The 72,089-nt window shown below is 39.0% G+C and overlaps 1 protein-coding gene and 1 long non-coding RNA gene across 2 annotated transcripts; one reads left to right on the top strand and one right to left on the bottom strand.

Annotated features, from left to right (window-relative positions):
* Positions 1–24,796: 24,796 nt before the first annotated feature.
* LOC110735928 lies at positions 24,797–27,187 on the bottom strand. Its single transcript, XM_021916105.1, has 2 exons — positions 25,638–27,187; positions 24,797–25,529 (listed from the first exon to the last, which is right to left on the bottom strand). Exons 1-2 carry the CDS (start codon positions 27,185–27,187, stop codon positions 24,797–24,799), a joined length of 2,283 nt encoding a protein of 760 aa, XP_021771797.1.
* Positions 27,188–31,259: 4,072 nt separating this feature from the next.
* Positions 31,260–32,042, top strand: LOC110735533. Its single transcript, XR_002514125.1, has 2 exons — positions 31,260–31,366; positions 31,832–32,042. It is a non-coding gene; the product is annotated as an uncharacterized LOC110735533 (long non-coding RNA).
* The last annotated feature ends 40,047 nt before the right edge of the window (positions 32,043–72,089 follow it).

Genomic DNA, 72,089 nt, shown 5'->3' with positions numbered 1-72,089 from the left:
TTTCCCGAACCATTTGTCGTAAACGGCATAAGGCAACCGGGATTTGAAATTTTCTTGGATTGCTATTTCACAGATGAAATCCCAACTCCTGTCCATAAGGAGAAAGCACCCCATGCTTTGACTTTATTGTCATGGGATTATTATTTGGGCGAGAAAAGGATGAGCCAACATACAAAGAGGATAACTCCTCGCTCATTCAAACAGTCCTACAAAGTTGAAAACTTCGATCCCTCGAAGCTAATCACTCCAGCGGAAGGATCACTACAAGGGTGGCGCAAGACCGTCAAGGTGACTACTCCAAGTGCAAGGAAGATATCCATCACGACAGGGCAAGGACCGATGTTCGAAGAGTCGTCTGAGTCAGAGTCTCTCCCTATAGAGTCGTCTAGGTCTTTAGTAGTAGCACCTTCCCCTTCTATCTCTTCTCCTCGAATAGTTAGTGATCAAGTCCCTAAGGATATATCACTCTTTGATGTAATGATCTCAGAGTATAATAATATAACTCATAAAAGAGAAGTTAAAATCGGATTAACACTGAATAAACAAGAAAGAACCGATTTAATTAACTTACTTAAAGAATTCATCGATGTATTTGCTTGGTCATATGAAGATATGCCAGGAATTAATAGAGAAATAGCTCAACAAACTATACCACTAATTCCAGGAATGAAAACCTGTAAAACAAAAGTTATGTCAAATGAAACCCGACGTAGCTTTTAAAATAAAAGAAGAAGTTCAAAAACAGATAACTGCAGGTTTCATCAAGGTATCTAAATACCCCAAATGGATCGCCAATGTCGTCCCAGTTCCGAAAAAAGATGGAAGGGTAAGAATGTGTGTCGACTATCGAGATCTAAATAAGGCAAGTCCAAAGGACGACTTCCCTTTACCACACATCGATATTCTGGTGGATAACACAGCAAATCACGCACTTCTCTCGTTCATGGATGGATACGCAGGTAATAATTAGATTCTCATGGCAGAAGAAGACATGGAGAAAACAACCTTCATAACACCATGGGGCACTTATTGCTACACGGTAATGCCATTCGGTTGAAAAACGCGGGTGTCACTTACCAACGTGCAGCGAATGCCTTACTCCATGACATGATGCATAAAGAAGTCGAAGTATATGTGGACGACATGATTGTAAAATCAAAAGACCGCCCAGGCCATCAAGTAGCCTTAAGAAATTTTTTCGAAAGGCTAAGAAAATACAATATGAGGTTGAACCCATCTAAGTGTGCTTTTGGAGTCACTTCAGGCAAGCTTTTGGGTTATGTCATAAGCTCTAGAGGAATAGAGATAGACCCAACCAAGATCAAAGCAATCATGTCAATGCCACCGCCCAAAACCGAGAAGCAGATTCGAGGATTTATCGGCCGGTTGCAATACATAAGTAGGTTCATATCAAAATTGACAACGATATGCGAACCAATCTTTAAAAAGCTTAAGAAAAATGTACCAATAACATGGGATGACGAGTGTCAAAAAGCCTTTTGAAAAGATCAAAGCCTATCTCCCAAATCCTCCCGTATTAGCACCAGCACTTCCGGGAATACCTCTTAGGTTGTATTTAACAGTTACCAAAGAGACAATGGAGCTATGCTAGCACAAGAAGTAGAAGGCAAAGAAAACGCAATCTACTATCTAAGCAAGAAAAATGCTCGAATATGAAGCACGTTATACGCCACTTGAGAAATTGTGCCTCACCTTGGTGTGGGCCATAACCAAGTTAAGACATTACATGCTAGTACATACCGTCTTTGTAGTCTCCTGATTAGATCCACTCAAATATCTATTCGAGAAATCTACACTCAATGGACGCATATCGAGATAGATAGTCAATTTAGCCCTGTTTGATGTAAGGTTTATGCTGCAAAAAGCTATCAAAGGATCTGTGGTGACAGACTTTCTAACGGACTTTCCAATAGAAGACTCGACGCCAATACAAGACAATGAGTTTCCAGATGAAGACTTAATGGTCACTGAAGATGATACTTGGACCTTATACTTCGACGGAGCCTCAAACCAAAAAGGATGTGGCGTTGGAGTATTACTAGTATCACCTAAAGAAGAGCATGTTTCAATCTCCATAAAGCTTGATTTCGACGTTACCAACAACGCTGCTGAATACGAAGCATGCGTGGTAGGCCTTGAAACAGCTTTGGCATAGGGAGTAAAAAAGTTACGGATATTCGAAGACTCTTCATTAATCATCAATCAAATATCCAAAAGGTGGAAAGTAAGGAGCAAAAGTCTAGCCCCTTACCAAACCTATCTGGAAACTCTTACTAATCAGTTAGAGAAGGTAGAATACACTTATCTACCTAGAGAAGAAAATTAATTTGCTGATGCCTTGGCAAGACTAGCCTCGATGGTTAGGATTCCCACGGTAATTGAGCAAATTCCTATAACTATAGAAAAAAGGCACAAACCAGCATATATTCAAGCTATAGAGGATGATGAAGTAATCCAAGACGAAGAAGAAGAAGAAGAAGAAGAAGAAGAAGAAGAAGCGTTAATCCCCTAGCTCGAACCCCACTGTGATCATACACTAAAGTATAGTGGCGTCCAAAAGGGAAGAAAATAGAGCAAAAGAGTCGCCAACAAGTTTTAGGAACTTGTAAACCATTCACAAGGTGAAGGTTACAGCCCTTAACGATCCAAGAGATCGTCAACTCCATAAGGTCTTGAACCAAATAAGGGTTTGGAGATGAAGGTACAAATCCAACCTAAAAGAGATTGAACCTGTCCTAATAATAGGCCTCTACTTTATTCTGATCATATTCATGTGCGCTTTTTAATTAACATACAATCAATAGGTTTATCCCTAAACCTATTTATCTATGTTGGTTGAATATTAATGCACAAATAAAACTATTATTGGAGATCACTTGAATTATAATCAAATTAACCCTAAACAAGATTATTAATTATCTTATTAAGCGTGATTACAAGTACCAATTCCCTTTAAACATGCATAAAAGGTATGATCAAGCAATAACAATAAATAAATCAAGCAACATAATAATAATCAATATCATGATAATAATAATTATCATAACAATAATCATCATAATAACAATCATATTAATCATAATAATAATCATGTTAATCATAATAATAATAATTATAGCAATAATAAAATTATAATCATAATCAAAACAATTATAAAAATAATCATAAATCATGCTAAAGCATTATAAAAATAGCAAGATCCTATGCATGATACTAACAAGATTAATAACAAACCCTAGCATGTCACTAAGCAATAAAAATCAAAGCTTTAACCCTAACATGATACTAGTAATCATAAATATCAGGAAGAACATAGGAAGCATCGTAACAATCATATTTAATATTAAAATAAACCTAGACATGAAACTAGGAATCAAAATAACAATTTAAACATGATTTTTACATCATAACATCAAAGAAAGCCATTAAAGCACTTACTTTGATGCCTCGTACCTCTTTCTAATAACAAAATACACACGTTAGTAACTTCAAGGAAAATAATAAAACAAACAATTAAATTGAATAATTGAAAGAGAGATTTGGGACCAAACCCTCATAAATTAAACCTTTCACGTCTAGGGCGAAGGCAACTTCGAATATGGCTAGGTGTTTCTAGATCTAATGAATGCGGATTTTTGTATGTAAAAAGCAAGTTTAGAAAAAGAGAGAGAAAGATGGTGAATGATTAAAGAGAATGAGAAAATTAATGAATGCGAATGAAAACTGCTCGTAGGTGAATGATTATAATTTAAAACTGGTCGTTGATGAATGAAAACGGAGTTTTTAATACGTTATTTATAGGGAAATCAGCCAAAAAGATAAAATATCAAAACAGAGCATCTGGCGCACGAAAAACAGAGCTAGCGCCAATGCCTGCACCAGGAGCCAATGTCTGGCGTTAGGCGCTAGTCCTGTTTTTGACGCGTTTTCTAAAATCGGATAAATTTTGCCGTACAGGAGGATAAAAATCGTATCTTTTCCTCAAAAATGTTCTTTGATTTTAATTAAAACTCTGAATAGTCAACAAAAGTCAATTTATCAATGCTAATTGAATTAGGAATGAAAAGAACCTTCTAGAAGAATCTAGAAGACTAAAACCATTCCTAATTGCATTAGGAATGATAAATCATATTAGTCCCTCCCCTAGATCATTGGGCCGCATATAAGGCTCAAACCGGGCCCAGTTTGGTAAATTGGCCATAACTTCCTCAATATTCATCGGAATTGGGCTTATAATATATCGTTGGAAAGCTCTTGTCAAGCCCCATCCAACTACACTACTATTGGACCCATATCATGGACCAACCAAACTGGATTGGCTGTTTTCTTAAAATAAGTTTTCAAAAAATAGAGAGAAGAGAAAAGAAATTAAAACTATCCACAACACTAAACTTTCCACACTTTCCCTTCATTCGATTGTGATTCGACATGAAAGGTACTCATCACCGGGTTTGGTTTTGGGGAGACACAAATGGGTGTCTACATATATGAATATACTCAATTATGTCACCAAAGGAGAATACCCTCCCATGCTGACAAAAAGAGCAAAACGAGCTTTAAGACTCTTGGTTTCCTAATATGTACTCATAGAAAACGAGCTACATAAAAGGGTGCCTAAGGGTCGAGCTCTCTTATGTGTAGGAAAAAAGGATGCCCAAAGAGCAATGAGGATAGTCCACAAAGGAATCTGTGGAACTCACATAAATGGCAAAATGTTAGTCCAAAAGATAATGCGAGAAGGATATTATTGGCCTACAATGAATAGGGATTGCCATCAATACGTAAAAAGATGCCCTAAGTGCCAAATCTATGCCAATTTACAACATGTTCCTCCATCCTTGCTCTACACCTACACGTCTTCATGGTCGTTCTTTACATGGGGAATTGACATCATCGGCAAAATCACTCCCCAGGAACAGGAGGCCACGAATATATCCTAATGGCAATTGATTACTTCACAAAGTGGGTCGAAGCGCAATCATACGCTAAACTCACTGCAAAACATGTAGCACTCTTTATCGAGAGAAATATTATTTGTCGATACGGAGTCCCACATGAAATTATAAGTGACAATGGAACTCACTTTCAAGCCGAATGTGAAGAATTGCTACAAAAATATGGCATTCAACATCATCATTCTTCCCCTTATAAGCCTCAAGCAAATGGAGCATTCGAGGTAGCTAATAAAAATCTAAAGACTATCATCGAGAAAATGACGTAAAATTATAAGGATTGGCATGACAAACTTCACTTCGCATTGTGGGGTTACCACACGTCAATTCACACATCAACAGGAAATACGCCATTTTTATTGGTATATGGAATGGATGTCGTACAACATGTAGAACTAGAGATTCCATCTCTACGCATCGCATTAGAGAGAAAACTCGATGAATTTGAATGGACTAGAGTAAGATATGAAGAGCTAATTCTACTCGATGAAAAACGACTAGAAGCTCTAAATCACACTCATTGTTACGAAACTCGTATGGCTAGGCATTTTAATAAGAAGGTCAAAACAAGAAACATCAAAGTAGGAGACTTGGTGTTAAAATCATTAAGGAAATATGTTTTAGATACAAGGGAAAATTTAGACCTAATTGGTCTGGACCCTACATTGTCAAAACAATTCTGTCAGGAGGTGCATCAAAATTAACTGATATGGATGACAATGAGTTCTCGAACATGACAAATCTTGACCAACTTAAGAAATACTACCCATAATTACTTGAGTAGGATACTCAAGTGAACTACGTTTGGCCTGATTCCTTAAGAAAGGATACGTAGGCAACCTTTTACGGGTGCAACCACTTTATTTAAAAAAATCTCGCATCCCAGAATTAATAAAAAAATCGACAGAAGATCGACGAAACGTCGGCATCACGGAAAACATTCTGGCGCCAGCCGATGCACGTTAGCGCCAGACGACGACATCCGTCGCCAGACGCCAGACTGCTGCAACCAGTGGCAAGGCTTCCTAACTAGCAGGATCGGTTTGGTTTGAAGACCTATTGATTCTACCAACGGATTGTAGAGTTGATCATTCGGGCCTTTCAATTCATATGTCTCTTGGCTTTACCTTTTTTTAAAAGTATGTATGTACGTAGTTCAAGTTTTCGCCCGATTTACCAAGGACTATTTTGGTTGCTTAGGGACCCTTCTACCGGTATCGGGCGTTTGGCTTCCTGAGCTGGCAGGCCCCTGTCGGGGAACGCTTGAAGTGGTCTATAATTTACTGAGTACTCGGTATAATTCGCGCATTCGCGTACAAACCAAGCGATTGCATACCTCTTTAGTTCGCTGCTAAACGAAGACGGGAAGGTCTCGGGCGCCTAAATAGCTGAGGGAGGTCAGCCAAGGAGGTTAGACAACGACTCTATGCTAGCAGAGCGTAAAGTAAGTAGCCACGAGTCAGAGAATTGAGAAATGGTATAGACCACCATACATAGGCCTAGCCTTCCTCAGGTGTAGCGCAGTCTGGTCAGCGCATCTGTTTTGGGTGGTGTCAGCAGGTGCGCGGAGCCGGAGCCCGGCATGTTCGCCGCTGGGCGAGTGTTCGGATGAACAACTACTGTTAGATCAGTTTGGTCCTCATAGCATAAGAGGAGATTCTTAACGTCAGGAATATCGGCCTTAGCATCTTTCTTATAAAAATTCGATTAGCTGCCGGGGCGATCTATCTATCCCAGAGTTGGGAATTCTTGAAGGTAGTCCAGCGCGCCCCTCTTCCGTCAATAGGTACTCCCAACGCGTCGACCACACGCCCTTGGCTATGGAATTGAGGAATGCCCTGATGGAAGAGAAGACCTACTTTCTTTAAAGATTCGCCAGTCGCGGAAGTGTGGCGCCAGCTTACAGTTAAAAGTCTGGGAATATTTTGGTGTTTTTCGGTTTTCATTGCTTTAATAAAATAATTTTAAAGTAAATAATAATAAAAAAGCTGGAATTTCATTAATAAAATAAACTACATTATTGATGGAATTTAAATAAAACTTAAATGAATTAACTTTAAATAAAAAATAAACTAAGTCTAATAATTGGAAATTAAGCAATGCTCTTAATCTTCTTTCTCTTTCTTAGCCCTTTTCCAATTTTTGTCTGCTTCTTCCTCCTTATCCATAACCTTAGCTAGTAGGCATCCTTTAGAGGACCTACATTCAATCTTGGAGTAAATAGTTTCCCCCTCAGCTAGGACCCCATGCTTCTTTTCTACCCAAGCTTTCTTTTTTGTGGTGTCAGCTTTCCTTTTTCCTTTATCTTTTGCAGTACTCTTCTTCTTAGGCATTATAGGTGTTTTGAACTCAATTCTTCCACCTAGGCGTTCCTTAACAAGAATCACCTTGTCACCTAGACGGCTCTTCACATCAGTATTACTCAGATTTTTCTTCATGTCCTTTGAAGGTTTCTTCAGAAGCCACTTTTTCACATCATTGGGCAAGGAAGGAGGAACCTTTTGGGTAATTACTTCCCATAAAGGTCTAGCGCTCCAATAAGCATCAAATTTTTCTACTTCCTGGATACAGGGAACTCGTAGGGACGATGAAGATCGCCATAAGGAATAGTCTAAAGTAGACCGTATTGTCTTTTTACCATGCAGGGATAATAAAAAGTCATACGGGACAAGCTTGGAAGACGGCATAAAGGTTGCTTGTTGACACCAACCATCTTTTCTGTTTTCCACCAAGGGATGACCCACTTGATGACAAAATTACAAGACTCGAAGACCTTCTTCCATTCATGGTGCCCCATCTTAGAGAAGCGTTTCTTCCTTATCACGAAGTAATTTGGAGTATACTTCTCAATGTTGTCCGGAGGGCTAATTAATTCCAGTCTTTCCATTAGCCACATCTGTAAAAATTGCAATGCAAATATATTATTATTACTATACAAAAATATATTTTTGATTTATGTAATTAAAAATATTATTTTTCTACCTGTAATAAAATTGGAGAACCCCGAAAAGCTGCTTTTGGATTTCTCTTTAATTCATCAAAACTAAGAATAGTCTCTCCAACTATTAAAGGCATTGGATTTCTCCCTGATTCAATTTGTTCTAAAACAGTGGATATAATTGATTGACCCTCATTATTTTTCCACTAGTTAGAAAAAATTGATTAAGCATGAAAATAAGAAAGCCCTTCTTCTATAAACATGGAAAGATTCAGAATAAGGCCTATCAAAATAATGGCGAGCAAATTCTTTCAAATTAACTATGCTACCATCTACTATTTTTGATAGATCTTTGTCTTTTAAATTGCAGAAGCGTTCAAAATCCTTATAATAATATTCATTTATTCTAGGGATTACTACAAGATCTAGTGCAGGGAAGCCTAAAATAGCACCAAATTCTTCCAGCAAAGGGCTAATTTCATCATACCCTATTCTAAAGCAATGAGTATCTACATCCCAATATTCTAGAGTGGTATGAATAAAATCTGAATCAAGATCTACCCCTTTGATACTATAAATACCCCCCAAGTGAAACACATCTAATTCTTTTCTCTCTTTGGCATTAACAGAACGACACCATTCATGGGTGTAGTTGGTAAAACTTTTGGAGACTAGAGACATGATTTTATTTTCCTAAAAGCTAAGAAATATTTTATTTGATGAAATTATGAAGAGAATCGGCTGGGCAGGGGGCTATTTATGCACAAAATCGGAGCAGTTTTAATCCAAGAAGGATTTGAAGTCAGCGCTCTTTAGCGCCAGACGCCAACTATTGGCGCCTGATGCCAGAGTGTGGCGCCCAACGCTAAGTGAAGCGCCAGTGTGGCGCCCAACGCTAAGTGTGGCGCCAATATGTGTCATCGTAAGCGCTTTCTAAATAACCGCGTGTTTTACTTGATTCGAGTCTGCTAATGACTTTACGGTTTCCTTATTTTTTTTCTAAATATTCATTTATTCCTTCCTTTTAATTAATATAGCTATTATATTAATTATATTATTTTTCTGATTTTATTTAGACTAATTTCAAGTTTTTATAAATCCAATATTTTATTTGACTTTTATTTTTCATTTTTTCTTTTTTGTGGGAGAATACCCTTCATCAATAATAAAAATGACGGAATTTTTGCGCAAAATTATTTTTCACATTTCCTTGCACACACAAACATGCACATAATAATAATAAAAAATCAAAAAACATGATAAATAAAGAATAAACTCATAATAGTATGTATATACAAAACATGTCTAATAATGAGTTTAATAAAAGGCAAAGTTCTATACAAAGTCAAAATAAAATAATAAAAAGCACAGGAATAAACTACGGCGCCGGGGGACGTACACCCATCATCTCATAGAACCGCATAACCTCTCCACCAGCTCCGGCTCCATCTCCAGTCTCCTCGGGAGGAGGAAAGCTCAACACAGGACCCGTCCACCCAAGATCAACCTAAGGCTGAGGCTGCGGAGGCTGCTGCGATGACGAGCCAACCTCGTACATCCCACCACCTCTAAGAGCCGAGGTAGCCTCTCCCTGGCCTACCGACACATCATGTGCACCCTAAGAGAAAAATCCTGAGCCCTCTACCGCCTCGATACGAGCAGCCTTAGAACGACCGCCCTGACCTCCCGAACCAGTGCGGCGACGTCTCGAGCTAGACTTCGCCGGATCCCTCCGCACCTCAGGTCTCGTGCGGGTACGAGAATGAATGGGCTAACCGTACAAAAGAAATTAAAATCAGAAACAGGAAAAATAGAAGCGGTAATACAAAAACATATGAAGGGAAGACTACCTCCTGAACAGCGTCGTCTCGACGGTAGGTAGCCACGTTCCTCATCCGGACAAGCTGGCTCCGGAAGGCATCTATGCATCGTGCCATCGCCGAAACCACCTCGTGTGAGAAATGTCAAAGAAATAAAGTCAGTAAACATACATAACATATATGGACAAAAAGTTGCAAATAAACAAGCTTACCCAAGTCTGGTGGCGAGGAATCAACCGGTCCACAAAGCGCTCGTCCTCAGGAGCCGGAGGAATCATCTCCTCAATCGGCCCATATGTCTCCTGATAATGGATAGACATACGGGGTGGCACAAACTCAGCAGCATCATCCTAACAAGGAAAAACAAAATCAGTAAAGCATTACTTGGGGCTACTTAACGAAAGGTAAAAGCTGAAAATCGTACCGCCACATCCTCAGCAGGTACAGGAACTGGAGCCAACAATGGCAGTAGCTCCTCCCCATAGCATCACCCAGGGATCGTGTAAGATCGCCAAGGGGTACCAGCTCCCTCTGACATGCTCACCAACCTCGTGGTATTAAACATGTGACGTGGTGGAGGACTAGGAACGATAAAGGTATCTGAGGAATGCTGAATAGAAACCCTCTCTCCAAGATATGTAGCCGCTCCATAAGTCCCCAAGAAATAGCGACGCTCCGCAGAATACTGCGCGGCTAACCCAGAGACTGCCAAGTCGACCCACGGTCGGTACCGCACCTATGGCTCCTGCAAAGAGCGTTAATCAGGCAAAAATCCAGCCAAGCAATCACTAAATGTCAAATAAGAAAAGAATCATACCGAGATGATCCAATCTCGGACATAGGCAGTGGACATCCCCACACGGCGGCTGCCCCAGGAAGCGCTAACTGAAAGCCTGCGCGGCGACGGTCTTACCGACGCAGCTGAGGGGAAGTACTCGTAGAACCAGATCTACAAGAAGCTAAAGTTATCAGCAAGTGCTAATTAAAATGTAGAGCTAAACTTTATAGGGAATAAAGTATACCTCTACGACCCTCCAAAAGCCGGACAGAGCAACATTCGCCCCGAAGGACCGATGCCGACACGAGTCCCGCAACGCTCGGATGAAATCAGCTTAGGCCAAGCTGGCCCAGTTGTAAGTCCCGATCCGATGTAGATCGCGGACGGCCAGAAGGTAGTAAAGCAGCGCCCTACTACCCTTGTCAGGGGAGAACGTCCCTAACAGTAAGATAAGTGCAAAGATGCGCACCCGCTGTTCTCGGTTAGTCGCACCATCATCAAAAGCCGCTGCTAGAGTCGAGCGGCGAATCCCCCTAGCGCTAAACTGAGTCGACTCTACCTCAGCTCTGGCCCGAATAGCAATCGGACCCAACAGCTCCACGAGAAAAAACGTCGATCCCGCTGTCGAACGACAGTGGCACGAAGCTAAACTCCAGTCCCGTAATGAGACTGAAGTTGGTAGGAGTAACCATCATCTCACCCAGGGGAAGTGGAAAGTGTTGGTGGTGTCCCAAAAAGAACTCCACCAGAGCACAGACTACATGATGACCCACGCTAGAGGCAACCATGGCCTCGGAGGTCTCGAACAGTGCAGTAAGCCCGCAAGACTCCCATTGAAGTCTTGTCTGATCGTCTCTGGCGATGTATATCTTGTACAGATCGCCCAAGCCGTCACAATCGGAACCATGACAGCGTGTCCTCCCAACAGTGATGCCCCATCTCACCCTCTCAATGATATGGTGGACAAGGGAAAAGTACAAGGTCCGCTCATCCCACTTAGGGAGTCAACTGAGCGAAGTGGACGGTTCGGCATCGTCCTCCACGGGCTCATGCTCCCGTCGAACGTCTCGGGACCTGAACCAGAGCCTCGCTGTCTAGCCATGCTACATTGTGCAGAATCATTATAAATTAAGGTTCTATGGTATCTAAGGTTCGCCTAGCCGCATGATATTATGTTCGCGAAAAAACAGAGTACGTAGTACTAAAACAGAGCATAAATTCAAATTGAGCATACACGATATTTTTCAAGCAATCAAACAATTTCTTGCAATACTATAGTAATTATTGTGAAAAATTGGACAAGAATTGCGAGCAAAAACATCAAGAACAAGCCACATTGTTTTCCCGACCTTAAGAGGTTCAACAATGGTGACTTGTTCATTTCTTCACCAAATTGAGTCAAACAAGTCTCAAATTATTCCCAAAGAAATATATAAACATAATCAAGCAATTTCATGGCATAAAATTTGATAAACAAAGAGAATTAAGCAATTATAATTTTGAATTTTCAAGAAATTCATGAATAAACACATGTAAAATTCATTAAAACCGGTGTGAGTTTGAAGGAAACTTACATAGATCAGGAAAATGGATGGAATAAGCTTTGATTTGCAACAAATTTGAGCGAATTTGGTTGAGAAACGAGCAAGAACGAGTGAATTGAAGTTCTGGAAATTCTTAAGCAAGAAACACGAACAACAGCAACGAAAATGAGGAAGAGAGGGTATTTAAGTAAAAGCCGACTCTAGAGACAAGCGTCTGACCTTGGCGTTAGTGGATAGTCTTTAGCGCCTAGCGCTAGCTCCAGCGTCTGGCGCAACAGCCAGATAAGTGGCGCTGATGTTATTTCAGTGGCGCCAGAACATTCAGCCACTTAGTACGGTTGTTCCAACCTTATGCAATATATCTTTGGGTTCCTTGGTACGCCAGTTAGCCCCTCTGAGCAATTTGACACGATTTTTAGTAATCGGCTTGATTACATAAAGTGATCGACCTGATGAAAGATCGTCTCACTTAGCTTAAAGCGCCTAAGCATTGTCTCATCGCGAAAGGCACCGACATACTGGTTCATTCATAAAGGCACCAACATACTGGTTCATAATTCAGCAAAAGGCACCGACATACTGTTTCATAATTCAGCAAAAGGCACTGACATATAGGTTCACAAGCGGCAAAAGCGCCGACGTACGGGCATAGCGGAAGGAAAGTTCAAGCGAGATTTTAAAGGTCGACAAGCGGAGGTCTTCGGTAGTTTCCTTTGGTAAATTATCGCAACGAATGAGGATAGCTTCAAGCGAGGATATCTTTGGCAGCGTTACCTAGCTTGCGGAGAGTTGTCACAAACAATTGAAGGTAATTTCAAGCGAAGTTGTCTTCGATCGTGTTCCCTAAGATGTGGAAGATGGTCACAAAGCGGAAGAGGATCGATTCAAGAGAAGCAATCTTCGATAATGTTCCCTGGCTTGTGGAAGATTATCATGGCGGAATTGGAGGCAGTTACAAGCGTAGCAGTCTTCAAGCGGGATGGCATTCTCTAGCTTGCAGGAGGTCATCAATACAACAAAGCAGCAACAAATCGGTTACTTTCAGAGACATGTGCTCGACGGTGCAAAATACGCGTTTCTTAACTTTTTTTATCTGTTTAACTAACGCTAGTTTGAAGGTATCGGCGTTACAAGAGTGATTTAGGATCGCAGAACGTTCTGAATCATTCTCCGTCCCTATCGCTACTTTGACTTTTATTTTCGAAACGTGCGTTTCTCTAAACTCAGTCAAAGTGGGGGCTTCTGTAGACACCCATTTGTGTCTCCCCAAAACCAAACCCCGTGATGAGTATCTTTCACGTCAAATCATAATCGAATGAAGTGAAAGTGTGGAAAGTTTGGTGTTGCGGATAGTTTTAATTTCTTTTCTCTTCTCTCTGTTTTTGAAAACCTATTTTAAGAAAACAGTCAATCCAGTTTGGTTGGTCCATGATATGGGTCCAATAGTAGTGTAATTTGGATAGGACTTGAAAAGAGCTTTCCAACGATATATTATAAGCCCAATTCCGATGAATATTGAGGAAGTTATGGCCAAATTACCTAAACTGGGTCCGGTTTGAGTCTTATATGCGGCCCAATGATCTAGAGGAGGGCCTAATATGGATTTATCATTCCTAATGAAATTAGGAATGGTTTTAGTCATCTAGATTCTTCTAGAAGGTTCTTTCCATTCCTAATTCAATTATCATTGATAAATTGACTTTTGTTAACTTTTTAGAGTTTAAATCAGACAAAAGAACATTTTTGAGGAAAATACGATTTTATCCTCCTGTACGGCAATTTCTATCTGATTTTAGAAAACGCGTCAATATTTTAGTTAGCGCCAAACGCCAGCATTAGCGCCTGACGCTAAGCTTGGCGCCTGGCGCTAGCGTTAGCGCCTGGCACTAACGTTAGCGTCTGGCGCTAACCTGGTTTTACGCGTCAGAACTCTGTTTTGATTTTTTATCTTTTTGGCTGATTTTATCTATAAATAGCTTTCTAAAAACCCCGTTTTCATTCACCAACTCTCATCAAGATTCTCTTGATTACTCTCTCTCTCTCTTTTCTAAACTAGCCTTCTCTCAAATACAAAATTCCGCATTCGCAAGACTTAGATACACCTAGCCATATTCGAAGTTGCCTTCGCCCTAGACGTGAAAGGTTTAATTTCTGAGAATTTGGTCCCAAATCTCTCTTTCAATTATTTAATTTAATTGTTATTTTATATTTTCCTTTAAGTTACTAACATGTGTATTTTGTTGTTAGAAAGAGGTACGAGGCATCCAAGTAAGTACTTTAATGGTTTAATTGATATTATAATATAGAGATCATGCTTAGATTGTTATTTTGATTCTTAGTATCATGTCTAGGGTAACTTTAATATCAAGTATGATTAAAAGTATGATGCCTTTTTTGTTCTTCCTAATATTTATGATTGTTAGTATCATGTTAGGGTTAAAGCTTTGATTTTTATTGTTTAGTGACATGCTAGGGTTTGTTATTAATCTTGTTAGTATCATGCCTAGGATCTTGCTATTATTATTATGCTTTAACATGATTATTTTAATTATGATTATAATTTTATGATGATGATTATTATGGTTATTATTATAATTATTATTATGTTGCTTGATATTATTTATTGTTATTTCTCGATCACACCTTTTATGCATGTTTAAAGGAAATTGGTATTTGTAATCACGCTTAATAAGATAATTAATAATCTTGTTTAGGTTAATTTGATTATAATTCAAGTGATCGCCAATAATAGTTTTATTTGTGCATTAATATTCAACCAACATAGATAAACAGGTTTAGGGTTAAACCTATTGATTGCATGTTAATCGGAAAGCGCACATGAATACGATCAGAATAAAGTAGAGGCCTATTATTAGGGATGGTTCAATCTCTTTTAGGTTGGATTTGTACCTTCATCCCCGAACTACCAGTCATGGTTCAAGACCTATTGGAGTTGACGATCTCTTGGATCGTTAAGGGGTGTAGCCTTCACCTCGTGAACGGTTTACAAGTTCCTGAAAAAACTTGTTGGTGACTCTTTTGCTCTATCTTCTTTCCCTTTGGACGCCACCGTACTTTAGTGTATGATCACAGTGGGGTTCCACTAGGGGTTAACGCTTGAAATATTCCCTACAGAACCACACCTTTCTTGTCACCCTCATAATAAACCTTGAGGCGTTGACCATTCACCCTGAACGTTCCGGTGCTTTCACTCCATACTTCAATTGAGCCATAGGGAAATACCTTTACCACTTGAAAAGGGCCTCTCCACCTTGATTTAAAATTTCCAGGAAAAATATTTAACCTTGAGTTGTAGAGAAGAACCTTATCACCTTCCTTGAAATCCCTCTTGATGATGTATTTGTCATGAAGCTCCTTTAACTTTGCCTTGTAAGAGCTTGCACTATTGTATGCATTCATTCTCAATTCCTCTAATTCATGCAAGTCTAGCATTCTCTTCTCTTCGGCACTTTTGAGATCAAAATTCAAGGCCTTGATTGCCCATTGAGCCTTGTGCTCCAACTCTACGGGCAAATGACCAGACTTCCCATAGACCAACTTGTAAGGAGTGGCTCCAATGGGAGTCTTTAAAGCCGTACGGTATGCCCATAAGGCATCATCAAGCTTTGCCTCCCAATCCTTCTTACTTCTAGCCACGGTCTTCTCAAGAATGAGCTTGATTTCTCTATTTGATACCTCCGTTTGGCCGCTTGTTTGAGGATGGTAGGACAAACCAACCTTATGGTGAACTCCATACTTATTTAATAAAGCCTTGAATGTTCGATGAGCAAAATGAGACCCTCCATCACTAATCACAGCCCGTGGAACGCCAAATCTTGGGAATATGATCTTTTTAAACATCTTCATCACCACCTTGGAGTCATTCTTTGGTGATGCAAGAGCTTCCACCCATTTGGACACATAGTCCACCGCTACTAGAATGTAGAGATTACCGTAAGATGAAGGAAAGGGACCCATGAAGTCGATCCCCCAAACATCAAACACCTCCAATTCCAAGATCGGATTTTGAGGCATCTCATTTCTTTTTGATATGTTCCCGGTTCTTTGGCATTTGTCACAAGTCTTCACAAAGACCCATGCATCCTTGAAGAGAGTAGGCCAAAATAAAAAACATTGCAACACTTTTGTCGCCATTTTGTTTGCTCCCATATGACCACCACATTGTGATGAGTGGCACATATGAAGCACATCTTGAATTTCATCGTTGGGAACACATCTTCTCAAAAGATCATCCACCCCTATCTTGTACAAAATAGGATCATCCCATATGTACTTTTTTGACTCATGCTTCAACTTTCTTCTTTGTTGAGGGGTGAACTCCGGTGGAATCGCCTCACATGACAAGTAGTTCACTATATCAGCATACCAAGTCAATGAATTTGCTTGGATAGCATACAAAACATCATCTTTGAGCTCATCATTGATTGGAAGTTGGTCAACATCTTCATCTCGGATTTCCAACCTTGACAAATGATCCGCTACCGAATTTTCCATCCCTTTTTTGTCTTTCACTTCTATATCAAACTCTTGCAAAGCAAGCACCCATCTCATCAACCTAGGCTTTGAATGCTTCTTGGACATGAGATATTTGATCGTCGAATGGTCGGTGTAGACAATGGTCTTTGAACCCAAATGGTAAGAACGGAACTTGTCAAAAGCATAGATTACCGTAAGAAGCTCCTTTTCGGTTGTGGTGTAGTTCTTTTGTGCATCATTCAATGTCTTGCTTTCATAGTGGATCACGTGCACCCTCTTTTCTTTCTTTTCCCCAACACGGCACCAACCGCCGTGTCACTTGTATCACACATTAATTCAAAGGGGAGGCTCCAATTCGGATCTTGCACTATTGGTGCCGAGATCAATGAATTCTTCAACCTACAAAATGCATCTAGACAAGCATCATAAAATACAAAATCACACTCCTTTTGATGAAACGCCGATAGAAACCGGCATGTCCCAAGAAATATCTCACCCCTTTCACATTTGTAGGGGGTGGGAGCTTCTCTATTACATCCACCTTAGCCCTATCAACCTAAATCCCCTCATTAGAGATCTTATGGCCAAGAACAATGCCTTCTTGAACCATAAAATGACATTTCTCCCAATTGAGGACAAGGTTGACCTCTTCACACTTTTTCAAACATCGCGTGAGATTAATAAACAATCATCAAAAGAACTTCCCCCTACCGAGAAGTCATCCATTAAAACTTCCATTTTTTTTCAATCATATCCGCAAAAATTGCCATCATACATCTTTGGAAGGTAGTGAGGGCATTGCATAAACCAAGTGGCATCTTACGGTAAGCATAGGTGCCATATGGACAAGTGAATGTTGTTTTCTCTTGATCATCCGGGTGAATTGGGATTTGAAAGAACCCGGAATAACCATCAAGATAACAAAAATACTTGTGTGCCGCTAGCCTTTCCAACATTTGATCAATAAAAGGCAATGGGAAGTGGTCTTTCTTGGTGGATGTGTTTAGCCTACGATAGTCTGTACACATCCTCCAACCGGTAATAGTTCTAGTAGGGATGAGTTCACTTTTTTCATTTTTAATAACCGTCATCCCTCCCTTTTTAGGGACTACTTGCACCGGTGCCACCCACCTACTATTAGAAATAGGATAAATGATACCGGCGGCAAGTAGTTTAAGAACTTCCTTCTTGACCACTTCAAGCATTGGAGGATTAAGATTTCTTTGTCTTTCAATTGATGGTTTAGAATCATCCTCCAATGAAATTCGATGCATGCAAAGCGTTGGGCATATACCTTTCAAATCATCCATTTTATATCCCAAAGCTTTGCTATGCATCCTTAATACATTCAACAATTTTGAGGTTTGAACCTGTAGACACCCATTTGTGTCTCCCCAAAACCAAACCCAGTGATCAATACCTTTCGCGTCGAACCATAATCGAATTAGGTGAAAGTGTGAAAAGTCAAGTGTTGCGGTTAGTTTTTATTAAAACTATCTTCTCTCTGTTTTTGAAAACAACCTTATTTTATGAAAATAGCCAATCCAGTTTAATTTGGTCCGTGACAAGGGTCCAATAATAGTGTAGTTGGATGGGGCTCGCAAAGACCTAATACGTGGAAGCATGCCTAATACGTGGAAGCATGCCTTGTCATATCAAAATCACTCATTACTCATCAAATCATCATTGCATCACAAAGTATGAAGTACTTAGCCTCCGCGCCTAAGTTATCTAAATACTTTCATTATCGAGTCAACTAAGATAGTTTAAGATAAATTACTCCTTGCACCTTGAGGGACAGTATCAAACGCATATATTTTCCTACGCTCATTCAACATGCACCATTAAACACTTCGATTCTTTTGCGTCTTTCTTTTTCGGGAGAAAGTCGTTACCCTCCATTAATAATAAAAATGACGGAAATTTTTGCGCAAAAATTAAGTTACAATTTATTTCGCACACACTCACATGCACGTAAAATGTAAAATAAAATGCAAAGGTATAAAATGCGAAGATAAAACAGGTTTAACATAAATAGTTCGTATATACAATATGTCTAATGTATGAGTAATATAATACAATTAGACAAAGTCCTACAAAGTCAAATAAAAATAAACACAGGTACAACTACGGTGCGGGAGGCTGCAAAAGATGAGGAACGTTGAAAATATCAAAGAACTGTGTAGTACGGGGAGTATGCCCCTCACCATCTCCTGATCCATCAGCCGCCGGAAACCTCAGCTCAGGGCCAGCCCAACCCGACTCACCCTGATACCCAATCGACAACGGCAGGAGCTGCAAGGGCTGCTGCGACGACGAGCCAACCTCGTACGTCCCACCACCCATCGAAGGAGTCGCTGTCGTCCCTCCTCGGCCAGTCGGCCCGGCAAGAACCTCCTCGGGAGAGGAAGCTGAGTCCTCCGTAGGAGAAGCCTCTGATCGGCCATCCCGGCCACTAGAAGAAGTGCGGCGACGCCTCGAGTCGGACCTAGTCGACTCTCTCCTAGTCTCGGGACTCGACCGAGTGCGTGGAGAAGGAATAAGCCGTCTCTGCAAAAATAAATCAACTCAAATATCAAGTAAAGGGTATAATGAAAGGCAATAAAAAAATACAAGAGAAATACATCCTCAACATCGTTGTTCCGGCAGGTGGCTCGGTTTCGCAACCCCACGAGCTGGCTGCAAAAGGCGTCTAAACACCTCGCCATAGTTGTCACCACCTCGCGAGAGAACTGTCAAGAGAACAAAGTAAGTAATGATACAAGAGCAAACATAAAAGCAAAAATATGCGTAAGCTCACCCAAGTCTGGTGACGAGGAATAGAGCGCTCCACAAAACGCTCCTCCTCAGCAGCTGGAGGAATCATCTCCTCGATCGGCCCGAACATGCCCTGGTAACAAATGGACATCCTCGAGGGGACAAACTCCCTAGGCCAAGCCTGATAAGAATAAATCCAAATGATTAGAATTCACTTGGGGGCTACCTAGTGAAAAATAAAGAGAAAAGCAAAAGCATACCGTTGCCTCCTCAGACAGGACAGGGGCCGGCGCTAGCAAAGGCAACAATTCCTCCTCATAGCTCTGCTCTAAATGGACATAGGACCGCCAGGGAGTACCCCGAGACAATCCACTCTCCCGATCGCGCAACAACGCCTCAAGGAACATGTGTCGAGGCGGACGAGCAGGGACGACAAAGACGTCTGAAGAGTGCTGGATGGACACTCTCTCTCCTAGATATACCATAGCGTCGTATGTCCCCTGAAAGTAGCGACGCTCGGTAGTGTACTGTGCGGCTAGCACAGGTACAGCAAAGTTAGCCCAGGGTCGGTAGACCACACTAGGATCCTACAAAACATCTATGTAAGATAGATGCTAACAAAAGAATGATAATTAAAAGGCAAATGTTCATGAGAACCTACCGAGAGGATCAACTCTCGAAGACGTGCAACCTCGACCTGACCGCGGTGACCTCCCATACTAGCAGCAATAGGGAGCTCGCGAGGAGATGGTCCCGCTGGCACAAGTGAAGGGAAATACTCGTAGAACCAAATCTACATAGATAACGAAAATCAGTAAAAGCTTACACTAGTCTAGAGTTAAATTTCAAAGGGACAGAAATATACCTCTACGACCCTCCAGAAGCTGGAAAGTGCGATCTTTCCAGATAAGGCCTTGTGACGGCAGGAACGTCGCAAGCCTAGAAGGAAATCGGCATAGGCCAAACTGGCCCAGTCATATGTCCCGACCAAGTGAAGGTCGCGAACGACTCTAAGGTAATAGAGGAGCACTTGACTACCCTTGTCAGGGGAAAAGGTCCCTGACAACAAGATCAACACAAAGATTCGCACCCGCTGCTCGCGAGTGGTCGCATCATCCTCGAAAGCCACTACCAGCGTGCAACGACGAATGCACCGGGAACTGAGCTGTCCCGACTAAGCCTCGTCACGGGCCCGAACAGCAATCGGACCCAACAACTCCAGAACAATCGGCGTGTACACAGTAATGTCGATGTCGAACGGTAGCGGTGTAGACTGAAACTCCAGTCCCGTAATGAGACTAAAGTCGGTTGGAGTGATTGTCATCTCACCCCATGGAAAGTGGAAAGTGTTGGTGGTGTCCTAAAAGAACTCCACCAAAGCTCGAATGACGAGGTTACCCCCATCGTAGGAAAACATGGCCTGGGTGGCCCGAAGAAGAGGAGTCAACCCACATGACTCCCAAAGTTGTCGCAACGCGTCATCTCTACTGAAAAATGGGTCGTAAAGCGTGCCGATTGTAGAGTTGCTCGAACCGTGACTACGGGTCCTCCCACTCTCGAGACCACATCGTACTCGCTTTGACAGGTGGTGTGCAGGAGCGAATAAAAGAGTGTGCTCATCCCACTCTAGGAGAGGTCCAAGTCTGGACGTGGACGGAAGGTCCTCACTCTCCCTAGCAGGCTCGTCCACCCGGCGCGAGTCCCTCGACCGAGAACCAGAACCGCGTCGTCTAGCCATGCTATGTTATGCAAAGTAAATCAAAATTCAAGGTTCTATAGTATTTAAGGTTCGCATAGCCGCATGATACTATGTTCGCAAAAACAGAGTACGTAGTACTAAAATAGAGCATAAATTCAATCTAAGCATAATTAGGATTTTCAAGCAACCAAACAATTTCTTGCAATACTATGGCAAATATTGTGACAAATTGTACAAGAAAAACTAGCAAAAACGCAAAGAACGGGTCACATTTTTCTTCGCGACCTCGAGAGGTCCAACAATGGTGAATCGCTCGTTTCTTCACCAAATTGAGTCAAACAAGTCTCAAAATACTCCCAAGGAAATATACAATCATAATAAAGCAAATTCGTGGCATAAAAAAGCAAATTCGTGGCATAAAATTCGACAAACAAAGAAAATTAAGCAAAGTAAGTTTCGAATTTTTTGAAAATTCGTGAACAAGAACATACAATTCATCAAAAACCGGAGTGAGTTTGAGTAAAACTTACATAGATCGAGAAAATAGATAAGATAAGCTTCGATTTGCAACAAGTTTGAGCGAATTCGGCTAAGAAATGGGCAAGAACGATCGAGTTGAAGTTTCGAGCAAAATCGCGGAAATGTAGAGCAGCGGCGAAAAAATGAAGAAGAAAGGGAGGGTATTTAAAAACCCGACCCTGTTGCCAAACGACAGATTTGTCGCGCGGCGACAAGCATTTCCAGTGTGCGCTGGAGTGGCGACAAAATACAAGGCTCCATATTTTGGTTATACGGACCTCGTGCAGCAGTTTGGGTTCCTTGGTACGCCGGTTAGCCCCTATAGGCAATTTGACATGATTTAGTGATCTGCTCGATTACAATCACATTAAGTGATCGACCTGATAAAAGATCATCTCACTTAGCTTGAAGCACCTAAGTATTAGCTCATTGCAAAGGCACCGAAGTAATGGTTCATAAACGGCAAAGGCACCGACATAATGGTTCATAAACAGTAGAAGCACCAAAGTAATGGTTCACAAACAGCCGAAGCACCGACGTATTGGCACAATAGCAACATTCAAGCAATATCAAAGATCAATAAGTAGAATGATCTTCGACGATGTTCTAAGGTAGAGAGGAGATTGTCTAGAGCGGCGAAGCACTGCCGTGGCGAGGTAATGCCACAACTCTGAAGATGGCAAAGTATGGTCACCTTCGACGATATCCCGAGGTATGGAGAAGATTGTCTATAGCGGCGAAGCTCTGCCGTGGCGAAGTACTGCCACAAACCTGAAGATGACGAGGTACGGTCACCTTCAACGATGTACCCGAGGTACTGTGGGGGATTGTCACCAAAAATATTGAAGATGGCGAAGTAATGTTACCTTCAACGATGGCATTCACGAGGCACTGTGGAGGTTGACACAAAATGCAACAACGAAATCGGTTACTTTCAGAGAGGTGTGCTCGACGGTGCAAGATACGCGTTTCTTAACTCTCTTTATTTGTTTAACTAACGCTAGTCTGCAGGTATCGGCGTAACAAGAATGATTTAGGATCACAGAACGTTCTGAATCATTCTCCATCCCTATCGCTACTTTGACTTTTGTTTCGAAACCTAAGTTTCTCCAAACTCAGTCAAAGTGGGGGCTTCTGTAGACACCCATTTGTGTCTCCCCAAAACCAAACCCAGTGATGAATACCTTTCGCGTCGAACCATAATCGAATGAGGTGAAAGTGTGAAAAGTCAAGTGTTGCGGTTAGTTTTTGTTAAAATTCTCTTCTCTCTGTTTTTGAAAACAACCTTATTTTATGAAAAATAGCCAATCCAGTTTATTTTGGTCCGTTACAAGGGTCCAATAATAGTGTAGTTGGATGGGGCTCGCAAAGTCCTTTCTTACAATATATTATAAGCCCAATTCCGATGAATAATGAGGAAGTTATGGCCAAAATACTAAACTGGGTCCGGTTTGTTCTTTACATGCGGCCCAATGATCTAGAGGAGGGCCCAATGTTAATTATTATTCCTAAAATTATTAGGATTAATTATAATTTTCTAGAAGTCTCTAGAAGGTTATTTTAAATTCTAATAGAGTTAGGATTAATGATTATATTAGGATGGATTTTTATTTAGAAAAAAATGTTATTATTTTATTATTTTATTAAAATACGATTTTAGCTTTTGTACGGATTCCGTAGATCAAATTTGGCTAAAGATCGGATTCCACATGGAAAGCGCGTAAAAGCCAGGTTGTCGCCAAACGACAAGTCTGTCGCCTCGCGACAATCCTTGTCGCCAAGCGTAGAGTGGTTTTGCGGCGACAGCGTGTAGTTTTATTCCGTATCAAATTCTATGCTTTTCCGGACTATTTTTCTTATAAATAGGGTTCTCGACCTCCGTTTTTCAAGGATCAACTCTCATCAAGGATTCCTTGATATTTTCTCTCTTTCTGAACCAACCCTTTTTGCAAACACAATACCGCATACACAAGATCTAGACACACCTAGCCAAGTTCGAAGTTGCCTTCGCCCTAGACGTGAAAGGTTGATAATTTCTGAGGGTTTGGTCCCAAATCCAGTCTAAACTTTTTAACTCTTTCTTTCAATTATTTAATTTAATTATTTGATTTATTATTTCATTGAAGTTTACTAACGCGTGTATTTTGTTATTAGAAAGAGGTACGAGGCTTCCAAGTAATAAATTAGTTTACTTTCTTTTTAATTTCAATGTAGAACGCTTGCTTAGATTTGTTTAATTCCTAGTATCATCTTAGGATGTTATTTATTGCTTTCTAGAATCATGTTTAGGGTGCTTTTATTCTTTCTAATATCATGTTAGTACCATGTTAGGTTTAAAGCTTTGATTTTTTATGCTTAGTGACATGCTAGGATTTGTTATTAATCTTGTTAGTATCATGCCTAGGATCTTGCTATTACATTTTTGCTTTATTATTAACATGATTTTTATTATTATTATAATTATTATGATCATTATGATGATGGTTATTTATGTTGCTTGATTTATATTGTTGTTATTGCTTGATCACGCCTTTTATGCATGTATAAAGGGACTTTGTACTTGAAATCACGTTTAATAAGATAATTAATAATTTCGTTTAGGCTAATATGATTTTAATTCAAGTGATCGCCAATAATAGATTTATTTGTGCATTAATATTCAACCAACATAGATAAACAGGTTTAGGATTAACCTATTGATTGCATGTTAGTCGGAAAGCGCACATGAATACGAGTAGAACAAAGTAAAGGCCTATTTTATAGGGTGAGTCCTTTCTTTTGTAGATTGGATTCGTACCCTCATCCCCGAACCCTATTTGGTTCTTGACCTTATGGAGTTGACGATCTCATGGATCGTTAAGGGGTGTAACCTTCACCTCGTGATTGGTTTACAAGTTCCCAAAACTTGCTAGCGACTCTTCTGTTCTCTTTTCTTTCCCTTTGGACACCACCATATTTAAATGTATGATCACAGTGGGGTTCAAGCTTGGGGTTATGATGCTTGAAATATTCCCTACCGAATCTCATCCAATGAAGCGTTAAAAATAACCGGAAAAGTAGAAGATGGACCAAGAAACTCATACCTCAAGTTGGATGGTAGAGGTTTTAGCTCTACACTTGGACATTCCTTACCATTGTCGTTCATGAGTTCTTTCTTCACTTCTTATTCTCCAATCACTAGGTTTGCTTCTTCCTTGTCCATGGGCGTGGAGTCAAGAATCTCCTCAATTGGCTCCATCTCCATGTCTTCATTGCAAGACCTATCTTTGCTTTAAAGTTCATACTCAAGAGAATCATTAGTGTTATGCAAATGAAATTGTATGGATTCATTAATAACATTCTCAACAATATCAATACTCATCCAATCATCCATGTTGGAAGGACATTTCATAACTTGGTTCAATTTGAATTCCACTTTCTCTTTTCCAACAAGCAAAGACAATTTACCATGTTTCACATCAATAATAGCCCCCGCCGTGGCTAAGAAAGGCCTACCTAGAATTATGGGGACATTCAAGTCCTCATCCATATCAAGCACAATAAAGTCCACCGGAATGTAAAGTTTGCCCACCCTAAGGGGGACATCCTCTAATTTTCCCAAAGGCATCTTAACCGAACGATCGGCTAATTGAAGGGAAATGTTAGTGGGCTTTAACTCTCCTAGGCCAAGTCTTTTGCAGATAGAAAGGGGAATCAAGCTTATGCTAGCACCAAGATCACATAAAGCACGATCAATTACCATTTCACCAATAGCACATGGAATAGAAAAACTACCGGGATCTTTAAGCTTAGTGGGAAACTTATTTTGAATAATTGCACTACAATTCGGCATATTAATCGTTTCCACAAAGTCAAATTCTCTTTTATTACTCAAAATGTCTTTAAGAAATTTAGCATAAGTTGGCATTTGTTTTATAGCATCGGTGAATGGAATGTTAACATAAAGCTTCCTCAAGACTTCCAAAAACTTAGCAAATTGTTCATCAAGTCTAGACCCGGCAAACCTTCCCAGAAAAGGAAGCTTTGCCACATGTAGTGGGATTTCACTCTCTCTTTTTTCTTTTTCAACTTATTTATTTTTGTTTTTCTCTTCTTCTTTTTCTATTCTCAACTCTCCATGGGAATCACTCATTTCAATCACTCTTTCTTTTGACTTCTCACCTTCTAAGTCATGTTGCATTCCCTTCCCTTGGATTTCCCCCAAGCTTTTTCCACTTCTAGTCACAATGGCATGGGCTTGCTCTCTAGGATCTAGACCTTGGCTAGGCAATGAGGTACTAGACTTGCCTTTAAGGGCACTAGCTATTTGGGCCATTTGATTTTCCAACATTTTATTGTGGGTTTGCATTTGCTTTAAGCTTTCCTCTAAGTCATTTGTATTTTTAGTTTGGGAGTTCATGAATTTCTCCAACATGCTTTCTATATTAGACTTAGGAGGAGGGGGAGCTTGAATTTGATGTGGTGGTCGAGGGATAGGAGCTAGGGTTGGTCTTACTCCTCCATTAAAACCGGGTGGGTTGTGGGTGGAAGAGTATTGGCCTTTTTGTTGGTATCTATTGTCATTTCTATAATTCCGTTGATTATTAGACACATAATTACCACTACCACTAACTTGACCTTGACCACTACCTTGCCCTTGGTTTTGGCCACTTCTCCAACCAAAATTAGGGTGATGTTTCCATCCCTCGTTGTAGGTGTTGGAGTAGGGGTCAAACCTAGGATTAGCATTCATATTATTGACTTGTTCCATAGAAGGGGAAGGGGTACATTTCTCATTCAACAAATAACAATCGGAAGAAGTATGGTCTTCACCACCACATACATCACAAGACATCAATTGCATAGACACATTATCATTTGAAGAATTAGATGCACGTGAGTTAGGGAGGGGGGAGATAGGAGGGGGAAAAGATTTCCTTTGATCAAATTTAGAAGACAAGGCATCCAATTTTGAACTAAGCATGTTAATAGCATTTACCTCATACTTTCCCCCTCTCTTAGAGGTGCTTCGCTCATCGGGGCTCCAATCGGTGTAGTTTTGGACTACATCCTCTATGATCTTTAATGCCTCCGTGGATGGCTTGTTCATGAGTGGTCCACCCAATGCCCCATCTAATAGTATGCGGTCTGATCTCAAGATACCCCTATAGAATCCATGAAGCAAGAGCCAATCTCCCATGCCATGGTGGGGGCATTGTTGTTGGTAGCTCTTGGATCTCTCCCAAGCATCATAGAGAGACTCATCGGGCTCTTGTTGAAAGTTTGAAATCTTGGAACTCAACTCCGCCGTTTTCCCAAGATGAATGAACCTTCCTAGGAATGCCGAAGTTACCTCATTCCAAGTTGTCAATGAATTCGGAGTCAACCTGTTGAGCCAATCACTTGCACTCCCCGAAAGAAAAAATTTGAACATGCTTAGAAGAATGTACTCCGGAGTCACCCCATTTGCCTTGACGGTGCTACAATACCGTGTGAATTGCTTTAGATGCGCAATGGGGTCCTCATGCTTTGCCCCGGAGAATTGATTACCCTCAATCAAGGTGATAAGGGTGGGCCTTATCTTTAAATTATTTGCTTCGGTAGTGGGAGTAGCAATCCCACTTGCTTCTTGATATGGAGGAGGAACACCAAACTCTCTCAAAGTCTTATTTGGAATAACCATCTAGATTTGGTGAAGAGGTGGAGAAGTTGGAGAATTTGTCCTTGGTGACTCTAATGGAATGGTGTATCCACTAGACTCACTAGAACTAGAGTGATAAGACTCAACTACCACTTGTGGCTCACTTGAGGTAGCACCACTAGCTATCGCCCTCTTTTCTCTTCAATTTGCCCTTACCACTTTTTCAAGCTCGAGATTCAACGGCACAAGAGGAAGTGTCCTATTGCTGCGTTTGGGCATAAACAAAGAAGACTATATGGGAGATTAGTAGGTTAGTCAAAGAAAACAAAGAAAAATAAAGCTATACAAATGAACTAGTCTCACATATCTCATAAGTAACTCAATGCTTAACGCCATTCCCCGGCAACGGCGCCATTTTGGTAGAGGATTAATCGGTCGTTGGACAATTACCCTAAACCCAACAATAATTCTACCTAAACTAACCTAAGACAAGTCTAGGGTAAGTAGAGGATCGTGTCCACAGGGAATGGGTGAAGAACACCAAGAGTATGAAACGATTGTAAGCTAATTCGGTCACAAATTGGGTTTTGAACGGTTAACTACTATATAAAAGAACGCTAGAGGAAACGGGATTCAACACCAACCAAAGCCAAGGAATCAATAAAAAAGATGAATCATGAGCACACATAGAAGATAGAAAAGGGACTTAACATTATCTTCTTTCAAAGTCACAACATAAGTACTCCCTAGACTAAGCACTAACACGACAAGGATTAAGTCTCAAGGATAGGAAGTGGGTTTCTAGCTCGAGTTTGTCTCTCGATCGCTCCGAACTAGCATGAAGCTCAAATAATTGGGATTTCTCACCTATTTACCACACTAAAGCAACCTACTTAATGAAACCAAACATCCACAATCATGAAAGTAGCATAATCTAATTGCACAAGAAAGGACTCACTCCAAAACCCCATCTTTTGATGTGAGAAGAGGGATGAACACACAAGCATATTGTGGCCAACAAAATACACATGCAATTATCAATTCAAGCACAAACAACTATCAATCCAAGGTAGAACATGAATAATTCCAAGTCAATTACCATATCTTGGTTGGGTTTTCACTCAACCCCTAACTAAGAGACTACTCACTAAACATGGTGGAAATTACTCTAACAATTAAATCTAGGGTTTTCATGAATTCAAATAAGCTAGGAAAGAGATAGAACAAGGATGGATTAAACATGTAAGAATAAATAAATAAGATTAAGGGAGAAATTATCAACTCAAAACAATTAAAATTGGAAATTAAGTGCAAGAGATAGAGGAAAGAGATTACTTAATAAACTTCAAAGTTGAGGAATTGTTGAAATTGATTGAACAAACTTCCAATAATCCTTACAAATGATTGAGATTGAAATTTCCAAGCTAAGAATTAAATCTGACTAATGATTTTTGAGAGTTTCTGTTTCTAGAATTACAAACTAAGAGGAAAGCTCTAAAAAACTTGCATATCGTACAAATGAGCAAAGGGGGGTATTTATATGACCCCCAAATAAAAAAGAACGGAGAAAACAAGAGTTGGGCACGGCTACAGGTCCGCACGGACGTGCCAGGCTTGGCACGGACGTGCAGCCTGTTTAGCACGGCCGTGCTGAGGTTGGCACGAGCGTGCACCTCCAAAAGCAGAGAGGCAAGAGCTAGTGTTTTGCCTGGGCATCCTGCACGGACGTGCCAAATGTGGCACGGACGTGCAGGCCTTGTTCTGTACAATCAGTTTTGAAACTGATTTGGGCTGAGCAAACTGCACGGTCGTGCAGGATCAGGCACAGACGTGCTGAATATCCTACACGTGCAGGTCTTGAAAGCATTAGGCAGTAGCTTCTGGTCGTGCTGGGGCACTCCTGCACGGACTTGCCATACTTTGCACGCCCGTGCTGACTTTCTAAGGCCCTTATCTTCACTTTTCTTTGGTTTTGCTCCATTGCTTCGGCTTCTAACCTCGGTTTATCATCCAAATGCCTCAAATTGTCGTCTTTGAACCTAAAAACTTAACAAAAACACTAACAACCCATGAAGGAAGGGATACACAAAAGTTGAACAAAAATAGAGTAAAATTGAACCAAAATGTCAATATACTAAGTAAACAAGGTTCGAAATCGCTCTAAAATCATATCAAATAACACGTTATCATTTTCGTACATCGATATGTATTCAACCTCGCGTTCGCATCATCATTTCTCTAAATGGGGACTTTGTTAAAATTTCAAATTAGAATGATAATTACATATATCAATAGATTCATAATCTAATGATATTGAAAGTCCATCCCTTTGGATCTTTCACATGCAATGTTCATTTTCATTTGAATTAATTGACATTTTTAGAGACAATTTATATATATATATAGAAATAGTTTAATTTAATCTATCATATAGAATTTCAAACCTATTTAGCAGTTCAAAACGCATTATGATTCAATAAAGCATAGAATAACATCTATTCCACGTTTTTGAATCTTCGATGTTTAGTCATTACTAACATTGAATAGTATTTTGTTAATGGCAAGAACAAATAACGTTTATTTAATTCTAGCCAATAATAAGGTAAGGTGAAATATAGGTTTTACTTGTAAAGTTGCAACTTTTGCTTCCAGACTTGTAGATTCTACTTGTGAAGTAGCAACATTCTCTTCTAAACTTGTAGATTTATTTCTCCTTTAGCTAATTTCTTCCTTTAGTTCAACCACATTGTGCAATGAGTGATCTAAACAAGACATCATATGTCCAAGAAGTATCAATATGCTAAATCAATTTCTATAATATAATTTTTAAATTGGAACATTTCCATTATTTACCTTCCAACTATATGAGGTAGTTTCTAATCAATTGGAATTGGTCCATTTAATTTGAAACATTTGTTGTTCATAACAACTTTTAGCATGTAAGTAGTTCTAGGTTTGAGAAGTAGCAACTTGTTTGCATTTCTTAGTCTATAACTTCTTAATGCAATCCTCTTATATTCCTAAACCTTTCCCATTTGAGCCACTTAGAACATTTCTCTTAGGTTCAAAATGATACTTTGCATAACAACTTTAAGCTCTTTTCATGTTTTTTCTAAGACTATTCAATCATTATTCATATTAGAGTTTAATCAACTATTTAACTCTTATATAAAGTGTATGAAGAGTAGCGTCATTTGATCAACTTTTGATCATAGAGATTTCCAATCACTTTCTTATATTCAATCATATTGAAGATAAGAGATTTTATTGGTTTCTATACTTGTCTTTTAGAGGATGTGTACTTCCCATCTCATTATATCCCTTGAAACATTTTTCAAAATGAAGATGTGTTGGCAATTTACTCAAACATTTTGAACAAAACCAACCTTAGACATGGATTTCTAAAACAGCCTTTTAGAATTATTTTAGCAAAATTGGAATATGGATTTATGGATTATCTTTTAAACTTTTGAGAACGTTTCTCAACTTTATTTTCAATCGAGGAGATTATATATAATATAAAATTAGAACGACATGTTACTTATAAGTTAACGCAAAATTCAATTATGTTTATTAAAATTTAAAGTACCATAAGCGAATTCAAATTGGTAACTTTAAAACATTTATTCAATATTAATTGATCCCAATTGAATTAAATGTTTCCAAGATCCTTTCACTAGTAAAAAGGCACCGCTCAATGGCCACCGGTTTTCAAAAACCGGTGGCAAAAATAGGGGAAAAATGGGCGGGATTTTGAGGGATTAGTATTGCCACCGGTTCGGTTCGAACCGGTGGCTTTGTTAAAAAATAAAAACCCGGCCTTTTCTAAAACCCACCCCTTTTGTTCCTTCCTATATATTAACCCCTTTTACCAAACCCTAGCCCCCTCATCTTCTCTCTCCTCCCTTTTTCTTTCTGAACTTATCTCTCCTCACTCCTCACAGCTCCTCCATACCCATTTTCTCATCTTCGTTCTCAGCTCAGTACACCTTCATTCTCTTTTCTCTCATCCCCTCTGCTCTTCTTCTCTTATCTCCCTCGCCTCCTCCCTCCTCTTCACCTCTTTTGAAAACCGCCGCCGCCGCCACTTACTTTCGCCGCCTAAGGTTTTTCTGGTAAAATTCGACCATGAAAACTCTAGATCTAGAGTTTTCATGGTCGAATTTGACCTTTATAACCCAAATTCTAGATAATTTCGGGGGATTTTTGGTGAAATTCGAGGTAATTTCTCTTTTTTCTTACTTTTATTTTGATTTTTGTTTTTTTTTGGTGGAATTCGTGGGTTGTGGTGGTGATTGTGGTTACGGTGGTTTAAGGTGGGTGGGTTTTGTTATTTATGGTGGAGTTCAAAATTGATTTTCTGGGTTTTAAAATTTAATTTATTTCGAAATTTTTTTGTAGTTAATTGATTTTCGAAATTTTTCTGAGTTTAAGTGATTTCGAAATTTTTCTGGGTTTGATTGATTTTCTAAATTTTTGGGGTTAATTGATTTTCAAAATATTTGGATCATTTTTTTGTCTAGGTACATGCATGAGTTCGTGAACTATTCTGGGTTTGTGAAATATTTGGGTTCGCGAATTTTTTTTTTTTTTTTTTATAATTTACAGTTCGTGAATTTTTTGGGTACTGTTTTTTTTTTCGCATTTTTTGGTAAGTTTTATTAATTCTGGGTTTAATTTATGCAGGTGTTAATTGATGCATCAAGATTCAAGACATGCAACAAGATTCAAGACTTTGATTTTGAAAAATTGTTTTAGACGTATTTTTTTTATTTATTATTTTTTATTGTACAATAATTTAAAGCTAAATTTCATTGTTTGATTATAATTCAATGTAATTTTTTAATTTTTTTTAGTATTGTACAATAACAATTTACAATAACAATTCTTTTGCGCTCATGTGATGTTATTTGCCTTACATTGATTGTTTTTATATTATAGTAATAGTATTATAATTGCAGCAGAAAAGAAAAAAGAAAAAAAAAATTATGTAGCTGTTATTGCCACCGGTTAACCGGTGGCAAAAATGTTTAATACCCAAAAAAAAAATCCGCCAACTGTAATACCCAAAAAATGTTTAATACTCGTTTTTGCCACCGGTTTTGAACCGGTGGCTTTTGCATCAGATTATTGCCACCCCCCAAATGACCACCGGTTCAAAACCAGTGGCATAGGGGGGTTTTGAACCGGTGGCTAATTGCTTTTTTCTACTAGTGTTTATTTGTGCAATAATTTACCAAATTGAGGCCCTACCATTGAGCATTGAATTTTCAAGGTGAGTAAACTCTTTACCGATTACAACTCTTTGTAATTCTTGGTTGAATAATTATCCATCACATGTTTAATTATTACCCTTAACTTCAAGGTTCTAAACTCTTTAGGTAACATTGTTGAGTATAACCAATTAAAAGCGTAGAACATGATCTACCCCCACTTCCCCAAGATATAATATGACACTCTGCTGAGGCCGACTCATCATAAAAGATCGAAGGTTTCATCGGGTTTTTAATTGGAAAAGCTGCCTCAATATTACCGTGACCTAGATTTATTATGTTGTGATTAAATAGTGAACTCTAGCGCATCATCAAAAAACATCAATAAAATCTAACATGCATAAAATACTGAATTTATAAATAAGACATAGCATGGCCCCTAATCCTAAGAAAACTAATAAAGTAAAATCTCCCACTTGAATCATCATGGATCTCATCCACCTTGCTCCTTTGGGCCTTCACTTAATGGGCGTCTTGGATTATCTGCAACCTGTAATTCTATTCTATTCTATCTACTACTTAAATAAAATAAAATAAAATAAAATTACAAAAATACTTTATCGGTACGTAGACCGTACTAAGATTACAAAAATACATCACGATACGCAGATTGTATTTAGAAATCTATTGGGCCATACTAGTCATTATATAGCAAAAATAACATCATATATTATTCAATGCCACATAATAAATCACTCATCATGCTTTCCTAAACTACAACATCGAATGTTCACAATTAAGGAAACATGGCATCTAAATATCTCATATTTTAATTAATTACTGTAATTAGATAATATCATATATTATTCATGATCATCAATAAAATATCGAATATTTTAAATTATTCATGAGATAGAATCAAATCTTATTTTAATCCTAAGATATAAATCATATTTATCCTCAAAGATTATCATAACAATGTTAGGAAATTGTATCCTAATTACTAGTCCACTACAAGAAAATAAACTTTTCGTTGCGATTATTTCAACCTTTAGTATCAATTGTAATTGCAACAAAAAGCTTTCCCAACGAATGGTCATTCGATACAATATCCCCCGTTGCCTTAGTCTTTAGTAGTGGTTTTCAATATCGCTGGGGTTGGCCTCAATAATCGATACGAAAAACTACATCCAATCCTGGTGATTATTGTAGCGATTACAATCGCTATAAATGTTTAACTCATTTTCTTCAAAAAAAACAAAAATGCTTGTGATCTTTACAAGATTCAAACATGCAACCTCAAACTCTTATATTAAATGTTTCACCAATAAGCTATGACATATTTTATGTATTCTTTGTCAAAAAATATTTATATATCTAGTGTTGAAAAGGCTTTTCGTATCGATTTTTTAGGATTTAGTGGCGATTGTAAATGATACGATTTCTCAAAATTATATAAATTTGTAAAAATAGTGTTGATATGTATTATTATGCTTTCAGTATCGATTTTATATGGGAAAAACATGGCGATTGTAAAAATGATACGACATCCTTAATTATTTCACAAACATACTTGCATATTGTAGCGAATGAACAATCGCTACGAAATAATCGCTATGAAAAGTGATTTTTCTTGTAGTGGTCAATCACAAAATTTTAAATCAATTATATCTAAAAATAGTAATGGGATAATCACATTATTTAAATCAATCTTTATCCTTTTTTGAATATGCTCAGAATATTCTAACAAATCCTATCCAAAATTAACAACTTTAATTACGGATAATTATCAAAAACCAACTTTTGAAATTTGATTTTATCTCCAAAATAAAATCATATTTTATCTTGAAAAAATGTTTTAAAACAAATAATTTAAATAAAACAATTTTTTATTTTTTTTTAAATTGTTGCCACGTCAGCCAGGGAAGAACCCCAACCAACGCAGGCAACAAGTCCTGCATTGCACGACAGTCAGCCAGCACACAACCGTAGCTTAGGAACAAAGCCCAGCCACGGCGCCACCAGCACCCTAACTGGAACTGTTCCAGCCGAACGTTGTTGCTGATGTCGTAGCGCCTGACTCTAGATCCCAGCGTCTGGCGACAGAGCCAATTCTTGACGCCAGAGATATTTCGGCAGCGACAGAGCTCGAAGCCTCCTAGAACGGCTATTTCGACCTCATACAGCAATTTTGGGTTCCTTGGTACGCTAGTTAGCCCCTATAAAAAAATTGACATGATTAGTAGTCGGCTCGATTACAATCGTAGTAAGTGATTGATCTGACTAAAAACCGTCTCACTTAGCTTAAGCGCCTAAAACACTGGCTCATTACAAGCACCAACGTATCGGATTAAAAGCAAGCACTTAAACGACAATATTTCCAAATACAGATTGTCGCGCATTCTTCATAAACAACAATATTTCCAAATATGGATTGTCGCGCATTCTTCTTAAACGACAATTTTTCCAAGATTGGATTGTCATCTCCAACTGACAATATTTCCAAAACATGGATTGTCGTGCATCTTCTTCAATGACAATTTCTCCAAGATTGGATTGTCATCTCTGGCAAAGTTTCCAAGCGTGGATTGTCGTGCTCCTTCTTTGTTTGGCAATTTTTCCAAGTTCGGATTGTCATCGCCGGCAAGTTTTCCGAGATTGGATTGTCATACACCCAATTCCCTATGGCAAAATTTCCCAAAGGATTGTCGTAGGTCTCTACTCATCATAAATTTTGGCAAAAGTTCCTCAACGTGGATTGTCATTCATTTCAGAAAGTGGCAAATTTTCCCGAAGTGGATTGTCGGTCGACTCTTTTTTGCAAATGTTCCACGACGCGGATTGTCAATAGTGGCAATATTTTCCTAAAAGGATTGTCGCATAGCATTGGAAAATTTTCAAGGTGGATTGCTTTCAAGAGTTATATTCCAAGATGTGGATTGTCGATCGTAGCAAAGTTCTTATGACATATTGTTACGAAGCATTGGCAACTTTTCCCAAAAATTGGATTTTAGCAAATTTTCCGAGATACGGATTGTCGCTTCATCGTAGCAACATTTCCAAGGATGGATTGTTACAAAGCATTGACAACTTTCCCTAAATCGGATTGTCATACATCATACAAGAGAGTTGTGTTGGCAACTGTAGACACCTAAAAATATCTCCCCAAAACCAAACCTGATGATGAACAACCTTTCACCGCCATTATTGGTCGGGTTGAGTATTTAATCTTTGGAGTGCTTAAATCCATATTTTCATTTCATAAACAAACCCAATTCCTAGCCCATTTCCCCAAACCATAACTTATTTTCCTCTTTTCGTGCCTTTAAACCAAAAATAATTCATTTCGTGTCCTTTTTTATAAAAAACGTTTAATCCAGTTTATTTTGGTCCATAATATGGGTCCAATGATTAAATAGTTGGATAGGGATTGAAAAGAGATTTCCAACGATATATTATAAGCCCAAATCCAAGTTATAACGAATAAGTTATGGCCAAAATATTAAACTGAGCCCAAACCGAACCTAAGCCCACCTTACCTACGACCCAATGATTATGTGGAGGGTCCAAATTATTTAATCCAATTCCTAAACCAATTAGGATTAATTAGAAACTTCTAAAAGTTTCTAAAAGATCCGAATTATCCTTTTTGAAAAGATAATATTAAAGAGTTTGAAATTGAATAAAACCTTTCTTTTTGAAATTCCTATTTTTATCCGAATTAAAAGATGTTGAAAGATAGACAGATATTGTCCATACTTAACCCGAGGTTCCGTCCTTAAACCAAGGCGTGAAAAGGTAGAATTAACTGATGGTTTGGAACAAATCAACTCTACTTTTTATTTAATTTAATTTTCATTTGCTTTATATTTTTATTGAAGTTACTAACAATTTATTCATGATTTAGCAATTTAAAGGAACGGGAGGAATGTGAGTAATTAATTAATTTAATTACTTATTTTATTCTTGTTGCTAGTATCATGATTAGGTTTATTATTTGATTTGACTAACACTATTATTGTTAAATTTCTTTTAATATTAATGTGTATTCTATTGTTATTATGATCACTATATTGCATGTTTAAAGGGAATATGTAATTGAAAATCACGCCTAATAAGATAATTTGGACGACCGGTTTAGGATCCTTTTTAATGTTGTTAATTAATTCAAGTGATCACAACATTTTAGAATTATATGTTGCATTAATATTCAACCAATTTAGCCTAATAATAGTTTAGAGCAAATTGAATATTTTTTTTGTATGCCTTTGAGATCGCATGAATCACTTTTCACAATAAGAATCGAGTAGAGGCCAATACGGGCGAATGTGACTCCATGACTCACTTCGTACCATCATCCCCGATCCTCCTTTTGTGGTTCCGAACCATATGGAGTTAGTAATCTCATGGATTATGAATGGGGTGTAACCTTCACGGGTCAATCGTTGTTGCCTTTGTTGTCCCTTATTCGTGGTTGCCTTTTTATGATCCGTGAATGGTTTACAAGTTCCTTAAAAACTTGTTGGCGGCTCCCTACTTTATTTTTCCCTAACCGTATTATGTAAATTCCCACTTCCTAAGAGTGCCAAGAATATTCACACATGCTTTAACGTAGGCGCACTTCAAACGACGCCTACAATTTGGCGACTCCACTGGGGAGGATTCTTGGTTATTTATCGATTTGAGTGATCGGTATTTAATTAAGATGAGTGGATGAGACTTGAAAGATTCTTGAATTGTATTCCTGCGATTTAATTGGCATTGTCACATATGCATATGAGTTTTTTAGGTTACCTATTTTGCCACAATAGTACGTGTTCTACGTATGTGGCTAGCCCGGGGGATTTATGCTCTATCAACCCGAAAACGCTCATGGCAATAAGGGTTCATCCGAGTTTTTAAATCCACCCAAAACATGGAGTCGAGTTTGATTTCATCACGAACTGGCGGAGCCGCTCGTTGGCATACACCCTCAAGGGAGGCTGCCTTGCAAACGCGTCCAAACTCTTAACCATGATACCCTTTGACACCCAAAAGCTTGACCATAGTGGAACATAGATCTTGACTTTAGGTTGCGAACTTCATTGCATCATTCGTGAAAATTTGATTATATGTGCATTTTTTGACTTTTTATTTATTTTTTTAATCAAACCCTTTTTCTATTATTAGAGTCGAGCCATAGATTTTTTTTAAAAAAAATTTGAGTCACCCGGATTTTTATTCCTGTATACCGCACAAGAGTCAACTTGTTTTGGTCATATCCGGAGTTCTAGAAAGAGTTACGTGTCGTGCCACCTATGGATCTGTAGCCCTAAGTTTTATCTCTCATTTAGAGTTGGTTTCGTCCCAATCAGAGTCACAGATAAAAATTTATAACCGATATATTACAGCCTGTCCGATTTAGGTGTCTTTTTAGCGTCAACTTTCTTTTGTTTTATTTTTAATTTTTTTTTATATCTTTTCGTGTCAAGTTAGTATTAGCCAAATCCTTTAATCCGTCTCAACTCGTATAACATAGGATTATAGATTTTTATTTTTATTTATTTATTTATTTTTTTACCCATGAGTCATAACTCTTCTAGAATTCTAGTCCTCTTCCTAGTTTCTTGTGATTTTTTGTGCTAACCTTAACATGTGTTCTTTGTCTTTGATTGTGGTTGATCTTATTTGTGACTAACGATTGCCAAGGGACCATTTTCACCTAGTAAATAGCATAAATATTAAAATTGGACAAAATTAATCAAGTTAGTTTGTCTTTTAGTCTTCCGTGCTATTTGGTCATTGGGTCTGTTGTTTTTCACAACGTCCTCATGTCTAGCCATGCGATCATACCACGAGTCTTAATAAACTCACCTAATAACATATGTTGAGTCATTGCACACACTTTGTCTTCGAGTAATGCACTGTATTGTTTATGATAGTATACTAGGACCATGCATGTGTCGTTTTCTATCGTAATAGGAATGAGTGGAGATTTTCCCATCAGTTTTCAAAATTGTTTCATACACTCTTCCTTTCCAATTCGAGTATTGAGTGAATGCATTAAGTGAGTTCATCCTTACACAGTACTTGAGTGTAAAATCACTAGGCAATAGTTGGAAGAATAAGGGGAATGCCACTCCTTCCTTCTTTCCTTCCAACCAAAGCATCAACAACAAGAAACTTTTTATTTTCACCAGGCAACAAGAAGTTACTCATAAACAGCCATGAAGACAATGCACGATGCATGCTTCTCACCAAGATTTCATGTTTTATTCTTCTTTTATTTCAAACCCTTCCCCTTAAAAAGTCTAGCATAGGTTCTCCTTATCCATGTGTCTATATGTCACATTTCTTACCTTCTTCATTAATGAGCATCTCTTTCTTACATTCGATCACGTGATAAGCAAAACAAAAAAAAAACATCAATTTCCGAACTAAACACAAGGTAAACCAATGATTTGAGGCACCTTTGCAACCCTATCATTCCCCATTAACCACTCAATCACATATCCATTTCTTCATCAACCACTTTGAGCCTCGTCTAACGTTTGGCCTTCATTTCTTCAACCCACATTCACTCAACCCTGGGATTTGAAGATGTGTAATTGTATAACATTCAAAAAGCAATTTTTAAAAAAAAGTAGCAAATTAATAATAAAACAATGTCTAAGGGCAAGTGTTCCAATGTCTTTGATATGAACACGTCTCAAATTGCGTCTCTCATCGAGTGCTTGGTACCGTGCCTGAGATACATGAATGCTAAGTAAGTGATGGACCGCATGATCTGAGATTTCCTACATTGATTCAAAAGAATAAAAACAAAATAAAAAAGGAAATTCAAAACAAAAAAAATATATGAAAAATAAAACTTGCAAACTCTAATACATAATTGCATATCTTGGGGGCTTCTCTCGGGTCTTGAGCCTTTTACCCCTTTCTTCCTTAAACCTTCAGCTTAACCACATTACAACCCTTGAAAGACCTCTTTGAGGTGTACACACACTTGTGCAAAGTTTGGTTAGAGCTACGTTCGGCCTGATTCCTAACGGATACGTAGGCAACCTCACATTGAGGTGCGGCCACATTCATATTCATATCTATGCATGATCGAGTCAAAGAATATCTAATGCTTACCCCTACCCATTTAGAGCTAGACTTGGGGCTTGAACCCACATCATTTAGCCTACCTAGCCTAAAGAGTCATCATCTTTGACTCTTCTCACATCTCTTTCCATCGCCATAACCCTTGCAGCCAGCCTTAGTATCACATTCACACACTTCACTCACACATCCATATCCATATCAATCATCCTTCCCTTTAAGAGCCCTTTATCATGAAATCTTGTTTCAACACTGTGCATGTTTCATCATATTTAAAGACAACATTCATTAGAAGAAACATTGTATACTTGCTTAGCTTCCTAACCTGAGCAATATTTATTGTTTCATGCATCGCATAATGTGTTGAGAAACATTTATATATCAATGATTTTTAATCATACAAAGCATATCGTGCTTAGCTCCTTGACCTAAACAACGTTCATTATGCAATAATCACTTCATCTGTATACGTGCTTAGCTTCTAGACCTAAGTGACGTTCAAGATCGTTTCTTTACACCATATATGATGCTTAGCTCCATGACCTAAGTTCATTCATCGTGTCACATGGTGTAATTGTCCTTAGCCTCCTAGCCTAAGGACATGCATCATGCATACATTACTTTCAAGAAAAGCAATTCAATCCATGCGATTCATTTTGTCTTGCTCAACGAAGAAGTTCAAAACTTCTTTTTTTTTTTTTTTGCGTCTTTTCTTTTGGGGAAGTTTAAAAAAACTTTTTCAAAATTTTCTCATCAAGGGAAGTTCGAAAATAAAAGTTCAGTTTTCACATCTTTCTTTTTCGGGAGAAAGTCGGTACCCTCCACTCATGACAAAAATTGACGGAAAAATTTTGCTTTTGCATCTTCGTTTTCTTGTGTTTGCACACACACATATACGCACACACACTCACAAGTCATACACATGTCATGTCACATCAAGTCAAACTTGGTCAATTCAGTGGTCAAGTAAATCACAATATCAAAAAGCTTGATCATCAAATAATTTTCTTCTCCCTATTTAGCCTAAACACTAGCCTACCCTTCTTCTTTCAAAATACTTCCCCTAAGCACTCCAAGGAGTCCATACTTAACCCGAGGTTCTGTCCTTAAACCAAGGCGTGAAAAGGTAGAATTAACTGATGGTTTGGAACAAATCAACTCTAATTTTTATTTAATTTAATTTTCATTTGCTTTATATTTTTATTGAAGTTACTAACTATTTATTCATGATGTAGCGATTTAAAGGAACGCGAGGAATGTGAGTAATTAATTAATTTAATTACTTATTTTATTCTTGTTGCTAGTATCATGATTAGGTTTATTATTTGATTTGACTAACACTATTATTGTTAAATTTCTTCCAATATTAATGTGTATTCTATTGTTATTATGATCACTATATTGCATGTTTAAAGGGAATATGTAATTGAAAATCACGCCTAATAAGATAATTTGGACGACCGGTTTAGGATCCTTTTTAATCTTGTTAATTAATTCAAGTGATCACAATATTTTAGAATTATATGTTGCATTAATATTCAACCAATTTAGCCTAGTAATAGTTTGGAGCAAATTGAATATTTTGTTTGTATGCCTTTTAGATCGCATGAATCACTTTTCACAATAAGAATCGAGTAGAGGCCAATACGGGCGAATGTGACTCCGTGACTCACTTCGTACCATCATCCCCGATCCTCCTTTTGTGGTTCCGAACCATATGGAGTTAGTAATCTCATGGATTATGAATGGGGTGTAACCTTCACGGGTCAATCGTTGTTTCCTTTGTTGTCACTTATTCGTGGTTGCCTTTTTATGATCCGTTAACGGTTTACAAGTTCCTTAAAAACTTGTTGGAGGCTCCCTATTTTATTTGTCCCTAATCGTATTATGTCAATTCCCACTTCCTAAGAGTGCCAAGCATATTCATACATGCTTTAACGTAGGCGCACTTCAAACGACGCCTACAACAACTATTCCCAAAGAAAAGAGGATTGTCATCACAGCAAAAGCACCGACATACTGGTTCACAAGCAGCAAAGCGCCAACGTACTGGCTTAGCAGCATTAAGGACCAACAAGCAGTGATCTTTTCGAAGACTATCACAGCGGAAATTGGAGGCAGTTACAAGCATAGCAGTTTTCAGGCGGTATTCTCTAGCTAGCGGAAGATCGTCACAACAAATCGGTTACCTCTAGTGACGTGTGCTTGACAGTGCAAGATACGTGTTTCTTAACTCTTTTATCTGTTTAACTAATGCTAGTTTTCAGGTATCGGCGTTACAAGGATGATTTAGGATCGCAGAACGTTCCGAATCATTCTCCGTCCCTATCGCTACTTTGACTTTTGTTTTCGAAACTTGCGTTTCTCCAAACTCAGTCAAAGTGGGGGCTTCCGTAGACACCCATTTGTGTCTCCCCAAAACCAAACCCAGTGATGAGTATCTTTCACGTCGAATCATAATCGAATGAAGTGAAAGTGTGGAAAGTTTAGTGTTGTAGAAAGTTTTAATTTCTTTTCTCTTCTCTCTGTTTTTGAAAACCTATTTTAAGAAAACAGACAATACAGTTTGGTTGGTCCATGATATGGGTCCAATAGTAGTGTAGTTGGATGGGGCTTGAAAAGAGCTTTCCAACGATTTTTTATAAGCCCAATTCCGATGAATATTGAGGAAGTTATGGCCAAATTACTGAACTGGGCTTGGTTTGAACCTTATATGCGGCCCAATGATCTAGAGGAGGGCCTAATATAGATTTATCATTCCTAATGCAATTAGGAATGGTTTTAGTCTTCTAGATTCTTCTAGAAGGTTCTTTTCATTCCTAATTCGATTAGCATTGAAAAAATGACTTTTGTTGACTTTTTAGAGTTTTAATCAGAATAAAAGAACGTTTTTGAGGAAAATACAATTTTATCCTCCTGTACGGCAATTTCTATCTGATTTTAAGAAAACACATCAAAAACTTAGTCAACGCCAAACGCCAGCATTAGCGCCTGACGCTAAGCTTGGCGCCTGACGCTAGCCTTAGCGCCTGGCGCTAACCTGGTTTTACGGGTCATAACTCTGTTTAGGTTTTTTTTATCTTTTTGGTTGATTTTCTCTATAAATAGCTTTCTAAAAACTCCGTTTTCATTCACCAACTCTCATCAAGATTCTCTTGATTACTCTCTCTCTCTCTCTTTCTAAACTAGCCTTCTCTCAAATACAAAATTCCGCATTCATTAGACTTAGAAACACCTAGCTAAATTCGAAGTTGCCCTCGCCCTAGACGTGAAAGGTTTAATTTCTTAGGGTTTGGTCTCAAATCTCTCTTTCAATTATTTAATATAATTGTTTTTTTAATTATTATTTTCCTTGAAGTTACTAACGTGTGTATTTTGTTATTAGAAAGAGGTACGAGGCATCCAAGTAAGTACTTTAATTGTTTACATTGTTATTATGATATAGATTTCATTTCTAGGATATTTTATGATTCCTAGTATCATGTCTAGGGTAACTTTAATATTAAGTATGATTAAAAGTATGATGCCTTTTATGTTCTTCCTAATATTTATGATTGTTAGTATCATGTTAGGGCTACATATTTGATCTTTATTGTTTAGTGACATGCTAGGGTTTGTTATTAATCTTGTTAGTATCATGCCTAGGATCTTGCTATTATTATGCTTTAACATTATTATGATTATTTTTATGATTTATGATTATAATTGTAGCCCTAACATGATGTCGGAGCAAACGACACAAGACAAGAGGCGAACTTCACCGACAAGATTTCATGACCTCTTTTTCTATTTCTTTTTCAATTTTTTCCTTTCCCCAATAAGTCTAGCATAGGCACCTTTCTCTTCCCTTAGATTATTTTTGTATATTCTTTCTTTTCCCTTAGCTTAATTTTGTAGGATCATTATTTATTTTCTTTTAATAAAATGAGCATTTATTTTCTTGCATATGATCATTTCATTACATTGCAAAAAAAAAAAAAAAAAATATCATTGTCGAATTAAGCACAAGGTATACCAATGATTTGAGGCACCCCTTGTAGCCATATCATATTGCCTTTCACCCTTCTAATTTACAATCCTTTCTTCATAAACCACTTTGAGCCTTGTCTAACGATAGACCTTTCATTTTTCAACCCATATCTACCTAACCTTGGGATGGGACAGTGTGCAACTTATGCAATTCTAAAACAGGCTTGAGTGAATTCAAAAGATTAAAATAACAAATAATAAGCAAAAAAAATAATAAATAAAAGTGTAACAATGGGCAAGTGTTCCAATGTCTTTGACATGAACATGTCTTTGATATGAACACGTCTCAAATTGCTTCTCTTATCGAGTGCTCGGTATCGTGCCTGAGAAACATGAATGCCAAGTGAGTGATAGACCGAATGATCGGGATTGTCCACACTTATAAAAATAAAATAAATGCTAAAACAAAAAAAAAAGCAAAAAAAAAAAAAAAAAAAAAAGTAGAAACTCAAGCATAAAAATACAAATATTCAAAAACAAAGTTGCACACCTTGGGGGCTTATCTAGGGTTTTGAGCCATTTATCCCCTTCTTCTTCAACCTTTAGCCTAACCACGTTACAACCCTTAAAAAGACCTTTTTGAGGTATACACACTTGTGCGAGGTTCGACTAGAGCTCATTCTGGCAACCTCACATCGAGGTGCGGCCATAATAAAAATGCATTCTTATTCACTTTCACACACTCACACCATGATCATATCAAGGGATCCCTGTAGACACCCATTTGTGTCTCCCCAAAACCAAATCCGGTGATGAGTACCTCTCACGTCGAATCATAATCGAATGAAGCGAAAGTGTGGAAAGTCTAGTGTTGCGGATAGTTTTTTATTTCTCTTCTCTCTGTTTTTGAAAACTTATTTTAAGAAAACAGCCAATCCAGTTTTGTTGGTCCATGATATGGGTCCAATAAAAGTGTAGTTTGATAGGGCTTGACAAGAGCTTTCCAACGATATATTATAAGCCCAATTCCGATGAATATTGAGGAAGTTATGGCCAATTTACCAAACTGGGCCGGTTTGAGCTTTATATGCGGCCCAATGATCTAGAGGAGGGCCTAATATGATTTATCATTCCCAATGCAATTAGGAATGGTTATAGTCTTCTAGATTCTTCTAAAAGATTCTTTTCATTCCTAATTCAATTAGCATTGATAAATTGACTTTTGACTTTTCAGAATTTTAATTAAAATCAAATAGCATTTTCGAGGAAATTATATGATTTTATCCTCCATTACGGTAAACTTATCTGATTTTCGAAAACGCATTAAAATCAGGCTTGGCGCCTGACCCCAGGCTTTGGCGCCTGGAACCAGGCCTGGCGCCTGGCGCTAGCCAATGGCGTCTGGCGTTAGTGTTGGTGCCTATTGCGTCAGCTCTGTTTTTTGTGCGTCAGACTCTATTTTGTTATTTTATCTTTTTGCCTGATTTTCCCTATAAATAACGTATTAAAAACTCTGTTTTCATTCACCAATTCTCACGAATTATCAGTTTTAATTACCATTCGTCTACAATCATTCATCAACTCTCTCATTCATCTTTCTCTCTTTACTAAACTTTGTTTTTTCATACAAAATTCCGCATTCACAAGACTTATAAACACCTAGCCATATTCGAAGTTGCCTTCGCCCTAGACGTGAAAGGTTTAATTTATGAGGGTTTGGTCCCAAATCTCTCTTTCAATTATTTAATTTAATTGTTTGTTTATTATTTTCCTTGAAGTTACTAACATGTGTATTTTGTTATTAGAAAGAGGTACGAGGCATCAAAGTAAGTGCTTTAATGGTTTTATTGATATTATGATGTAGAAATCATGTTTCTATTGTTATTATGATATTCCTAGTATCATGTCTAGGGTAATTTTAATATTAAATATGATTGTTATGATGCCTTTTATGTTCTTCCTAATATTTATTGATGTTAGTATCATGTTAGGGTTAAAGATTTAATTTTTATTGCTTAGTGACATGCTAGGGTTTGTTATTAATCTTGTTAGTATCATGCCTAGGATCTTGCTATTATTATTATGCTTTAATATTAACATGAATATGATTATGATTATAATCGTTATGATGATTGTGAATATTATTATTATTGTTATTTTGATGATGATTATAATTTTGTTGTTATGATTGTTATTATGTTGCTTGATATTTATTTATTATATTGCTTGATCACGCCTTTTATGCATGTTTAAAGGGAATTTGTACTTGTAATCATGCTTAATAAGATAATTAATAATCTTGTTTAGGGTTAAATATGATTATAATTTCAAGTGATCGCCAATAATAGATTTAATTGTGCATTAATATTCAACCAACATAGATTAAACAGGTTTAGGGTTAATCTATTGATTGTATGTTAATCAAAAAGCGCACATGAATACGATCAGAATAAAGTAGAGGCCTATTATTAGGGCAGGTTCAATCTCTTTTAGGTTGGATTTGTACCTTCATCCCCGAACCCTTATTTGGTTCTAGACCTTATGGAGTTGACGATCTCTTGGATCGTTAAGGGGTGTAACCTTCATCCTATGAACGGTTTACAAGTTCCTAAAACTTGTTGGCAACTCTTTTGCTCTATCTCCTTCCCTTTTGGACGCCACCGTACTTTAGTGTATGATCACAGTGGGGTTCAAGCTAGTGGATTAAAGCTTGAAATTTATTCCCTACAATTTTTGGCGACTCCACTTGGGAGGATTTCTATTTTAATTCCTGAATTTGTTTCGGCAATGATTTAGAATGAGTGGATGAGACTCGAAAAGTTCTAAGTATTTTATGTGCGTAATTTTTATTAACATTATTGTCATATGCATAAAAAAGATTTCATTGGAAAGACCATTCGTAATGAGTTAAAAACATAGGATTTTACACGTAGGAAATTTGAGAAATATCTTTCACAACTAGGACTGAAATAATACCGCGCGAAACTGGAAAATTTTATCGAGCACAGAAAGCTGCTGAGGCATGTGGGAAGTAGCATCAGGGGCCAGAGCTTGGCACCAGCATTTTAGTCGTAGCGCCAGACGCCAGTATTGGCGCCAGGCGCTACAGTTAAAAGCTAGCGCCAGTCTCTGTTTGCTGGCGCCAATTTCCCCCAATACCGAGCCAGAAATATGCGTTCTAATTTCGACCGGTTTTTCGTATTGTTTGCTCGATCCTACTTCCTGATTGAATTTTTTCTCACTTTTCTGAAACCCATATGTGTTCTACATATGGACATAACCCTCTAGGAATTCTTGCTCCATCTACCCGATTGAACGCTCCGTGCAACAAAGGGTACATCCGAGATGTTGAATTCACCAAACTATGGAAGCGAGTTTTTTCTAAACTCACGGTGTCCCATCCACTCGCGCCAACCCTTCAAGGTTAGGCTTCCGCGCGGTGCATCCGGACAATTAACCATGGACCCTTTATTGACTAAACCATATCCCGAACTTTAGAGAACTAAAGCCATGGTTAGGTTGCAAATGCATTGCATCATATTGTGCCTACTTGACCTAATTGTGCATTATTTGTTGTGCATAAGTATTCTATTCTCTTAACCGTTTGTTGACTTGTGTTGTGACTAAATAAATTAATGACTTAAAGAACTTTTCCTAATTAATTAATTAATTTGAGTCAATAAAGTCTAATATTTTAATCAGAATTGACCTAGTACGACTTTAGGCATACCCCAATTGACTAATAACACCGAAAACAGTCCCAGATCGAAGCTCCAATATTGGCGCCAAGGTCTGAGCTGTAGCGCCACATTATGGAGTGTAGCGCCTGACGACAGCTCTGTCGTCTGGCGCCAAGATCCACGGTGCGACGCCAGTCCTGTCGTTTGGCCGACAGCTCGGATTATCGGTCGAGTCATCACCTAGAGTCTAATTAATCAGTTTGCTAATTAATTCGGTTAGATTTTGCTGTCAATAGTACTTATTTGAGTCGATGATCGAGTTTAGGCACTAAGTCCCATGGTCTTACACAAGAGCCCAAGCATGTCACTTACACTCAACGCACACACCAATACACATACTTTGACCATGTTTAAGAGAGTCTTGTGTGCGCGTTTTTTTCTGTCATTTTTTTAAGGGGGTAAATCGGATATTAATCCTCCAAAACAAAAAAAAAAACTATACTTAGTTTGCTAAAAATATGTACATTATTTTTGCCAAAAATATGCACCCCTTTTTTCTTTTTTTCTCTTTTCCTCCTTAAAATAAACCGTGAAGTCAAGTTGATTCGAGTCAAGAAATTAAAACGCAAAATGGTTTAATTTACAGCGCGTGGTCAAGAAAAGAAGGACGGTTAATCAAAGACAACCTCTTCGTACAAGTCCAACTTTTCGACAAACCCATAGCTCGTAAGAGGAAAGCTAAGACCATAATGGCAACGCAAGAAGAAGTCAATGATCTTAAGAACCAACTGGCTACCGTGACTGAGACACTGAAGCTTCTCGCACTCAAGATCGATGATCCCGTGAAGCAACAACAGATGGACCTCATGCAAGAGAGTCTAAGCAAGTTGTCTAGCGACTACAAGTTTCAAGAGCTTACATCACAAGGGGTCTCGGTGGACAAAGAACTTCTTCCGCAGAAGTTCAACGCCAACGACATCCCAAAATTCAGAGCAACTGACAACCCTTACTTTCATTTAAGAGCATTTGAAACAATAATGAGTATTAAGGGTATAGATAAGAAAGTTTTCCCCTCTCTGTTCTCATTATCTCTCGAGACCGTTTGCCAACAATGGTTCTTTTCTCTTGAGAAAGAAAAGACCTCTACCTGGGAGTCCATAGCAAACGCTTTCGTTGATAGATACAAGTGCAACATTCAAGTCGAGACTGACCATAGGGAACTTGAAATCCTCAAGAAGAAAGAGAATGAAGGCTTCACCTCTTTCTTTAACAAATGGAGGGAAACCTCAGCTAAGATGATTGAGGTGCCACTTCAAAAAGAATCTGTGAGACTGTTCATCAAAAATCTTCAAGAAAAATATTCCAAGCATCTCAAGTACCAAAATAATCTCCATACCTTCAAAGCCGTTTATGACATTGGGATCAATATTGAAGATGACTTGTCTAAATTAAAAGCTTCCAACAATAACTACAACAGTGGCTGGAAAGGAAAGAAGAACGACAATCCTTCTTCTTCCAAAACTGCCCACTCAAACAACGTTAGCACTTTTAATTTAGGAGAAGTCCTTGCTATGAACAGTCAAGGACCGAAGAAACCATTTAGGAGGAACTTCACTCCTATTGGCATGAGTTATGACACCGCATTTAATCGATTAAATGCAAAGGGTCTTATAACTCCTATTGGACCATTTGGGGACCCACCAGTTGAGAATAGGTCGGCTAACTGGAACCCCAATGCACACTGCAAGTATCACCAAGGTAGGGGCCATCTCACTGAAAACTGTTGGAAGCTCAAGGAAGCTATCCAAGACTTGATTGACAATAACAAGCTGTCATTGCCCCCTGCCAGTAAGAAGCCAAGCATTGACAATGCACCTCTCGCTCATACCCTGGCTATCTCTGATGAGGAAAACGAGGTTGACCCTCATCTCTCATTAGACCTACCAAAGAAATCCGTGCCATAGAAAAAGAAGAGGAAATCTTTTTCGATGTCAAGGATAACCTCCCAAAACCGGCAAGTAAGGAAGATATACAATTTCTCACACTGTCTATGAGGGAGGTATCGCATCTTCTAAGTGAAGCTCTCAAAGCTATGAACGAAATCCAAAAGAAATATGATGAGATTCCACTTCCGAAAGATAAACCTGTAGGGAATAGTTTCAAGCCTTTAAAAATCCCACTAGCTTGAACCCCACTGTGATCATACACTAAAGTACGGTGGCGTCCAAAAGGGAAAAAGATAGAGCAAAAGAGTCGCCAACAAGTTTTTAAGGAACTTGTAAACCGTTCACGAGGTGAAGGTTACACCCCTTAACGATCCAAGAGATCGTCAACTCCATAAGGTCATGAACCAAATAAGGGTTCGGGGATGATGGTACAAATCCAACCTAAAAGAGATTGAACCTGCCCTAATAATAGGCCTCTACTTTATTCTGCTCGTATTCATGTGCGCTTTCTGATTAACATGCAATCATTAGGATTAACCCTAAACCTGTTTAATCTATGTTGGTTGAATTTAATGCACAAATAAACTATTATTGGCGATCACTTGAATTATAATCAAAGTTAACCTAACAAGATTATTAATTATCTTATTAAGCGCGATTACAAGTACCAATTCCCTTTAAACATGCAATAAAAGGTGATCAAGCAAATAATAATAATAATAAATAATCAAGCAACATAATAAATAATCAACATCATTAATAATAATAATATCAATCATAATCATAATCATGATCATGTTAAAGCATAGCAAGATCCTAGGCATGATACTAACAAGATTAATAACAAACCCTAGCATGTCACTAAGCAATAAAAATCAAATCTTTAGCCCTAACATGATACTAACAATCATAAATATTAGGAAGAACATAGGAAGCATCTTAACAATCATATTTAATATTAAGATTACCCTAGACATGATACCAGGAATCATAATAACAATCTAAACATGATTTCTACATCATAATATCAATTAAACCATTAAAGTACTTACTTGGATGCCTCGTACCTCTTTCTAATAACAAAATACACACGTTAGTAACTTCAAGGAAAATAATAATCAAAACAATTAAATTAAATAATTGAAAGAGAGATTTGAGACCAAACCCTCAGAAATTAAAACCTTTCACGTCTAGGGCGAAGGCAACTTCGAATATGGCTAAGTGTTTCTAGATCTTGTGAATGCGGAATTTTGTATTAAAAAGCAAAGTTTAGAAAAGAGAGAAAGAGAATAATCAAGGAAATCTTGATGAGAGTTGGTGAATGATAGATGTAGATGAAGAGAATTAATGAATGGTAATTGACGAATAATTTTGAATGAAGAGAGTTGATTAAAACTTAAGAATCAAGAGAATTAGTGAATCAAAACGGAGTTTTTGATACGATATTTATAGAGAAAATCATCCAAAAAAGATAATTTAACAAAACAGAGTCTGAAGACCGCAAAACAACCTTGGCATCAGGGCCAGTGGCTAGCGCCAGGCGCCAATGCTGGCGTCTGGCGCCAATCCCGATTCTAGGCTCCAAGGCCTGGGGTTGGACGCCAAAGTGGTTTTGCACGCGTTTTCGAAAATCTGATAAATTTCCTGTACTAGAAGATAAAATAATATAATTCCATCGAAAATGCTATTTAATCTTGATTAAAACTCTGAAAAGTCCTAATTGAATTATGAATGAAAATAACCTTCTATAATGTTCTAGAAGACTAAAACCATTCCTAATTGCATTAGGAATGTTAAATCATATTAGGCCCTCCCCTAGATCATTGGGCCGTACATAAAACTCAAACCGGGCCCAGTTTAGTAAATTGGCCATAACTTCCTCAATATTCATCGGAATTGGGCTTATAATATATCGTTGGAAAGGTCTTTGCAAGCGCCATCCAACTACACCACTATTGGACCCATATCATGGACCAACCAAACTGGATTGGCTATTTTCTTAAAATAAAGTTTTCAAAAACAGGAAGAAGAGAAAAGAGTTAAAAGTTTCCGCAACACTAGACCTTTCCACACTTTCACTTCATTCGATTATGATTCGACGTGAAAGGCACTCATCAGCGGGTTTGGTTTTGGGGATACACAAATGGGTGTCTATAGAAGCCCCCACTTTGACTAAGTTTGGAGAAACGCAAGTTTAGAAAACGAAAGTCAAAGTATCGATAGGGACGGAGAATGATTCAGAACGTTCTGCGATCCTAAATCAATCTTATAACGCCGATACCTGTAAAACTAGCGTTAGTTAAACAGATAAAAGATTTAAGAAACGCGTATCTTGCACCGTCGAGCACACGTCTCTGAAAGTAACCAAATTGTTTTGATGACCTCCTGCAAGCTAGAGAATGTCATCCCGCCTGAAAACCGCTACGCCTTGTAACTGCTTCCAAATTAGAAGATTGCTTCGCCTGAAACTATCCTCCTCGCAATGATAATATTCCACGTCCAAGGGAAAACTATCGAAGATTATTTCTCTCGAAACAATCCTCATCCGCATTGATAATATTCCACGTCCAAGGGAATACTATCGAAAATTATTTCTCTCGAAATAATTCTCATCCGCTTTATGATCATCCTCCATGCCTAAGGGACTATGATCGAAGACAACTTCGCCTGAAATTACCTTCAGTTGTTTGTGATAACTTTCCACAATCTAGGGAACGCCACCTTACTGTTTCGATGTTCACTCGTCTCCGAACAAAGAGCTTCTTTTTAATATGATCTTCTTAATGATGTGTCCACGCGTCTCTGAACAAAGAGCTTGATAATAGGATGCCCAGGCGTCTCTGAGCAAAAGAGCTTGAAAATAGGAGATCTTTGATGATATGTCCACGCGTCTCTGAACAAAAGAGCTTTGAAAGAAATGTCCACGCGTCTCTGAACAAAAGAGCTTGAAAGAAATGTCCACGCGTCTCTGAACAAAAGAGCTTTGATGATATGCCCACGCGTCTCTGGAGCAAAAGAGCTTCTGATGGAAATGTTCACGCGTCTCTAAACAATAGAGCTTCGGTACTTGAATGTTTGTTGCGATAATGTTCTGAAGAAAATTTCCGAAGACCAACGTTTGTCGATCTCTAAAGCTCGCCTGAACTTTGCTTTTGCTAAAACCAGTATGTCGGTGTTTCTGTGATGAGCCACTTCTTAGGCGCTTTAAGCTAAGTGAGACGATCTTTCATCAGGTCGATCACTTATTGCAATTGTAATCAAAATGACTACTTAATCATGTCAAAATGCTTATAGGGGCTAACTGGCGTACCAAGGAACCCGAAATTGTTGTATGAAGTCGAAATCACCTTTCTAAGAGGCTTCGAGCTTTGTTGTTGCTGAGATATCTCTGGCGCCAGGCGCTGGAGTAGGGTCTTCCCTGTTCTGCTGCACCTGTATTTATTTTTTACTATAGAACTTTGGCAATTTCTTTAATTATCTTAGGGTTGACCTAAGGCTTAATGTTGCTTGACTCAATAACTTGACACGACTCAAGGTATAAACTTGACTCGTTGATTGACTGACTCGAGGTTGACTCGACTCAAAGTGAAATGACACATGTATTAGACTCAAATCAAAGTGATATGGCACGATATGACTCAATGTGTACATGACTCGTGTGTGCATTGTAATGTGATCGTGCGACTCGAAAAATGCAAAAAAAAAAAGCAAAAATTTTCCGTCAATTTTGTGGAGGGTACCGACTTTCTCCCAAAAAAGAAAGACGTGAAAAAGAAAATCAAAAGTTTGAAGATGCATATTGAATGAGCTTAGTCAAATGTTGTTTGATACTATCTCTCAAGGTTCAAGGATTAATTCATCCTAGGCTATCTCAACTGTTGACTCTATGATGAAAGTATTTGGGTAACTTAGGCACGGAGGCTAAGCACTTCATACTTCTATGTAATGACAATTATGATTGATGAGTGACGTTGATAAGGCATGCTTCATCGTTATGTTAAGATTTCATGACAAAGGGTTCCTAAGGAAAGTATATTTGGTCATGTATGCGTGCAGTGTGTGAAAGTGACACTAAAGCTAGGCCGCAAGAGCTAAGTGTGTGGAAAAATATATTGTTGAAAAGAGTCAAATGATGGTGACTCTTAGGCTAGGTAAGCTAATGATATAGGGATCAAGCCCCCAAGTCTAGCTCTAAGTGAAAAGGGATGAGCATTGGAGATCCCTTGATATGATCATGGTGTAAGTGTGCGAATGTGAATATGAATGCATTTTTATTACGGCCGCACCTCGATGTGAGGTTGCCTACGTATCTGTTAGGAATCAGGCTGAACGTAGCTCTAGCCAAACCTCGCACAAGTGTGTGTATACCTCAAAAAGGTCTTTTAAGGGTTGTAACATGGTTAGGCTAAAGGCTGAAGATGAAGGGGATAAAGGCTCAAGACCCTAGATAAGCCCCCAAGGTGTGCAACCTCGCTATTGAATCTTTGTATTTTCATGTTTGAATTTTTCTACTCTTTTTTTAGCTCTTTCTTTTGCTTTAGCATTTATTTTATTTTAATAAGTGTGGGCAATCCCGATCATGCGGTCTATCACTCACTTGGCATTCATGTTTCTCAGGCACGGTACCGAGCACTCGATAAGAGACGCAATCTGAGACATGCTCATATCAAAGATATTTTCATATCAAAGACATTGGAACACTTACCCTTTTGTACACTTGTTTTCGTTTTTTATTATTGCTTATTTTTTGCTATTGCTTTCTTTTGAATTTGCTCAAGCTTTCTTTAGAATTGCATAAGTTGCACGCCATCCCATCCCAAGGTTAGGTAGATGTAGGTTGAAAAAAGAAGGGTTTATCGTTAGATGAGGCTCAAAGTGGTTTATGAAGAAAGGATTATATAATTGAAGGGCGAAAGGAGATATGATGTGGCTACAAGGGGTGCCTCAAATCATTGGTATACCTTGTGCTTAATTCGACATGAATTTTTTTTTTTTAATGCAATGTAATGAAATGATCATATATAAGGAAATAAATGCTCATTTTGTTAAAAGAAAATAAAGAATCTACAAAGTTAATCTAAGGAAAGGAAAAAGGTGCCTATGCTAGACTTATTGGGGAAAGAAAAGATGAAAAAGAAATAGAAAAAAGAGGCCATGAAATCTTGTCGTTGCAGCTCGCCTCTTGTCTTGTGTCATTCGCTTCATCATCACCCAGTCTTCTCGCTAGCTAGAGGCAATTGGACCCTGTTTGCTTCTATGAGGTCTTGAATGAGATTTTGAAACCTGTAGCATTCATCAGTGGTATGACCGTTTCCTCGATGGTACTTGTAATAGGAATTTGGATTCCATCTCGAAGATCGATTTTCTGGTGTTGGATCCTCGGTAGGGCCAATAGGTTTGATTAATCCTCGGTCATAGAGACGATCGAAAGCAGCATCGTAGGTCATTCCAATGGGTGTGAACTCTCGCCTGGGTTTCCTTTTAGATCCTTGATTGTGAAGACAGTCGAAAGCTTCATTGTAAGTCATTCTTATTGGTGTATATTCTTCAATGGTCCGTTTTGCTTGTGGTTTAGGAGCATTGAGTTCTTCATTAAACTCTTGGCGAGAATTTTGTTCAATGGCCATCACCCGATTTGCTAATCCTTCTACCACATTCAAAAGCATGGCAACGACATCTTGCAGTTTTCGAATTTCCTCTTTTAGACTTGATGAGTCTTCTAAGAAAAGACTTTCATCCTCCTCAATTATGGCCACTTCATCGAGAGAGGTTATATAAGCTGTCTCGATCATAGGCTCTCCTACAGGTGTGATGAGAAGTGATGGATCAAAGGATTCTTGGTCATCTTCGATGGCTAGAATCTCGGAAGTTTCATTGTTATCGATCAGATCTTGAATAGCTTCTTTGAGTTTCCAACACTCTTCAGTGTCGTGACCCTTTCCCTGATGATATTTGCAGTGCTTATTAGGATCCCACTTAGGTGGCCTAGCTTTTGGAACCGAATCTTTGATGGGCCCTATGGGCATGACTAGTCCTTTGTGATGTAGCTTCTCGAAAGTCGTTTCATAACTTATACCAAGTGGAGTGAACACCCTTTTTGATCTTTGGATTCGTGGTTTAGAGGTGTTTGTTGCATGTACCTCATTAGAGGAAGAAGAAGGATGGTCGCTCTTCTTTCCTCTTGCACTATTATCTCTCAGAAGGTCATCTTCAATGGCAATGCCTATATTATAGACAGCTTTGAAAGTATTCAAGTTGTGTTGGTACTTTAAGTGCTTTGAATACTTCCCTTGGAGATTCTTGATAAACATCCTCACAGATTCTTTTTCGGTAGGAGCCTTGACCATATTAGCAGAAGTTTCCCTCCATTTATTGAAGAAAGACGTGAACCCTTCGTTTTCCTTTTGTTTTAACATCTCAAGTTGTCTGTGGTCTATTTCGTCTGGAATGTTGCACTTATATCTATCTATGAAAGCGTTTGTTATCGACTCCCAAGAAGAGGTTTTTTCTTTCTCGAGAGAAAAGAACCATTGTTGACAAACTGTTTCAAGAGATAGTGGGAACAGAGAGGGAAAAACCTTCTTATCGATACCCTTAATGTTCATTATTGTTTCAAAAGCTCTTATATGGAAGTAAGGGTTATCTGTTTCCTTGAATTTAGGGATGTCAGTGGCGTTGAACTTATGCGGAAGAAGTTCTTTATCCAGCGAGACCCCTTGCGAGCTCATGCCCTGAAATTTATAGTCACTAGATAACTTGCTCAGTCTCTCTTGCATGAGGTCCATCTGTTGTTGCTTCACGGGGTCATCAACCTTAAGTGTGAGGAGCTTCAATGTTTCAGTCATGGTAACCAATTGGTTCCTAAGCTCATTGACTTCTTCTTGAGTTGCCATTATCTTTTTAGACTTCCTCTTTTGACGAATCGGTTTATCAAAAAGCGAGACTTGAATAAAGCGGTTGTCCTTGATTAATCGCCCTTCCCTCCTCGACCAAGTACTGTGGAAAAGGAATTTGAGGATACTTATTGTAATTATTTGACAAAAACTTTATTCAACATGTAATGGATGGAGGAGGTGAAGAAAGATGGAAGAATGTGAAGAAAGATTTAGATGGAGGGATATGAAGAATTAGGTATAGAATGTACCCCCAACTCAAATGACGGAAAAGACCAACTCATGCACGAACCTAAGACATGGTCATGGTGGTTTATACTCAAAGTGTGTGCCAAGACTAGTGAGTGTAGGTGACATGTTGAGACTTTTGTCATGACCATGTGGCTAGACTATGTGACCAAGACTCGATTAATGACTTGACAAGGTGTTATTGACAGCGAAAATTAACCGAATTAATTAGTAAACTAGTTAATTAGACCCTAGGTGATGACTCGACAAATAATTCGAACTGTCGGCCAAACGACAGGACTGGCGTCACAATATGGTGATTGGCGCCAGACTTTTTAGTAATTGTCTGGCGCTACACACTATACAGTGGCGCTACAGATCAGACTTTGGCGCCAATATTGGAGCTTTAGTCTGGGACTGTTTTCGGTATTATTAGTCAACTGGGGTATGCCTAAAGTCGTACTAGGTCAATTCCGATTGAAAAAAAGACTTTATTGACTCAAATTAATTAATTAATTAATTAGGCAAAGTTCTTTAAGTCATTAATTTTAATTTCAACACAAATCAAAAAACGGTTAAGAGAACATAGAATATATATATGCACAACAATTAATGCACAATTAGTCAAGTAGGCACAATATGATGCAATGAGTTCGCAACCTAACCATGGCTCTAGTTCTCTAAAGTTCGGGATATGGTTTAGTCAAATAGGGTCCATGGTTAATTGTCCAGATGCACCGCGTAGAAGCCTAACCGTGAAGGGTTAACGCGTGTGGAAAGGACACCGTGAGTTTTTAGAAAAAAACTCACTTCCATGGTTTGGTGAACTCAACCTCTCAGATGTACCCTTTGTTGCCAGGAGCGTTCAATTGGGTAGATAGAGCATGAATTCCCAGAAGGTTATGTCCATATGTAGAACACATATGGGTTTCGTAAAAGTGAGAAAAATTCAATCAGGAAGCAGGATCGAGCAAACAATACAAAAACCCGGTCGAAATTAGAACGCATATTTCTGGATCAGTATTGGGGGAAATTGGCGCCAGCAAACAGAGACTGGCGCCAAATTTTAACTGTAGCGCCTGGCGCCCATACTAGCGTCTGGCGCTACGGCTCAAAGTTTGGTGCCAAGCTCTGGCCCCTGACGCTACTTCCCACATGCCTCAACAGCTTTTTGTGCTCAATAAAATCATCCAGTTTCGCGCGGTGTTATTTTAGTCCTAGTTGTGAAAGACATTTCTCAAATTTCCTACGTGTAAAATCCTATGTTTTTGAATCATTACGGATGGTTTTTCCAATGAGAACCTTTTTATGCATATGACAATAATGTTAATCAAAATTACGCACATGAAATACTTAGAACTTTTCGAGTCTCATCCACTCTATCTAAATCATTGCCGAAACAAATTTAGGAATTAAAATAGAAATCCTCCCCAGTAGAGTCGCCAAAAAATGTAGGGAATAGTTTCAAGCCTTTAAAAATCCCACTAGCTTGAACCCCACTGTGATCATACACTAAAGTACGGTGGCGTCCAAAAGGGAAAAAGATAGAGCAAAAGAGTCGCCAACAAGTTTTTAAGGAACTTGTAAACCGTTCATGAGGTGAAGGTTACACCCCTTAACGATCCAAGAGATCGTCAACTCCATAAGGTCATGAACCAAATAAGGGTTCGGGGATGATGGTACAAATCCAACCTAAAAGAGATTGAACCTACCCTAATAATAGGCCTCTACTTTATTCTGCTCGTATTCATGTGCGCTTTCTGATTAACATGCAATCAATAGGATTAACCCTAAACCTGTTTAATCTATGTTGGTTGAATTTAATGCACAAATAAACTATTATTGGCGATCACTTGAATTATAATCAAAGTTAACCTAACAAGATTATTAATTATCTTATTAAGCGTGATTACAAGTACCAATTCCCTTTAAACATGCAATAAAAGGTGATCAAGCAAATAATAATAATAATAATAAATAATAAAGAAACATAATAGATAATCAACATCATTAATAATAATAATATCAATCATAATCATAATCATGATCATGTTAAAGCATAGCAAGATCCTAGGCATGATACTAACAAGATTAATAACAAACCCTAGCATGTCACTAAGCAATAAAAATCAAATCTTTAGCCCTAACATGATACTAACAATCATAAATATTAGGAAGAACATAGGAAGCATCTTAACAATCATATTTAATATTAAGATTACCCTAGACATGATACTAGGAATCATAATAACAATCTAAACATGATTTCTACATAATAATATCAATTAAACCATTAAAGTACTTACTTGGATGCCTCGTACCTCTGTCTAATAACAAAATACACACGTTAGTACCTTCAAGGAAAATAATAATCAAAACAATTAAATTAAATAATTGAAAGAGAGATTTGAGACCAAACCCTCATAAATTAAAACCTTTCACGTCTAGGGCGAAGGTAACTTCGAATATGGTTAGGTGTTTCTAGATCTTGTGAATGCGGAATTTTGTATTAAAAAGCAAAGTTTAGAAAAGAGAGAAAGAGAATAGTCAAGGAAATCTTGATGAGAGTTGGTGAATGATAGATGTAGATGAAGAGAATTAATGAATGGTAATTGACGAATAATTTTGAATGAAGAGAGTTGATTAAAACTTAAGAATCAAGAGAATTGGTGAATCAAAACGGAGTTTTTGATACGATATTTATAGAGAAAATCATCCAAAAAAGATAATTTAACAAAACAGAGTCTGAAAACTGCAAAACAACCTTGGCGCCAGCCCTGGCTAATTGGCGCCACGACCAGTGGCTAGCGCCAGGCGCCAATGCTGGCGTCTGGCGCCAATCCCGATTCCAAACACCAAGGCCTGGGGTTGGACGCCAAAGTGGTTTTCCTCGGGTTTTCGAAAAGTTGATAAATTTCCTGTACTGGAAGATAAAATAATATAATTCCATCGAAAATGTTATTTGATCTTGATTAAAATTCTGAAAAGTCCTAATTGAATTAGGAATGAAAAGAACCTTCTAGAATGTTCTAGAAGACTAAAACCATTCCTTATTGCATTAGGAATGTTAAATCATATTAGGCCCTCCCCTAGATCATTAGGTCGTACATAAAACTCAAACCGGGCCCAGTTTAGTAAATTGGCCATAACTTTCTCAATATTCATCGAAATTGGGCTTATAATATATCGTTGGAAAGGTCTTTGCAAGCCCCATCCAACTACACCACTATTTGACCCATATCATGGACCAACCAAACTGGATTGGCTGTTTTCTTAAAATAAAGTTTTCAAAAACAGGAAGAAGAGAAAAGAATTAAAAGTTTCCGCAACACTAGACCTTTCCACACTTTCACTTCATTCGATTATGATTCGACGTGAAAGGCACTCATCATCGGGTTTGGTTTTGGGGAGACACAAATAGGTGTCTACAAAACCTAAAAGAGAATTCACACCCATAGGAATGACCTACGATGCTACTTTCGATCGCCTCTATGATCAAGGACTAATCAAACCTATTGGTCCAATAGAGGATCCAACACCAGAAAAGCGATCTCCAAGATGGGATCCCAAATCCTACTGCAAGTACCATCAAGGAAACGGTCATACCACAAATGAATGCTACAGGTTTCAAAACCTCATTTAAGATCTTGTGGAAGCTAATAAGATCTCATTACCTCTAGCTAGCATGGGAACGACTTATGAGGCAAAGCATTTTCCCTTACAAGTCACTGAAAGACCCAAGAAGAGCAATAGAATCTACACTCCAATTGGGATCCCATATGCACAAATGTTCGAAATGCTCTCCGAGAATGGCGAGACCAAACCTCTCGAACCGAGACCATTCGAATGATTGAAAATAACGGATAGATATTAATGTCAGTATCATCAATCAGGGGGTCACACTATAGAAAACTGTTTCAAATTCAAGGATTTGGTTCAGAAAATGATTGATGAAAAGAGACTAGTCCAAGTTCAACAAGAAGAGGATGCAACCATCAATGGAGTTTGGGACAGTGATGAAGAAGATGTCTATCTAAAGGACATAGTAGGACCTCCATTTTCTGTGTCATACACCACAGATGACATTTGGGCTGAATAAGACTCATCAATAGACATCCTCACAAGATCCGGGAGAATGCAACCTCCCGTTTTAGCACAACCTATGCCAACCACACAACAAGTTCCCATACCTATCATTGAAGACAATGATATTGTTAAGCAGTTTAAGAAGACAAAAGTTGAGATGAATGTATGGAAACTTCTGGCAACATCTCGAGAACATAGGTTGTCTGTAATGAACGCCTTGGACAAAATCGGGATAGATTCTGACACTACTCCTGAGGGACTAGCCAACTTCCTCACAAGTGACCTTCCTAGTCCGATTAATTTGATCACCTTTTCTGACAAAGATTTACCCCCAGAAGGTGACAAACATTACAAGGAATTAAACCTCACAGTAATCTGCAAGAGGATGAATGTTCCTATGACTCTTGTAGACAATGGATCAGCCATCAACGTCTGCCCACTTAGAACTACAAGGATGCTCGGCATAAGGGACGAAGATTTAACTCCGTCTACACAAGGAATAAGAGCCTACGATAACACTCGTCGTTAAGCTCTTGGCAAAATTACCCTAAATGTAACGGCAGGAGCAATAGAACATGCTACTAATTTCCAAGTAGTAGATATTAAAGCTTCATTCAACTTGTTGTTGGGACGCCCTTGGCTTCATGATCTAAAGGTTGTCCCTTCATCTCTCCACCAACAAGTAAAAGCTATAGTTGGGGGAATTCCAATCACCATCAATGCCTCGCCCATGAGGATCAAATCTATAGAGAATCCAATTATTAATGTAGAGCACGACGAAGATGATGAAGATTTATGGGGCTTTAACGAAGAAGTCTCCTTAATCCAGGAGGATGAAAGGACCCCTCTTTGCCATGACCCCTATTCCAACATGATTGTCAATGCCATGCTGAAGAAACAAGGACACTTTCCTGGGATGACCCTAAGAAAGAAGAAAGGAATGGCAAAACCGCTGGAGTCACCTGGCCTCCCTAAGTTAGACACTGTCGGACTTAGTTTCGAACCGACTCAGAAAGATCTCAAGCGAGCCCAGGAAAAGTCAAAAGCATGTAGGGATGCTCGCATCCAAAAGAAAGCAATCCCAATGGATCGGTACCCTCTTACACTTAATGGTCAGTTTATAAAAGAAGGAGAGGACTATCCATGCCATGAATTTCCCGAGCCATTTGTTGTAAACGGCATAAGACAACCGGGATTTGAGATTTTCTAGGATTACTGCTTTACTGATGAAATCCCAACTCATGTCCACAAGGAGAAAGCACCCCCATGCTTTGACTTTAACGTCATGGGAACACTGTTTGGGCGAGAAAAGAATGAGCCAACTTGTAAAGAGGATAACTCCTCACTCATTCAAACAGTCCTACAAAGTGAAAGCTTCGATCCCTCGAAGCTAATTACTCCAGCAGAAGGATCACTACAAGGGTGGCGCAAGACTATCAAAGTGACTACTCCAAGCGGAAGGAATATATCCATCACGACAGGGCAAGGACCGATGTTTGAGGAGTCGTCTGAGTCAGAGTCTGAGTCGGAGTCTCTCCCTCTAGAGTCTTCTAAGTCTTTAGTAGTAACACCTCCCCCTCCTATTTCTTCTCCTAGGATAGTTAGTGATCCAGTCCCTGAGGACATATCACTCTTTGATGTAATGATCTCAGAGTATAATAATATTTCTCATTCTCCTTACTTCTGGTGTTCTTCTCTAACCCTAGATGACGAGCATTGCTTAACTAACAATGAAAAAGACAAAGAAATTATTAAAGCAATGGAAACACTCGAAAAGAAAACACTGGTAATTGAAGAAACTGAAACAGTTGATATCTCAAATGATTCAACTCATAAAAGAGAAGTTAAAATCGGATTAACACTGAATAAACAAGAAAGAACCGATTTAATTAACTTACTTAAAGAATTCATCGATGTATTTGCTTGGTCATATGAAGATATGCCAGGCATTAATAGAGAAATAGCTCAACACACTATACCACTAATTCCAGGAATTATACCTGTAAAACAAAATTTACATGGTATGAAGCCTGACGTAGCTCTTAAAATAAAAGAAGAAGTTCAAAAACAAATAACTGCAGGTTTCATCAAGGTATCCAAATACCCAGAATGGGTCGCCAACGTCGTCCCAGTTCCGAAGAAAGACGGAAGGGTAAGGATGTGTGTCGACTATCGAGATCTAAATAAGGCAAGTCCAAAGGACGACTTCCCTTTGCCACACATCGATATTCTGGCAGATAACACGGCAAATCACGCGCTTCTCTCATTCATGGATGGGTACGCAGGTTACAACCAGATTCTCATGGCAGAAGAATACATGGAGAAAACAACCTTTATAACACCATGGGGCTCTTACTGCTACACGGTAATGCCATTCAGGTTGAAAAACGCGGGTGCTACTTACCAACGTGCATCAATTGCTTTACTCTATGACATGATGCATAAAGAAGTCGAAGTATATGTCGACGACATGATTGTAAAATCAAAAGACCGTCCAGGCCATCAAGTAGCCTTAAGGAAATTTTTCGAAAGGCTAAGAAAATATAATATGAGGTTGAATCCATCTAAGTGTGCTTTCGGAGTCACCTCAGGCAAGCTTTTGGGTTACGTCATAAGCTCTAGAGGAATAGAGGTAGACCCAACCAATATCAAAGCAATCATGTCAATGCCACCGCCCAAGAATGAGAAAAAGATTCGAGGATTTATTGGACGGTTGCAATACATAAGTAGGTTCATATCAAAATTGACGACAATATGTGAACCAATCTTCAAGAAGTTAAAGAAGAATGTACCAGTAATATGGGATGACGACTGTCAAAAAGCCTTTGAAAATATCAAAGCCTATCTCGCAAATCCTCCCGTATTAGCTCCAGCACTTCCCGGAATACCTCTTAGGTTATATTTGACAGTTACCAATGAAACAATGGGAGCTATGCTAGCGCAAGAAGTAGAAGGAAAAGAGTTCGCAATCTACTACCTAAGCAAGAAGATGCTTGAATATGAAGCACGCTATACACCACTAGAAAAGTTGTGCCTCGCCTTGGTGTGGGCCACAACTAAGTTAAGACATTACATGCTAGTGCATACCGTCTTCGTAGTCTCCCGATTAGATCCACTCAAGTATCTATTCAAGAAATCTACCCTCAATGGATGCATATCAAGATGGATAGTCAATCTAGCCCAATTTGATGTAAGGTTCATGCCACAAAAAGCTATCAAAGGATCTGTGGTGTCAAACTTTCTAGCAGATTTTCTAATAGAAGACTCGACGCCAATACAAGACAATGAATTTCCAGATGAAGACTTAATGGTCATTGAAGATGATACTTGGACCTTATACTTCGACGGAGCCTCAAACCAAAAGGGATGTGGCGTTGGAGTGTTACTAGTATCACCTAAAGAAGAACATGTTCCAATCTCCATAAAGCTTGATTTCGACGTTACCAACAATGCTGCTGAATATGAAGCATGCGTGGTAGGCCTTGAAACAGCTTTGGCATTGGGAGTAAAAAAGTCAAGGATATTCGGAGACTCTTCTTTGATTATCAATCAAATATCTAAAAGGTGGAAAGAAAGGAGCGAAAGTCTAGCCCCTTACCAAACCTATCTGGAAACTCTTACCGATCAGCTATACAAGGTAGAATATACATATCTACCTAGAGAGGAAAATCAATTTGCAAATGCGTTGGCACGATTAGCCTCAATGGTTAGGATTCCCACGGAAATCGAGCAAATGCCTCTAACTATAGATAAAGGCATAAACCAGCATACATCCAAGCTATAGAAGATGACGAAGTAGTCCAAGGCGAGAAGAAGAAGAAGAAGAACCGTGGTACACGGACATACTCAATTATTTCACCAAAGGAGAATACCCTCCTCATGCTGACAAAAGAGCAAAACGAGCATTAAGTCTTTTGGCTTCCCAATACGTACTCATAGACAACGAGCTACATAAAAGGGTATCTAAGGGTCGAGCTCTCCTATGTGTAGGAAAGAAGGATGAACAAAGAGCAATGAGAATAGTCCATGAAGGAATCTGTGGCACTCATATAAATGGCAAAATGCTAGTCCAAAAAATAATGCGAGAAGGATATTATTGGACTACAATGAATAGGGATTGCCATCAATACGTAAAAAGATGCCCTAAGTGCCAAATTTATGCAAATTTATAACATGTCCCTCCATCCTTTCTCTACACCTACACATCGCCATGGCCATTCTCTACATGGGGAATTGATATCATTGGCAAAATCACTCCCCCAGGAACCGGAGGCCACGAATATATCCTAGTAGCAATTGATTACTTCACAAAGTGGGTCGAAACGCAATCGTACGCTAACCTCACTGCAAAACATGTAACACTCTTTATCGAGAGAAATATTATTTGTCGAAACGGAGTCCCACATGAAATGATAAGTGACAATGGAACTCACTTTCAAGCCAAATGTGAAGACTTGCTACAAAAATACGGTATTCAACATCATCATTCTTCCCCTTACAGACCTCAAGCAAACGGAGCAGTCGAGGAAGCTAATAAAAATTTAAAGACTATCATCGATAAAATGACGGAAAACTATAAGGATTGTCCTGACAAACTTCATTTCGCATTGTGAGGTTACCGCACGTCAATCCGTACATCAACAGGAAATACGTCATTTTCCTTAGTATATGGAATGAATGTCGTACAACCTGTCGAACTAGAAATACCGTCCCTACGCATTGCATTAGAGAGTAAACTCGATGAAGTTGAATGGACTAGGGCAAGATATGAAGAATTGATTCTACTCGACAAGAAACGACTAGAAGCTCTACATCACACTCAGTGTTACCAGACTCGTATGGCTAAGCATTTTAATAAGAAGGTCAAGACAAGAAATATCAAAGTAGGAGACTTGGTGTTAAAAGCACTAAGGAAAAATGTTTTAGATCCAAGGGGTAAATTTAGACCTAATTGGTCTGGACCCTACATTGTCAAAACAATCCTGTCAGGAGGTGCAGCAAAACTAACTGATATGGATGGCAATGAATTCTCGAACATGACAAATCTTAACCAACTTAAGAAATACTACCCATAATTACTTGAATAGGATACTCAAGAGAGCTACGTTCGGCCTGATTCCTTTAGAAAGGATACGTAGGCAACCCTTTATGGGTGCGGCCACTTTATTTTTCGACATCTCTGCGTTCCAGAATTAATTAAAAATTCAACAGAAGATCGGCGAATCATCGGCGTTGCATAGGAGAACATGGCGCCAGCCGACAACCATCAGCGCCAGCCGATGAAATTGGCGTCTAGCGCCAGACTTCAATGACAGGCGCCAATTGCAAATAAGTGGCACCAATTTGAAAATAAATTCTGGAAAATTTCGGTGTTTTTTTCGGAAAAATTTTCGACTTCCGTACTCGAAGAATTTCTGAAAAATTAATTTTTCGGTTTTCATTGCTTTAATAAAATAAATTTTAAGTAAATAATTTAATTAAAAGCTGAAATTTCATTAATAAAATAAAATTACATTATTGATGGAATTTAAATAAAGTTGAAATATATTAACTTTAAATGAAAATAATAAACTAAGTCTAAATAATTGAAAGTTAAGTAATGCTCCCAATCTTTCTTTTCTTTTCTAGCCCTTTTCCAATTTTTGTCTACTTCCTCCTCCTCATCCATAACTTTAGCTAGTAGGCATCCTTTAGAGGACCTACATTTAATCTTAGAGTAGATAGTCTCCCCTTCAGCTAATACTCCATACTTCTTTTCCACCCAAGATTTTTTATTTGTGGTGTCAACTTTCCTTTTTCCTTTATCCTTGGTAGCACCTTTCTTCCTAGGCATTGCAGGTGTTTTGAATTCAATTCTTGCACCTAAGCGTTCCTTGGCAGGAATCACCCTGTCATCCAGACGACTCTTCACATCAGTTCTACCCTGATCCTTCGAAGGCTTCTTTAGCAACCACTTCTTCCCATCATTGGGCAAAGAAGAAGGAACCTTTTGGGTAATCACTTCCCACAAAGGTCTAGCACTCCAGTAAGCATCAAATCTGTCTACTTCTTGAGAAACAGGGTACTCATAGGGAGGACGAAGATCCCCGGAGGGAAAATTCTGAAGCAAGCCGTATTGTCTTTTTACCCTGCAGGGGTAATAATAAGTCACACGAGACAAGCTTGGAAGGCGGCAGAAAGGTTGCTTGTTGACACCAACCATCCTTTCTATTTTCCACCATGGAACGACCCACTTGATAGCAAAATCACGAGATTCAAAGACCTTTCTCCACCCATGGCGCCCAATCTTAGGGAAGTGTTTCTTCCTTCTCACGAAGCAATTGGGAGTATACTTCTCAATATCGTCCGGAGGGCTAATTAATCCTAGCCTTTCCATTAGCTACATCTGTAAAAAAAATTGCAATGCAAATAAATTATTATTACAATACAAAAATATATTTTTTGATTTCTGTAATTAAAAATGTTATTTTTCTACCTGTAATAAAATTGGAGAGCCACGAAAAGGTGCTTTTGGGTCCCTTTTCAGTTCATCAAGACTAATCATAGTCTCTCCAACTATCAATGGCATTGGATTTCTCCCTGATTCAATTTGTTCTAGTACAGTGGTTATAATTGATTGGCCTTCATTATTTTTACCACTACTAAGAAAAAATTGATTGAGCATGAAAAATAAGAACGCCCTTCTTCTATATATATGAAAGGATTCAGAAAGAGGTTTATCAAAATAATGGCGTGCAAATTCTTTCAAATTCACTATGTTGCCATCTACTATTTTTGAGAAATCCCTTTCTTTTAAATTAAAGAAGCACTCAAAATCCTTATAATAATATGCATCTACTCTAGGGATTACTATGAGGTCTATTGCAGGGAAGCCTAAAATAGCATCAAATTCCTCTGGCAAAGGGCTAATCTCATCATACCCTATTCTAAAACAATGAGTATCAACATTCCAAAATTCTAGAGCGGTATGCATGAAATCTAAGTCAAGATCTACCCCTTTGATGCCATAAATTCCCCCAAGTGAAAACAAATCTAACTCTTTTCTGTCTCTAGCATTAAGAGATCGACACCATTCATGAGTGTATTGGGTGAAGGTTTTGGTGACTAAAGACATGGTTATTATTTTTTCTAAAGCAAAGAATTATTTATTCGCTGGAATTGTGAGAAGAATCAGCTGGGTAGGGGGCTATTTATACACAAATTGCGAGAAGTTTTAATCAGAATGAAATACGGCATCAGCGTCAATTGGCGTCAAAACACAGTAATTGGCGCCAGCCGCCAGCGCTTGCACCACACGCCAAGTGTAGCGCCTGGCGCCACGCGCCATTTTGTGGCGCCAGCTGGCGCCAAGTTGCCACATCAGGCGCGCGTGCTTAACCTGCGATTTTATCCTAAACTCGAGTCAGCTAATGACTTTATGGCTCCGTTTATTCTTTCTAAAACATTTTTTTTATCTTTAATTAAAATAACTACTATATTAATTATATTATTCTTTTTTGGACTTTATTTAGATTAATTTCCAAGTTTTTTCTTTTTTGTATACACCCGACTTTTTATTTGATCTTTTCCTTTTTATTTTTTCCTTTTGGGGGAGAGAGTCGGATACCCTCCATAAATAATAAAAATGACGAATTTTTTTGCGCAAAATTGTTTGTCACACTTCTCTTGCACACACAAACATACACATAATAATAATAAACAAAATAAACTCATAATAGCAAAATATAAAAAATGCGTCTAAAAATAGTGAGTCTAAGGCAAAGTTCTATGAAAAGTCAAAATAAAATATACACAGGAACAAACTACGGCGCCGGAGGACGTATTCCCACCATATCATAAAATTGTGTCGTACGAGGAGTCACCTCTCCACCAGCTCCATCTCCAGCTCCAGTCTCCGCAGGAGGAGGAAAACTCAATGTAGGACCACTCCACCCAGGATCAACCTGAGGCTGAGGCTGCGGAGGCTGCTGCGATGACGAGCCTACCTCGTAAATCCCACCACCTCTGAAAGCCGAGGTATCCTCTCCTACCGGTGCAGCATGAGCACCCTCAGAAGAAGATCTCGAGCCCTCTACAACATCAGCACGAGCAGCCTCAAAGCGACCGCCTCTACCCCCTGACGTAGTACGACGACGTCTCGAGCTAGACCTCACCGGATCCCTCCGCCCCTCAGGTCTCATGCGGGTGTGAGAAGCAATAGGCTGGCCCTGCAAAAAGAATTAAATCAGAAACAAGGCAAAATTGAAGTGGTAATGCAAAAAACATATAAAGAAAGACTACCTCTCGGATGATGTCATCCCGACGGCAGGTGGCCGCATTCCTCATCCGGACGAGCTGGCTCCGGAAGGCATCTATACATCGTGCCATCGCCGAAACCACCTCGCACAAAAACTGTCAGAGAAATGAGTTAATAAACATGCATGATATATGGACAAAAAAAATTGTGAATAACTAGGCTTACTCGAGTCTGGTGGCGAGGAATCGACCGCTCCACGAAGCGCTCGCCCTCAGGAACCGGAGGAATCATCTCCTCGATCGGCCCATATGTCCCCTGGTAGTGGATGGACATACGGGGTGGCACGAACTCAGCAGCACCGTCCTGATAAAGCAAAAAGTCAGTAAAACATTACTTGGGGGGCTACTTAATGGAAGGTAAAACCTGAAAAATCTTACCCTCACATCCTCAGCCGGTACGGGGGCTGGAGCTAGCAACGGTAGTAGCTCCTCAGCATAGCACTGCCCAGGGATCACGTAGGACCACCGAGGGGTACCATCTCCCTCAAACATTATCGACAACCGCGCGTCGTCGAACATATGACGTGGTGGAGGAGCAGGGACGACGAAAACATCACAGGAATGTTGTCTAGCAACCCTCTCTCCTAAGTACGCGATCGCCCCATAAGTCCCCAGGAAATAGCGACGCTAACCCAAGGACTGTCCAACCGCCCCATGGCCGGTACACCACCTCAAGACCCTACAAAGAACATCAATCAGGCGAGAGTATACCTAAAGCATCGCAAAAAAGCAAATAAATAATAAAAGTCGTACCGCAATGATCCAGTTCCAGACATGTGTAGTAGACATATCCACATGGCGACCGCCCTAAGAGGCGCTCACTTGAAGTCTGCGCGGCGATGGTCTCGTTGGCGCAACAGAAGGGAAATACTCGTAGAACCAGATCTACAAGGAGTTAAAATTGTAAGTAAATGCTAACTAAAATGTACGGCTAAACTTTATAGGGAATAATGTTTACCTCTACGACCTTCCAAAAGGCAGACAAAGCGACGTTCGTCCCAAAGGACCGGTCATAAGTCCCGATCCGCTGAAGATCACATACAGTAGGAAGATAGTAAAGCAACGCCCTACTACCTTTGTCAAGGGAGAATGTCCCTGACAACAACATCAGCGCAAAGATGCGCACCCGCTGCTCTCGGGTGGTCGCATCGTCGTCAAAAGCCGCTGCCAGCGTCGAGCGGCAAATTCCCCTAGCGCTAAACTGAGTCGTCTCAACCTCAGCTCGGGCCCGAATAGCGATCGGCCCCAACAGCTCCTCGACCTCCGAAGAAAAGACGTCGATTCCACTGTCGAACGGCAGTGGCACAGAGTTGAACTCCAGTCCTATAATAAGACTGAAGTCTATAGGGGTGACCATCATCTCGCCCAGGGGAAATGGAAAGTGTTGGTGGTGTCCCAGAAGAACTCCACCAAAGCGTGCACTACATGATGACCCCCGCTGGAGGCAACCATAGCCTCGGAAGTCTCGAACAAAGTAGACAGTCCACAAGAATCCCATAGGAGTCTCGTCTCAAGATCCCCGGCGATGTACATCTTGTACAAATCGCCCAAACCATCACAGCCGGAACCTTGATAGCGCGTCCTCCCAACCGTGATGCCCCGTCTCACCCTCTTAGAAATGTGGTGGACGGGGGCGAAGAATAGGGTCTGCTCATCCACTCAGGGAGCCGACCAAGCGAAGTGGAAGGTGTGGCGTCATCCTCTACGGGATCATGCTCCCGTCGGATGTTTCGGGACCGTAAACCAGAACCTCGCTGTCTAGCCATACTACATTGTGCAAAAATCATTGTAAATTAAGGTTCTATAGCATCTAAGGTTCGCCTAGCCGCATGATACTATGTTTCGCGAAAAACAGAGTACGTAGTACTAAAACAGAGCACAAATTCAAATTGAGCATAACGGCATTTTTCAAGCAATCAAACAATTTCTTGCAATACTATAGTAATTATTGTGACATATTAGACAAGAATTGCTAGCAAAAACATCAAGAACAATTCACATTGTTCTTCACGACCTTAGGAGGTCCAACAATGGCAAATTGCTCATTTCTTCACCAAATTGAGTCAAACAAGTCTCAAATTACTCCCAAGGCAATATATAAACATAATCAAGCGATTTCATGGCATAAAACTTGACAAACAAAGCAAATTGAGCATTATAAATTTCAAATTTACATGAAATTCGTGAATAAACATGCCAAAAATTCATAAAAACCAATGTGAGTTTGAAGAAAACTTACATAGATCGGGAAAATAGAGGAAAAGAGCTTTAATTTGCAACAAATTTGAGTGAATTCGGTTGAGAAACGAGCAAGAACCGAGCAATTGAAGTTTTCGGATTTTTTCGAGCAGTTTTGCGACGAGCAAGCAGCGAAATGACGAGGAAAGGGGTATTTCAGGAAATCCCCGTGCTGGCGCCAAGCCTAAGCATTGGCGTCAAAAATTAGGCTTGGCGCCTGGCGCTATTGCTAATTGTGTGGCGATGATAGTTTTTCAGTGGCGCTAGAACACCCAGCCGCTTGGTGAGGTTGTTCTAACCTTTCTGCAACATATTTTTGGGTTCCTTGGTACGCCAGTTAGCCCCTCTAAGCAATTTGACATGATCTAGTAATCGGCTTGATTACGTAAAGTAATCGACCTGATGAAAGATCGTCTCACTTAGCTTAAAGCGCATAAGCATTGGCTCATTAGCAAAGAGCACCGACATGCCGGTTCATTCGCAAAAAAGCACCGACGTACAGGTTTAAAGCAGCAGAAGTGTCGACGTACAGGCATAGCGGAAGCAAAGTTTAGGTGAACTTTTAAAAATCGACAGACATGGGTCTTCGGTAATTTCCTCTGGGAAATTATCACATCAAATGAGGATGACTTCAAGTGAGGATATCTTCGACGGCATTCCCTAGCTTGCGGAGAGTTTGTCACAAACAACTGGAGGTAATTTCAGGCGAAGTTATCTTCGATCATGTTCCCTTAGGAATGGAGGATGGTCATAATGCGGATGAGGATTATTTCTGTTTTGGGGTTTTCTGATGTCCTGCGGGAGAGTTACAATTCCGAGACTGGAACCGGACGCTTGTACCTGCAAAACAAACGGATGCTCCGGATGATTGGAGATCCGCCTCCGACGGTCAAGTTAGTACTTGATTAAGGAGTAATTAATGCGGAAATTAAAGTGATTGGGTCTCTCTAGGTGAGAGTGTTTAATGTGTGTAATCTGCGTTTTTTGCGTAATCTCTCTTAATGAGGATTAAGGGAGGTATTTATAACCTCGAGAAACGTGCCAATCTAGGTTTAGGTTAACCTTGGGCTGATTGGGCTTCCCTCGGAAGTTGGGCCTAGGTGACCGGTTATCCCAGGTGTCATGGGAAGGACACATGTCGTGTCGTAATTGGTCCATAGTGGACGGATCATTGATTGACACGTGGCAGGCTCCTATTGGCCCATGTGACGGACACATGGCGGAACCTGATTGGTCCACTTGTCAGATGGTGATTGGTGGGGAAAAATCCCCTAATCATTTGCCCCTCACAGGTGGCACGTGACTGGTCACGT

This window comes from Chenopodium quinoa, unplaced genomic scaffold (genome assembly GCF_001683475.1).
Source record: "Chenopodium quinoa cultivar QQ74 unplaced genomic scaffold, ASM168347v1, whole genome shotgun sequence".
NCBI lineage: Eukaryota > Viridiplantae > Streptophyta > Magnoliopsida > Caryophyllales > Amaranthaceae > Chenopodium > Chenopodium quinoa.
The sequence above is the reverse complement of the archived record's forward strand: the minus strand, read 5'-3'. Positions and strand labels throughout refer to the sequence as shown.

Excerpts from the sequence above, each read along its gene's own strand:
- LOC110735928 (XM_021916105.1), bottom strand. The coding sequence starts at position 27,187 with ATGGTTATTCCAAATAAGACTTTGAGAGAGTTTGGTGTTCCTCCTCCA. Across the intron at positions 25,530-25,637 it reads ATGAGTGATTCCCATGGAGA|GTTTGCCGGGTCTAGACTTG; the intron begins GTTGAGAATAGA and ends TTTTCTGGGAAG.